Genomic DNA, 72,089 nt, shown 5'->3' on the forward strand with positions numbered 1-72,089 from the left:
TAACTTGGTGTGTCCCGTTATTGTTTCAGTTTACTGCCAGTTACATAACACAGTCATATAAAAGCTGATAAAAAAAGGCTCTGATATACTTTAGTTCAGTGGTTCTTAACCTGGGGGTCAGGACCCCCCCCAGGGGTCGCGAGAATGTTGCTATAGACACAAAAATAGAAAAATATATTTTTTTAAGTAACTAGACGGATTGCAGTTTTGAATGGAATCACTTTGGATGGACACTGTAAATATTTTGCACTGTTTAACCCAGTAGGTGGCAGTAATGCCAACCACTATAAAACGCCAAAGAAGAATCAGAAAAATGTGTGTTGCAGCTCAGTGTTTTTGAGGGCGTGTCGGAGTAGCCGCTTGGCAAGCGTTATATGAGGCGCATTTAGCTTTCATCCCACAGAGTTTTCTGTGGGAGATGGGAACTCCCTTTTGGCTGGACTTTGCAAACCTGTTGCATGCACAAAAAAGGTATATAACTCAGTAAAGGAGAGGGAAAAAGCCTAAAAGCAGAATACCACCTCTTTAAAATAACAACTCAGAGGGCCCTATTATTATTAGATCATCATTGTGTGACAGTGACATTAGAAGAATGGGACTCCATATACATATGCCAAATACATTTGACACTCCCAAACACATTGAGTCTCATTATTGTTTCATCAGCATTTAGTAACAGTAACAATATAAAAAGGGTGGGTGGTGATGGCGCAATGGATAAGACTCATGCCTTTGATGTGAGAGACCCGGGTTCGGTTTCATTGTGACGCACCAATGTGTCCCTAAAGAAGACACCCCTAGTTGCTCCAGAGGCCTGTGACCTCTGACATATATAGCAAGTGTAAGTTGCTTTGGATAAAAGGTAAATGTGTAAATACAGTTGGAAGGGACCCCAAATTGCTCACATACATTTTATTCTGCTAAACTCAGTGTGCCACATTGTTTTTTTCCTCCATTTACGGTCAGTAACATCAGAAATAAATATTGAATAAGAGAAAGACAACATGGACCCCAAATAGCTACAAATATATTTTACATTGCCAAACTCTATGGATGCTATTGTGACGGTAATTTAAAGAACACATGGTTTGAAGGTAAAATATTGACAATAAGGATTCCAAATAGCTGCAGTCTGACGGCATTTTGTGAAGCTGTATTTTGGCTAATCGAGGCCAAGTCTTTTCAGGGCTATTTGGAGCTTAATCTGAAATATATGGACTGAGATGTAGACAGTTTGGGGACAAATAGCTGCACAGTCCAGATGAACATTTGACAGCAGTATTAGCCGTATGTGGCTAATCCTCATGGCTCCGTCATTTCAGGGAGTCTTCAGCCTGTCAGCTTGTCACCACCCCATTAGAGCCATATGGATCCTCGCTGCTGCCAGGTTCACGCCTGGGTTAGGGGGCTAGGAAAAGGACTCACAGGCTTTAAGACGCTGCTAAGCTGCCCAGAGCCAAAGACTTACAGTAACACCACCTCATTTTCTAAATATTTACCCCTCCTTCAATTAGCATAAAGACCCTATCTACCCTCTCTCGTCCTCTTATCTCTCACTCACTGTTGGTTATCCTTTCATCTCCTGATCCTCCTCAGGTGTTCCTCCTCCTATCTTTTGTTGTTTGAAAGCCTTTCTTCACACTATTTAAATCCATCTCTTTCTGTCATTTTTCTGCCCTTTTAGTGCTGGAATCAGCATTAGAAAGGCTTTATTAGCATGACCAGCGGCAGCCTGTGCACTTTGCGCCGAAGCACTCAGGCTTATTAAAGTAAAAACCAGAGACATTTTCCTCTAAATAAATATCCCGTTCCCGTCCTCGCTTACTGCTGTTACAGCAGCTAGAGCTCATGGAGCTGAGCTTTTGCATTTCTGTGTGACAAACAGGAAGCTGTGCATTTCATCATATGTTTCCAGTTTGTATTAAACAGAAGAAGAATGTGGGACATGAGTATTAGCCCCTACAGGAACTCAGAAAATGTCATCCTTGTTGTATCCACATTGTTTGATCGACAGTGTTCTTTGCAGAAGTACAATGGAGAAACACCAGTGGTCCCCGTGCAGCCCATTGGTTTCTACTGAAGATCCACACTACCGGTCCAGAGTTCTGGAACACCCCCATGTTTCTAGGCTTTCTTGAAAAACTATTAAATGTTACAAAAGTAAGCAAAAGTTAAATAATGATGTTCATTATTTAACTGTTGGATCAACCGATGACCAGCTGGTCTGTCGTCCTTCACTCAGACCTGCACAGTCTTACCGCCGATCACGTCAACAGTCTTGCTCTTCCGCGGTATTTGTTTGTATGATACATGCTCTATCCCGGAAACTGACGATGCCGTGCGTCTTTTTAAACACTCCGTGTAGTCCTTCAGCATTGGTTGGTTCTGTTTGATCTCCTCTCTGCAGTCAGTCCGTCGGTGGCCGCTTATTACTTTATTTAATTTTTTTTTATTTTGTCTTCCCCTAAGACCCGCTATATTTCAACTCTTGTTTGACTTGGCAAATGTTTTATATAACATATATAATATAATACAAATAAAGCTTCTGAGCGTGTATCTACAGTCTGTTCTAATATGTTTTTACTGTAGGAATTTGTTTTTGCATTAACTTTCAAGGCTTCATTTCCTTCCACTGCTGCAGAATAACCAAAGAAGGTAACGACAAATTTTAGGTCAGCAAAACAGGGAAATAATGTAAATTTCAGAGATAAACAATTTTCAGGGATCAAGTGATGAGTTAACAACTTTAAGTTATTCTGCAGCTTGAGGAAGGAAGACGGAGCAGCTGGTTATTTCTATGCAGTTTGTCTGTCTGTCCACACAGAATTGCAGTTTCAGGTCACATTTCTGAAAACTCCTGTCAGGGTGAAGACTTTAAGAAACGCCGGTTGCAGTGTTGGCGTGTAGACGGTGAAACCAGAGTTTTTGCCTTGCGACATCAAGAGTGTGCGCTGTTATCTGCTGTGTTTGATGTCAGATTGTGCGCCACTGCCTGCTTTGTTGACAATTTTATTAGGCCCTGATTGGCCAACGTGGCTTTACGGTGAGGGTCATATCGCCGCCTGTTGTTTTGGCGTGCTCTTGTTTTCTGATCCCCATGAAATGTTTTCAGCACATTCCTGTTCTCCAGAGAATGAACCCCTTCAGATTATAATGACCACGATGTCTCCTCTCTAGCGCCACACTCAGCACACACGTCCCTTTTTTTAGCTCTAAGAACAGATAAATTACCAGGATGATGTTTTTTCCGTCCAACACTCTTTGTTTTGGCTTCTATTTAAATATCTTGATAAAAAATAGCATTTTTATGGAACAAAATGAGCATGAAAGTGTTGTGTGTTTTACTCCTTTTATCTTATTTGTTGTGAAGCACATTTGAACTCCTTTAAAAATGCTGGATAAATGAAGTCTCATTAGCTGTGGGTGCAGAGAGCCTGCTGATCACAGATTTAAGCTCCACTTTAACGTCGGCTTTTTAACTGCTTGCGAGGAAGATTTGAGTCTTTAAGCTTTGAGCAGCACTCGAGGGATGGAGGAAGGGATGAAGGGATGAAGGGATGAGAAATTAAGTAAAGGAAAAAAGGAGAGGTGACCAACAAAGTGAGCAACACCAACAGCAACTGCAGAAAAAACAGAATGGAGAGATTATTAAAGGCTTAAAACGGTCTTTTGTTGCAGTTGGGGCTTTTTAAGAAAAGCTAATTAAAGAAAATAAAGACGACAAAGGAATGAAAAGAAAAATAAACAAATTAGGGCTTTTTTCCCGGCCCTGCGATGGACTGGCGACCTGTCCAGGGTGTACCCCGCCTCTCGCCCGATGTCAGCTGGGATTGACCTTTTTCCCCATGTAACAAATAACTAATGGAGACAACACTTTCTTTTTAATTGGTCCAGAATTGAATGAGTGCCGCAGTCAGCAGCAGCAAAACAAGGCGTCTCCTCAAAGTTTGTCCATTAAAGAGCTTGTTTTTGCCTCTGACAGGCTCAGGTGGTTATTACACGTGTCTGACAGCGTTACGGAAGACCTGGACAAAAATAGTGGTTTTACCTCTCTGGTGTACCGCTGCCACCATCATCGACTGTTTCTGGTTAAACAACACAGATCTTACACTTAAAAAAATGTCTCTCTCTGTAGGAATACTTAGTGGATGTATTTTGACAGGACCAATTTAAACATTTTTTTTGTCCCAATCACTCACATAGACTCAAGAACACGAGAACATAAGGTCCACGTTGAAAAAAGTAAGATAAAGGAGAAATGAAAGTTGAGAGACTGACGTGCAGAAGTAAATATGGAAATTTGAAACGGAGAGCTGAAAAGAAATGAAGAAAAATGGGGAGTGTGACAGAAGAAAATGGAAATGAGGGAAGATAATATAGATAAATGGCAACAGGGGAAGAGATGGTTGAAGGGAGGAGGATGATGTGAGTGATACAGTGATCGAGACAGATCAATAGATGGATGAATGGGTCAGAAGATCAGTGGATGGGTAGATGAATGAATGCACGAAGGAACACGGGCAGACAGAAAGATGGACGGACGAACGAGGAGATAAATCACAGAAATGAGTTCTGAGTTCAAGAATGATCCATCAACAGCTGAGTTTTTAAAAATGTCACGGATTCGCCTCCCTCCATCTTCATCGCTGACTCTGCTCATCCGTCTGTCTGTCTGTCTGTTCTCTCAGTACCTTCACAGCTCAGATGATTGGTCTGATTTTCATGACGAGTCATTACACACATTGTACAGGCCGACTCCACCTGAGAGCTGCGGCTCAGGTGGGAATCAGCTGCTGGTGATCCACGTTTGTGGATCCGTGTTGCTGTTTGAGGCTGTTTTAAGTTCAGAGAAAACGACAAGCTTTACAGTCATGCTGGTCACGACATCCACGTTCATCATTTTCAAACTGCGGTCTGGAAGTGTTTCACCAACAGGTTCTCACTCCCGTGGTCAAGACCCGTCGGCGTCAGTTTGTGACGCACTAGGGACCCCTGTAGCGTCATAATTCCATGCAGTGGGGGAAACCCTGTAGCTTTTGTTTGTGAAGGCAGGTATGTTTAACAGAAAAGACTGAGTAAGGATGGATGGAGGACCAGAACCCGTGTGAAACAATAAGTCAACATTACATAATTTCATTAAAGTTATTCAAGTTACGTAAAGTTACACAAGTGACAAACTAATGTACGTAGTTATTTTAGCCCAAACCAGGATCTTTTCCGAACCGTAACCAAGTAGGTTTGGTGCCTAAACCGAACCACACTGCAACGTTTCACAACTTTAATAACGTGCCGTTTCAAAATGCCGATGTTTCGAAATGCAAGCGTTTTATTCTGAAAGTCTAACCCGACGTTGCATATTTGTTGTTGCTAAGCGTTGCTAACTTGACCGTGGAGCCTTAAATGTCTAAAAATGACGCAAAAGTGCTACCAGGGCGTTAAAAAGCGACGCCAAAGGGCCTTGACCAAGCGTCAATATGTGACGAGTCTGGAGTGAGAACGTGTTGGAGGAACCACACAAAGAAAAATTACTGTTTTTAAACAAATAGGAACATAGAACTACGTGACGCGCCAGTGTAACGGAAGCATTACCAGAGGCCGCCGGTTCCAGTCAGGACCAGGCGCTATAACTCGGGGCTGGTTGCAGAATTCTCGGCGAGTCTGCGGACATGTGTACATCTCTGCAAAAGGCCGGTGAATGGCAGGCGAAAATGGTCAGCAGTAAGCTTCAGTTTAGCTTCTTTCAACTATGTAAATCCTTAGTCGGGGAAACCCCCACTGAAAGTAGGTGTAGCCAGGGTGTGATGTTAAAAACACAGGGCGGAGGTGTTTTTCTTCCTCATGAACCCCCCCAGTTTAGTATTTAAGTAGGCCTAATAAATACGGAGCGTTACATCGTGATGCAGAGCTGCAGTGAAAACGCAGAAAAGACAGATGCATGCTGTGTTTCTCTCAGGTGCAGTGAGAGACTGATTTAAAAGCCGTCACCCAGGAGACCGGTGTTAGGTTCCCGTGTGAAACTAAAATATAACATGGATTTTTTTTGTTGTTAGGTCACACAAGTACTGTAATTATTCTAAGTCAAACCAGGATCTTTTCCAAAAAACTGAGTTTTGGTAGTAGTAGTTTTGGTGCCCAAACCTAACCAATACAGACATTTCACAACTTTAAACACTATTTTGAGAGTCTAATCAGACATTGCATTTTTATTCTTACTAACTTGACCTACACGTGCAAAAACAACGCTGAACGGTACCCCGTGCGCTTTATTTATTTACGAGTTGTATGACCTGCTTTTAATTAACTGGCAAATGTTTGTGATGTGCCCTTTTTTGTTTGGCTTTAACACATTTATTATTGTGTTGTGCATCAAATGGTAGCATTCATGTTTTACTTTACGTTGTCCCTTAAATTAATAAATGAATAAAATTAAAAGGGTCTTAACCAAGTGTCCATATGTGACGAGTTTGGAGGAAAACGTGTTGTTTTCTACTTTTTGACAAGGCTGAGGATGCACGCAACCAAACACTCAATAAAAGTTACAAAATAAAAGTTCCTCATCGAAAAGAAGTGGTTGACTCTCTAAATCACACCACGACGTGCGACAGGAGGTGTGATCGTATTTACATAAATTCATTATGCCTGTGACACCATATAATAAACCTTTCACAAGAGCTTGATTGTGAATGTGTGAGCTGAACACACACACACAGCTGACAAACTGTGACAGGGGAACAGCAGACGCTTCACTTAACGAGCTCCGGCTGGGCCTTTTCTTCATTAATGGGAAGATTTACAGCAGATTATTTCAAACATAATTTCTACGCGGTGTGGAGGAGGGAAAGCCACAGCAGTGAAAATTGGACAAAGAATGATATAGCGTATAGTTACTGAAATAGAAAGTAGGTGTCTGCCCGATTCTGCACTTGCGTCTCTAATAATAAGTAAGACTTCTTTGAGAAAGGCAAACAAAAAATAAAAAGCACAGAATGCGAACAGGTTTAGGACAGAAGCACAGGACGTGAACGACGAAGGAAGACCAGGACAAGACAGAAAGATTAAACACAGGTGAGACACGTAATGTACTCAAAGGGAAGACACAGACAGGAAATAAAGTGGGACAAGACACAAGAGGCGGGTGAATGTTTGTCACTGAGGTCGGTGGAAACTAAACCAAACAGGTAACATTTCCTTCTGTTCTTCTGACAACAAGAACAGATACACTTTGGACTTTGAATGCATTTAATGGTTCTAGAGAAGCAAGTAGACGAACTGTTCAGAGACTGCAGATGGACGTGGACAGAGACTCTTTCTGTACGGCTGTATCGCCCGATGGTTCAGCTTGATGTTTGAGTCTAAAACATTTTCAATTAGTTGTTATTCCAACGCATCATGGAACATAGATGGAAAGTTCCACCAAAAAACATGTGGTAGGTGTTAGCTCAACCTGCCAGGTTAGCCTAGCTCATATGTAGCTATCATCAGAGAGGAGAACACAAAGAGCAACTCACCACATTTAGATTATCTGTTTGTGAGCTTTTTGGTTTCCCAGAAAATTAAAGCAACCCTGAAAAAAGCGGCATGTCCTCCTTTTAACGGACTGAATGTCCCTTTAGCATCGTTTTTGGACGCTAAAACTATAAATGTTAGGGGTGTGACAATAAATCGATACGGCAATATATCGTTGTACATTTTTCCATGATACTGTATCGATATTCCAGCCCATCATATCGATACATAATGTTAAAAAAATAGCGCTTCGACGGTTAGCTCAATGCTAACATATAATGGGAATCTCCATTAGTGTGCTAACGGATATTAGCACCGCAATTGTGAAAATAATCTTAACATAAACTACACATTTTGCTTCACATCCTAAGTGCAATCCTGAGACATACTGTGTAAATACTTAAAGTACGTGTTTCCTGAGCTCTGTGTGAAATAAAAAAAGAGCTGCTAACTTCACTGCACTCCACACTGACCAGCTACAGCAACCCCAAAGGGTCAAATCTCAAACCCAATATTCCCAGTGGCCTAAGAATACAGTAGGAAGAGAAAGGGCGGCACAACGCTGTGTCACTGCACAGTTATTAATATAATGAGTTGCACAGATTAGACTCAGGTGGTACACAGCAATTTTTATTTGCTGTAAAAAATGTAAAATTTTATTTGCCTTTTATAAACAAATGTTTTGATAATTTGTCATAGTTGCTCTGGTTTTACTTACAGACTGAGCAGAATTGTGCTGTTTGGATTTGCAGCAAATAAACAGTAAACTTTTTCTCGGGCATTTGCTATTAATAGACAGATATCGTGATGTATCACTTTAGGATTGTCAAGCGATATATCGATTATCGCAGAACTGCTGTATCGTGATATCATCGTTATCGTGAGCCATGTGTCGTGTATCGTAAGTTACCCTGCGATTCCCGCCCCTAGTAAATGTGCTACCTCCGGTTAGACTTCCAAAGTAAAACGTGGATAATGTTGTGAAACATTACAGTTTGGTTAGCTTCAGGAAAAAAAATCATGGCTTGGGTTAAAATAAGTGGGTTTCTTATATTAGTTAAGTTACATAGCTGAAACTCTCCTGGGTGAAAGTCCGATGTTGGTTTGACCCACACATCCTAATGCTAATAATGCAAATCACTCTGTTTTAACTGCTCCTAAACTGTGGAACGATCTACCTCTGCACATTAGACGGGCATCTTCACTGTCTGTTTTTAAGTCTCTTCCTCAAACCCACCTCTTTTCCCTGGCCTGAAAACTGAAGTTGACATTTTATTGTGTGGTTGTTATTGTTTGTATTTGTTGATTGATTGATTGATTGATTGATTGATTGAAGTCTCTCTTGTGGTGATGAACCCACGGAGGAAGTGTCATTTATATAAACCTTTTCTTGTAATGACACCAATACTGTCTCGTAAGGCAGAGAAAGAACTCATTTTTCATTCTCACACAGACAGAATAAAACCCAGACAGCACAGTAGTTCCTCAGTGAGGACAGGAAGATAACTCTGACTTTTTACAGCGCTTCATTTCATCTAAGCAGCGTGATAATTAGCAGGATGTAGATTTTTACTGTGCAGCGGGTGAAATGAATCCCTGCTGAGGTTTAGGAGGAGCCGCAGAATGAAACAGATCATCCATACAGATACAGTCACAGTCTGTCCATCTGTCTTCTGGTTACAGCACCATAAAACTACGACTTCGATTCATAATGTTCTGCCATTGGCTGATGTTTCTGTAGTCAGAATTAAAGTCACATTGAACTGTGTGATTATACCTGCTTGACTGGTTATTTATCCAGATCAAAATGCTTTTATTAACCAATGTTTTCTTTAGGAAGGCAGTTTCACAGACTGATTGTCACACTTTCGTCGTCATGAGGTTAATCGTTGTTTAATAGTTGTTTGATGCATTTTTAGACTCCAGAGTCGTGGACGGCTCCATGGCGATGTCAGGCTGAAGCGTCTCAGCAGCTCTTGGGTGTATTGTGATGGAATGTTTTCTTGCAACCCTGTTAGGAAAAGGCCGGTAGAGTGAACTTCTGAGGGGTGAGTTGCAGGTTTCTTCTGTTCAGAGATGGATCATGGATGCAAGTTGTGATTGTGACCGCTTTGCTACACCGGTCGCCTGTCATGTGGAGAAACGACGCTGAAGACCAGGCGTCCATATGTGACGACTTGGGAGTGAGAACGGGTTGAAGAAACAGCTGTATGATTCCGTGTTACACAAAGAGGTTGTTTACCCGACACTTCCCTTTACAACCTCAGTATGTTAAATTGACTCTGACGTCATTCAAACGTCCTCTGTGCAGGTCTCAGCTGATTCCTCATCACGTCACCAACATGTGGGGGTCAGAGAGCAGCTGAGCCTTTCAGATTCAACCACATCAGATAAATCCCAGCAGAATGAAACATCGAGCGCCGCAGAGAAGCTTTTAAACCCACACTGGATTCATGTTAGTGCAGCCTCCTGCCAGCTGGACTCCGTGTGGTCGGTGTGTGGGAGTCTTTTTATTTTAAGGACAGGAGGTCAAGTCTGAAAAAACACACCTGTCAAAAAGGGGGCAGGGCTTTCAAATGGCCCAGAGACTGTCAAACACAAGCCTCTGTTGCTGTTTATTATTAATAATAATGAGCAAAAAACTGAATTTGCAACTAAATGGTTGCAATAAAGCAGTGTCTATAACTTCCATTCGTTCACCAGAGTTGTGAATCAGTAATTCTACACAAAGTCACTCACTGTTCCACCTGACGGGAGGGCTCGGCAATAAAACAATAATAATAATTATCACAATATAATTTTACTCAATAACAATATAATAAATGTTCAATATATCGTCAATAAATATTTGGTTTAATTAATTCCAATCATGAACAAATTAGCACTTAATTTTTCTATTAAAATATATTAAAAAATGTGTTGAAAAAGACGTTATCTTAAAAGTTTTGTGATCCACTGTGTGGCATCGAGTGTTTGTCACATTCTGAACATAAAGAAAAGTTTAACCACATAAATACCAATCTGCTTTCTTCAATTTTCACTCTGGAGCAAAAATCTGCCTTTAATCTACAAAGAAATAATGATTTGACATTTACCGTGATAATTATCGATATCGAGTGATATTAAATGTTTTTATCGTGATAACATTTTTGGCCGTATCGGCCGGCCCTACCTGACGCCACAAACTAAGGATGTTTTCTGAATGTAACCATGGAGCCCTTCATGGTCACTGCTGCTCCACTATGACCAGTGTTGGGCAAGTTACTCAGAAATTCTAATATATTACTAGTTACTTATTAATCCGTAAAAAGAAGTGCTAAAAGTAAGTAGTACAACACCCCCCCTCCCCCAAACAAAGCAGGCTCTCCCGACTTTATCGACATATTTAGAAGAGCAGTAGCCCTATTATTCAGTTGGTTTTTATTATTTTTTAAAAACGTTGTTGTTGTTGTTACGTTAACGCCGCTCTCTCCCGACGAGTCCAAGCATCAGTGACAGCAGCTGCTGGAGTTTCTTTCTCTAAGTTTCGCGTCGCTGTGCTGCTTCAGCAGATGCTTCAGTAAATCAGGTGTAGAAATGTTTGCGGTTGAAAGCTTTTTTTTTAGGTTTACAACGGACGACAATGTTCTTTGCATCTTTGCATCCACAGCTGTGGAAAAAACGCCTCTCTCCCTCGTTCTCCCTTCTGCCTTTAGCTTCCTGGCGAACAGCTGACCTGAACAACAGAAGGTCCGGTGCCGCTCGGCTGCCGTACAGTCACGCATTCACGTCATAGATGGTGCGTTCAGTAACGCAGTTATTTGTGACTGTAATAACATTAATGTTTTGGAAAAGTAATCCGTTACACTACTAGTTACTGGGAAAAGTAATATTACTGTAAAGCGTTACTGCCCAACACTGACTATGATCCCGGCAGAAGAACACCACAGTGACTCTCTTTTTTTAATCCTCTATCGTACAAGCTTTCCTTCTTCATGGCTGATCAGATGCAGCCACAGGGACTCTAAAAATCCTTTTGAAGCAGACTGCTTTTCTTCTTTCTAGTGAAGATGACATTTTGGATCTTGTGCCGGAGAGCAGGGGTTGTCATTTGCAAATTGAGAGTTTAGCCGCCTTAAGCCAACTCAGATCAGCATGCTACATGTTTGTTGTAGATTTTCAATTAGTTGGTCCCACAGCAGCCTCCCTCTCTGTCTGCAGTCATGGAGGGTCTTTACCTTATGGTGGTGGTCTGTTTAGGCCTTCAGAACACTATAATTCCCTTCTCAGTGTCTCTTTAACTTGGATTGTCTCCCCTCCTCGTCTCAAGCGTTGAGCATCTGGTCTTCCAGCTTTGCACTTTCAGTGTCATTTTTAAAATGATTTTAGTCAGTTCTGAAACCGCTGATTCAGGAAACAAAATCATCAAATTACCAACGCAATCGATTCCTGTTTGTGAGAAGTGTTTCCTGTTGATGGAGTAAGAAAAGGAGAGCAGAGGCGAGGTGACCCTGTTTACATCCCTCTTAATTACACTCCACTCTGAGAGGCTGGACAACACACACACTAAATTAATTACAGAGGCTGTAGAGCTGGGAGTTACAAACAGACAGAATTAGTTTTGTATGAGCATCACGGCCGCTTTTATCATCATAATGGTGTTAATACACACTTGTTCCTGCTTGTTCACACTCCAGGATATCACACACACACTGACAAACACAAACGAGTGTGTGTCCGGCTAACGCCGCTGGTTAAGCTGCTCGCGCTCTGCAGGCAGTTTGTCCAGATTTTAAAGGGACTCTGGTCATTGTTGATTAATGTTTTGGTCCCACGTGTTCACAAATCTGTATTTAACAAGCAGGATGACTGTCACAAATGAACAAGGCAGATTTATCCTCCTTCTGAAGGCCGACGCTGTGAACTCATTTTATTTATTTACGGTGTTCACATTAATGTTAATAAAATAAATTCTGCTCAGTAAACTGTGACCAGGATTTGATTAAAGGACGAAGTTTCTCCTCAGATCTCCGTCCACTGGTAGATCTCATTAATCTGTGATGTTGAACACAGGAGGAGACGAGGTGCAGGCTCTCATCAATGCACATTTTCCATCAACTGACTGACCGTTGGAGATTTCCCTGCATTACCCAGAATGCTGTTCAAAAACCCAAGAGGGGAGAAATATGGTATCTTCGTGGAACCGTTAGACCGTTATGCATATCTGCTGGTTCTGTCCAGAGGAAACCAGCGAGATTAGTTTAGTCTCTTTCTTGTTGAGTCTCTGTCTCAAGCTCTTGATTCATGTTCTGGAAACATCCTGGACTTGGTTTGATATTTTGAAAGTCAGAAGCACATGACAGGACTCATGGACTTTGCAAAACGTAAACAAAACCACAATCTTTCACTAAACAGACGGGACTCAGGGAAGCTGGATCTCTGCTGTCCAACCTCCGGGTCTGAGAAGTGAAGCCAGAGCTGAAGCACCTTAAACCTGCGTCCTCTCCAGCAGCCAGCAGGGGGCGACTTAAACCTGCGTCCTCTCTAGCGGCCAGCAGGGGGCGACTTAAACCTGCGTCCTCTCTAGCGGCCAGCAGGGGGCGACTTAAACCTGCGTCCTCTCTAGCGGCCAGCAGGGGGCGACTTAAACCTGCGTCCTCTCTAGCGGCCAGCAGGGGGCGACTTAAACCTGCGTCCTCTCCAGCAGCCAGCAGGGGACGACTTAAACCTGCGTCCTCTCCAGCGGCCAGCAGGGGGCGACTTAAACCTGCGTCCCCTCTAGCGGCCAGCAGGGGGCGACTTAAACCTGCGTCCTCTCTAGCGGCCAGCAGGGGGCGACTTAAACCTGCGTCCTCTCTAGCGGCCAGCAGGGGGCGACTTAAACCTGCGTCCTCTCTAGCGGCCAGCAGGGGGCGACTTAAACCTGCGTCCTCTCCAGCAGCCAGCAGGGGACGACTTAAACCTGCGTCCTCTCCAGCGGCCAGCAGGGGGCGACTTAAACCTGCGTCCTCTCTAGCGGCCAGCAGGGGGCGACTTAAACCTGCGTCCTCTCTAGCGGCCAGCAGGGGGCGACTTAAACCTGCGTCCTCTCCAGCAGCCAGCAGGGGACGACTTAAACCTGCGTCCTCTCCAGCGGCCAGCAGGGGGCGACTTAAACCTGCGTCCTCTCCAGCAGCCAGCAGGGGGCGACTTAAACCTGCGTCCTCTCTAGCGGCCAGCAGGGGGCGACTTAAACCTGCGTCCTCTCTAGCGGCCAGCAGGGGGCGACTTAAACCTGCGTCCTCTCTAGCGGCCAGCAGGGGGCGACTTAAACCTGCGTCCTCTCTAGCGGCCAGCAGGGGGCGACTTAAACCTGCGTCCTCTCTAGCGGCCAGCAGGGGGCGACTTAAACCTGCGTCCTCTCCAGCAGCCAGCAGGGGGCGACTTAAACCTGCGTCCTCTCTAGCAGCCAATAGGGGGCGACTTAAACCTGCGTCCTCTCCAGCAGCCAGCAGGGGGCGACTTAAACCTGCGTCCTCTCCAGCAGCCAGCAGGGGGCGACTTAAACCTGCGTCCTCTCCAGCAGCCAGCAGGGGGCGACTCCAGCGGCTGCAGAAAGAAGTGTGATTGTATAGAAGTCTGTGAGAAAATGTTTCTACTTGTCAGCTGATTTATTCCCTCAGTAAACACTTTCCTGATGAGTTTATGGTCTCAGTCGCTAGTTTCAAGTCTTCTTCAACACAGCATGATGTTCATTTAGTAAATTATGGTCCCGTTTAGAGGAACAGAGACCAGGAAGCAGGGGAGGCTTTAGGGCGGGGCTACATTGCGCTACCATGGCGACCTGTCAATCAGGATAGAGGCGACTCGTATCCGCTGCTCTGTGTACATTTAACCAGCGCCGCTGAAAAAGCTCATCAGGAGTCACTGCTCATTTTTCACTCGGTGCGTTTTGCTGTAAGCCTGTTTGTCGCTAGCCAAAATTAGCATCTCTGCTAATATCACAGTTAATGTTAATCACAGATGCACTTTGCTAACCAAGCTAGCTAGCTCCACCCTCCCGTCCAAATATGGTCACATCCGGTGCTGCAGGTTGCAAAATATCAAGATGGCAAAGGTCAAAATGCCAAAGGCTTCAGAACGGTAATCCACAAACCAACGGGTGACATCACGGCGGCTACATCCACTTCTTTTAAACAGTCCCCTCCAACCTCCTCCAAACAGCTCACATCTGCTACAAACACCTGAACATTAATGAATCAGCTAAGACAATCACGACTTCAGTTCTTTGCCTCAACTAGTGCTGCTTTCATTTGTATGATGAAGGTTTCAGCTTTTACTCTTTGATTACCAAGAAACAAGGATTTTTTTCTTTTATCAAAATCAAAACCACAAACATAATGTGAGTTAGTCAGGTGACTGGTTGAGGTGATACCTGGTTACCCGCTCGGGCCCCTCAGAGCCTGTGTGCAGTAGGATCAGCACCACGGACAGCTCCTGCTGTAAAACTTAAAACTTTTCAAAGGAAATGTGATGTTTGTGTTCAAGCGACAGGAAATGTAAAAGCAGTGCACTGCTGTGGCGTCTGGCAGCAGAGACGGTGGGAGAGGAGTTTGTGTCCTCAGAGATAAGAGGCGAGGAGGAGGACAGGCGGGACATGATGTGGAGAGAAGGTGAAGCCGACATGTTCAGCGGCGGCGACAGTTAACGAGGTGGAGGCAGCATCGCATAATATGTTTCACAGAGTGGAGTGTAATCTCTTCAAATCACTTTATTTATGCACAGGGGCTGGTTAACGGAGCGAGGAAGAGGAGGAGGAGGAGGAGGCGGCATGTCGCTAACAAAATGTGATTTTTTTTCTTTTTAGTTTTCTTCACAAAATCTAGTCAGATTTATATTAAAAAATAAATTCCCTCTGCAAATCAAATAATTTATGACTAAGCGTTATTGTCTAATGATTCAAACTGACAGACAGTCAATCATGTTGTGACGTCTGCTTGGTTCGCAGGTTAATCGGTGGCAGGGGACACCCCCTGGGCCCCGTGCACATAAGCCAGATCATCAGATGTCCTCACGTCACAGCTCGCGTTGTGGCTTTCGGTTGTCTAGTCTTTGTTGTTTCGGCTCAACATTACAGAATCGTCCCATCTCTGGATTTTGCGGATGTTAATTGTGTGAAACCCAATGAATACAAAAACATATTTTATCATATGCTTAGGCTTAAATATATATTGTGTGTAGCACGAAGGAACTACAGATTTCGTTTCATTGTGCAGCCTTGTGCTGTATGATGTATGTAATTTGAAAAGACAACCTGGACGTGTGACTGAAACTTTATTTCCCTCCTGTAGCAGTTGAGCTAAACAGGGAATTGAACCCTCCACTCTCTGCATCCTGCAGCTGATTCAGCTCTGGCTCAGCTACAGGCTTTATTGAGCCACTAATGCTGCTTCTATTTAATATAGACCCCCAGTGGACAAGCAGTGTCGCTTCATATGGTGCAGCAGTGCATCTTGGGAGGTCTTCCTGGATTACTTCATAGTCACTTTACCCACGGTGTCATCCTGCATTCACTTTGTGATTCATCTGCTTTGTATTATTTAATCCCAGCCCACTGAAGCTGCGGGAGTCAGTCTGTCTGAAGCGCGCTCAGACAAACTCTGGAGCTCTCCATCCTCCGTCTGATGAACACTGACAACAGGAATTTATCACCACACGCTCCAACAACAAGCTGATTTTACTAACGTTGGCTGTTTAGAAACAGATTTGCTGCAACCAGTCGACGCCTCTCTATCATCAGGTAACTTTCTTCAAAACTGCACTTAATTTATGTTACTTGATCAAGAGAGCAAAGAGTAGAAGAAGAAGAAGCGAAAACATACACAGATGTAGCCTGGAGCAAATTCTGCCTTACAATTCAGCGTGCCCTCCGTATTTGGATAAATTTTTAATCATTAAAGAAAAGGAGCCCGAAAATCAAACAAGTTAACCAACAGTTTTGCCTCTAGAATTAATTTCTCTGATGGTACAAGCCTCTTCAGGGGGTAAGCCACAGTTGAAACAGTGAAGCCGACCAAAGCCTGCATGGACGGTTCCATGTTATGTAAGCTGTGTTGGTGTTTGGCAGTTGAGCCTCGTAGGTGGGCGGATTATACAGAGCCGATCCGAGTCAGACAAACACACTGAGCCAAGAAACTTTTTGTTTGTGCAGCTATGCAGCTACCAGAATTACGGTGCTTCTGCCTTTGCTCTACGTCATTAAACCACGGTTATGCTGCGTGATCATGCGCAGTAGACGCTGGTGTCAACAGGAAGTAGCCCTGTAGTAGTATTTTATTGGTCCAAAACTGGCTTCACTGCTCTCCATTCAAACCAGCGGGGTGGCTTCGTCCAGTAATATTCTGTGATCAGAATCAGAAAACAGTACAATGAGATCTGTGGCGCCTAAAACAAAAGAAACATACACATATTCATTCACCCTCTACTGCTACTGTACTGTATAATAAAGGCTTATTTCCTAAAAAAAATGCTACTGTATAGTATATTGCACATAATGTCTTAAGGTTACTGCACAAGATATCAGTGTATGTTGAAATAAGTAAACATAAAAATGCCAATGTACTGTATAAATAATTGCAAATGATGTCTCAAGGTTAAATAACATCCAAACACAGTGTCGTTTGCTGCCATCTTGCCCCAACAGCAACTACAGACCCATATCAGACCTTTTAATGTCACGGTTTTGGTTTGATTTTGGTCTGTGTTTGTGTTAGTCTGCCTGTTGTGTTTAGTTTTTAGACTTCTCTGGTGTTAGTTTGAGCCTTGTGTCCTGTCTGTTTACGATAAGTAAGTAAGATAAACTACTGCTAGCTCTGCAGTGTTTCTCTGAAGGTAACGCTTCATATTCAGAGTGCTATATGTGAAGGGTCCATCAGAATTTACCATCAGTTACCATCTGACTGCCCGATCTGCGTCACCCTGCCTGCCTGAGTGTGTGTGTTTGTGTGCTCCCTGTCTTGATTGCCTCATGTGTTCCACCTGATTGCTGTCCCGAACTTCTTGTTGGCCTGTGTATAAATGTTTGTCAGTTCTCTTCAGTCTCTGTCCAGTAGCACTGGAGTTTTGGAATAAAAAGATGAAAAATAATAGTCTTGTCTGGACATTATCGGCACTACGTTGTGCACGCCCTGAGGTTGTAGCAAGTGGAAAATAAATATTGCAAACTATAGTGTGTTCTCTTACGTTTGGGTCCAAAACCTGCCTGTCACTCGGCCAATGCTGACATTTAATCAAACTCATTCTCACTCCAATGGAGTTCAATGTAGTTCAATGTAGTGGGGAAAGCTCTATAGCATCAGCTTTTTATGGTATAGGTATATGATATTTAACACAAAATACTGAGTAAGGAGGTGGTTGGGGTGGATGGAAGGCCAGAACCCCGACTTTGAACCAGGAAACCGGGGTTTGTGTCCCGTGTGAAACAAAGTCAACATTAAGTATTTTTATTCAAGTTAACTTACACCTTTACTGAACTATGTAGTTATTTTAACCCAAACCATGATCTTTTCCTAACCTAACCAAGTAGTTTTAGTGCCTAAACCTAACCAAATTGCAACATTTCACAACTTTAATAACATGCTGTTTCAAAATGGCTGCATGTGTATCGTTTCTAACAAGACGTCCATGTGTGACAAGTTGGGAGTGAGAATGTGTTGTTTAACGTCAAATGGTTAATCTCTGATTTTGGCTCAGTAACAGTGTTGAGACAGCTGTCAATAATGATATTCATTGTTCGAAAACATTGGCATGGCAGCTGTCAAGGCTTGGTTGATTTTAGGCAACTAAACACTCGGTCGAGGTTAATAAAAAGTTGAACATTAATTCCAGAAGCCATTTTACTTTGCATCTCAACAGAGCACATGATAAGTGGAGTCCCCCAAAACTCAACCCTGGAGCCTCTGTTATATCATATTTACAAGCTTCCATTGTGCCCAAACAATGGAATCAACTATCATAACTATGCAGATGACACCCACATTTATCTCTGTCAAGAGATCTTGTGGATGGTTTGTCTTCACTTTGTCTTTTGATCCTGAACCTGAAGTTTTTGGATGCTGTGGTCTACACTTCACCAAGCAGTCCCATAGAAAAAGAATCAGTGAACCCTCTCTGCATCTCAGGTCATCAGGTAACAAACTGCAAAATCAGTTTTTTTCTCTTTAGCTTTCCCTATCATGGTTTCTGTTTAATGTTTGTGCTTTGTGTATGAAATATGGTATACAAATAATTTTGCCTTGGCAGTACTGGCATGTTGTGACTGGGTGGCTCAGATACAAGTAACTCAGTATTCAACTCTCAAGCCAATATTTGATTCTGAACTTTTTTTTGTATTGTATTTAAATAATTTCAGTCATAGTACTTTTTTTCGGTTTCAAAGAGAAAAAGATGATGATGAAGCCACTTTTTCATTCTTTTTGTTTTTCAATCAACCTGCTTTACATTTAAATAGACAGGAGTAAAAAATATGCAGCATTGTGCCGGCACCCCGGAGTCAATTATTTCTGCTGATAACAAACCACATATTGTCGTGTTTTAGGAATAACTTCCTCTATGAAAACACTGAAAGAAGCAGAGAGGAAACCTGCAGGAAGTGCAGATTCTAATCTTTCAAACAACGCTGAACTGAAAGACGTGCACGGAGTAGAAAGAAAAATAACTGAGTGTGTGCTGAAATCTAATGATGTCATTTATTATAACGGGGTAGAGCTAAGGAGGTAAACAGAGAGCTAAATCACTGACATTAACTCAAACTGCAGCAACAAAACTTTACTGTTGATGGCTTCTCACATGAATCTACATCACCCCAGACATTGTTTTGTACTAAAATGTTCCTACATGCTAAAATGTTTGTTTGTCTCTGAATTATTCACTGATCATCACCTCTGAAGACCTCAGTCTGCTTCAAACAAACAGCGTCTGAAGCCCCTCTCTGATCAGAATCACAATCACCAAACTACTCCTGTATATTTTCATAGGAACAACTAAGGTCAACATTATGAATGTCTGTCAGGAGAGCCAGTCACTGTTATCCACATTTGTATGATTCCCAGTCTCTAGACTACAAACTACAGCACAGGACCTGCGGTTAGAAACTCAGTTCATGGTGACTACATCATAGATAGCAGAAAATGCAGTGTGGAGGTTGATGTGATGTGAGTAAACAGGGAATGTTAGATAATCCTGCTGTACAAACATATTTCAGGTGAGGTTTTTTTTAAATGTAGTTTTTATTTAGAAATGTATTTGTTGGGTCATAGGTAGGGTTGCATTGATTCAGTACTAACTAACTTAGAGTAGACCATCTACAAACAGCAGGTGTTTTTCTAACAGGTTACCCATCTGTTAAAAATAACTTAATTTAATATTAGTCACCCAGCACAAAGGCTAAAGGACAAAGCAGAGAATGCAGAAACAAGACTTTTATTACCTTCATGTATAGGGGAGACCAGGTATGGTTGTAACACTTTTTGCTTTAGCAACTATAACTTTGAATTTTGTAGCTAGAGTTCTCAAAACTTTTATACAAAGTGACCACATTTGTTCGCACCAATTCAATCCTCTACTGGAATACGACAGACCTTGTGAGTTGATGTCAAATGCATTGCGGTCCCTTGTTCCAACCTGCCCCAATACCGGGCAAAAATAGATGCCACTCTACATAATACGCTTAAAAAACAGGTATGGTGAAATAAAAGAACAATGTTTTTCTCTCACTGTAACAGACTATGTCTGATGACTCGCACGCAAGCATGTGTATGTACATTTTTTTATAGAATAAATTTACTTAACAGTATACTTAATAAACACTACTACAATGTACTTCATTAAAGAACATCTTTTACATCATTAAGTCTAACAAAAAAATAGTGTGTGTCTGTGTGTATATTCTTAATCAGAGTCACAGTCAGTGCTTGAAGTGGGCAGGTACTCACCGGTACGTCTATATTTTACTCTTTGCATTTTACAAGTGAATCCTGCTAACCCTGGAGTGCAGGCTGAGTGAGCTCAGAGACTGCAAAAACATTCTGCAAAACATTTAGGAGTGGCCTCTTATTGTGACCAGCCTAAGGCCTTTTATTGTGGCCAGCCTAGGGCACACCTGTGAGGTGGATGGATTATCTCGGCAGAGGAGAAATGCTCACTAACACAGATTGTGACAGATTTGTGAACAATATTTGAGAGAAATAGGCCTTTTGTGTTTAATGCTACCTTCCATGGTTGTATGGGAAACGCACCACCACCCAGTTAGACTTGCTGAGAACAGTTTAGTTAGATTTAGGCACCAAAACAACTTTGTTAGGTTTAGGAAAAGATTGTGGTTTGGGCAAGTTTCGTGAGTTAAGATCTGTAGATATATTAAGAAGAATGTCATTAGAAAGTTGACAATGGTCTGTGAAGGTTCTCAGTCATCCAGGACATAGTCATCCAAGAAAGGTTAAAATGAAGGGCAACTTGACAGACACTGACAAATGATGTCGTCCTGCTGATAGAGACGTCAGATCAAAGAACGCTTGGAGGACCAACAACACGTGTAATTTCTTTGTGAGGAGTTCATGTCAGGAAGGAAAAAGGAACAGATAGCAGCACAAAAGAGTTAAAGAGAATCTGAATTCAGTTAGGAGCCAAACTTCCGCTTTCCTTTATTGGTATCTATCAAAGTTTCAGTTACATTCAGTGGTCCTATCAGTGTTTCCATGAGAAGGTCTGAACTCACCAGCAGTGAAGAAAACATCATGCTGTGTGTGTGTGTGCATACAGCTGTCAGATGTATGAAGAATCAACACTTTGAAACCGTTAATTATGCACAAACACACACACACACAGAAAAACATGCTACCGTATGCACAAATGCAGGAGACAAATCTCACACATGGGAGGCAGATATTTGATTTGGAGTGTTACTGATGTGTGCAGCCTCAGCACATTCTCTGTGTGGGTGCGTGTCAGAAACTGGGTTATGGTGCTGAGATGCCAAATGTGTCAAAGATGCAAAAGGACGGAAAAAAATAAATCAAAAACACAAAAACATCTTGTGAGCAGAGTTCCTGCTCTTCTATATTTGTGAGGACCAGTTAGAGTTTTAGACCCTGAGGACATTTTTGGAACGTGGGGACATTTTGTCTCGTCCTCACTTCCTAAAAATGGCTCCTCTAAGTCCAACTCCACTCACTAAAGGGTTTTTTTCTTAAATTGTTTTGTCACTTGGATATCTTGTGTGCAGAGTTCGGCACTAGGAGGGAAAGTTTCTCCCCCCCCAGCAAAGCAACACAGGGTCGTCCAGTAAAAAAAGATGAACCTAATGTAATTAATGTGATGTCATCTACAGGGATGTCATAGTTCAACGCACTGGGCGCACTTATAGTGTAGTTGGTGAGGTAAGTGTAGGATATGTAACGTCCCAGTAAGGAGGTGGACGGTGGGCCAGAAACCGGACTTTCACAGTGTTTCACAGCGTTAACCACTAGTTTTATCGGGAAAGTCTAAGAGCATATTGCACATTTATTGTTCATGCCCTTGACCCTGGAGCCCTAGGGGTACCCAGGATGTTAAAAAGCGAAGCCAAGGGGTGACCAAAAGTCCATATGTGACGAGTTTGGAGTGAGAATGTGTTGGCCAATCAAATACAAGAACACATTCCTGGTAGAAGACTTCCTGGTAGGAACTTCTTTGTGCTGAAAAGTGGTGGGGACATGTCCCCAGCGTCCCCAGCGTAAATGACACCTTTGTAATTAAGTGGTTTCTGAAGGCAGTTTGCACTGGATTTTATTTAGGGGTATCGGAGTAAAGTGGGCTGAAGACTTCTGCAAGCCACTGTATCGAACACTAACACACAAAACTAATCAGGAAGACCTTGACTCAGGTTAAAATCTAAAGTCCAGCATTTACATATTCATTTTTTTTAATGAGGGAGAAGGAGGAGATGTCATTTTAAGACTTTCTAACAAGGTCATTGACCATTCAAAGCATAAAGAGTGTGGATTTCAAACGTTAAAGAGGTCAAACTCAGTTTTAGGGTTCATGTTGGAATTCATCTTCAGCATCAGGACATGCATTGTGTCGTTGAGGGTCCTCACAAGTACAGAAATACAAACGTGTGTGAATCTGAGCAGTGTTAACGTCACAATGAGACCACAGACAGTCAGACAGCATATATTAGCTTCTGTCTTTGATGTCGACACTGACACACATCTCTATCTGTCTCTGCTGGATGCACACACATTTCTCACATTTCAGTGATCACACAAACACACACTGTGATGATGCACCAACAAGATGTTTAAACCTTCGCCACTCAGACTCTCAGTCCTGGTTTGGAGAGTCTGAGTGGTGAAGGTTTAAACATCTTGTTGGTGCATCTTGTGACCTTCATGTTTATTCCCTGATTTTATATATTCTGGGCATTGACACACGACGTATTTTGTCGTTTAAGTATAAGGACGTGTTCATTCTTTCTGTTGCATCATTTTTCAGTCTGCAAATAAAATCATTTTAATCCGTCTAGTCTCCAGTAAACCTCCCCGTGTCTAATATATATATATATATATATATCTCACTTTGCCTCCTTTCTGTAAGGCCAAAGATCGCTCCAAAGTCAACTAGAGAAGATTGAATATGGAGCTCCTCATTCACAGTCTGCGCCGCCTTTTCACCCTCCATCAAATATGAAAGACAGATGAAAAAGAGATATTATTAAGGGCATGAAGGATTGAAGAGCGGTGTCAGGGCTCAGGAGGACAGAAAGGAAAAAAGACTGAGCAATGTCAGCTTTGTTGGTGAAGGACGATTAAGAATATTCCATAATAAATGACACCATTACCACATTTATCAGGGGGGTATCTCTGTGTGAAATATTCTCATTTTGTCAACCGGGGGCTGAGGTTACTATCACTGAAATACATTTAGTAATAACTTTCATTACTCATCGTTATTCAGGGGTCGATGTCTCCTCCATAAAAGAATAAATCCACTCACATATTTCCTGACGAGCGTCATAAAACTAAAGGATTCACTGCGAAAACTTGGAATCAGAGTTCCGTGTTTACAGAATATTTACTCTGAACGCAAAACAAGGAAGCTAAAGCCCGAAGTGGGCGGGGCTGTATCCTACAAAAAGACAAATCAGGAGAATGTATTGATCAGAGTGGAGAGACGTGTTACAGGTCGATCTTTGTGGAACTTGTTGGGAGATTTAGGGTCAGTTCAGCTGCTCTGGTTCAGTGTTTTTGTTCCTGATTCTGAATATGATGCAACTCTCAACTCAAGGTCAACTTACTTGCTTGCTCTGGTGCTTTTGACCGCATCACATGAAATTCATTCTTTCATGTTCCTGAGCGGACGTCACCGCTTTGATCGGAGTCTGGACTGAACTTAAATCAGCCAACACGTGGTGAAGCTGCTGCAGGGATCCTTGGCCGTCGCCATCTTGGTTTTTGGAACCAGAAGTGACCATATTTGGATGAAGGTTAGGGTGGAGCTGGGGAGGGATACGCATTGCTACGCCTGACAGGTCGCCATGGTAGCGACTTGTCAATCAGCTTGTAGCCCCGCCCTAAAGCCTCCCCTGCTTCCTGGTCTCTGTTCCTCTAAATGGGACCATAATTTACTAAATGAACATCATGCTGTGTTGAAGAAGACTTGAAACTAGCGACTGAGACCAGAAACTCATCAGGAAAGTGTTTACTGAGGGAATAAATGGGAAGTAGGGTTTAGTAGGGGCTGGCCTACCCAGTAAAATGTTACAAACTGAGGTTTCAGCTTTGTTTTAATATATATTGTAGTGTTTGTGCATGTGTTTATGTGGTACAGATGGAGGGGTTAAAAAGAATTTTATCAGCAAATGTTTGTGAACGGACATAAATGTGCCACAGTTTTTTATGACTGTTTAGTAGGTGCTAGAATTGGTTAGAAAGTAAACAGCTCTTTCATAAAGTTTACCTTATCTATCAAAAGCTAAAGAATTCCATCTGCAAATAAATACGGCACGTTGGGGCCATTGTTGTTGTCAGAAAGGGTGCTTTTGCTGAAGTGCAAACAAAGTGTAAAACACGTAATGTCTAAAGTAATTCAAAGAAAACAATCCAACCTAAGCAGGGTAATCCAACAAAGAACAGAGGCCTGTACCACGGAGCAGGATTTGAGCTTATCCAGGTAACTTCAGGGTTAACCCTGGGTTTTCTGCACCACGACGGTGCTTCACTTCTTATATCTTCGTGGTAAGTTTTGCTGAACGGCTAACCTGCTCCGGAGCAGGTTATGTTCCAGATAAGGCTGCACGAAATTGGAAAAAAATGACATTGCGATATTTTGCTTTTCTGCGATTTATATTACGATATGAAAGAATACAGGAATTTTCACCAGATGACTTCATTTGCTGCGTGTGAAAGGAATTAAGCATCCTAGAATTATTGGGATGATTTTGTAGGAAATAAAAATAAATAGGCTGAAAAATGTCAATATAGTCTGAATATCTGTGTGAGAATATCTGAGTGCTACCAAATCTTTTATGCACTACACATATTTTAAAGAAATGAAGAAAATAAAAATTAAAGAGCAGCTATACACCAGCCCCCCTGAGTGGCTTATTAAAGTTTTTCTTTTTGCAACCAAATCCAGTGTCTGTGGTTTTCTCCGGTTCCGGGGGCGGGGCCTGCTTTGCTCCTTTGATAAACTGATCAAGAAGACAAACTCTGTGTACCCAAAAACCCTTAAATTGGAGTAAATTATGTTTCATCAGACAGACTTCTCTTGCAGATTAGTCATGGAAAAAGAGAACCGTGCCAGTATTTCTGTTGTATCAAGCAGAAAAAAAGTTGAGGTGTTTGAATTCATTTGACTTGCTTGACATTGTGTTTTATGTTTTATATTTGCCCCCCAGTCTGTTTCACACAACCTGTCGCAGCCGTTAAAATAAATGGGTTTAATTTTCTTATGTGAGGCTGAATATTATGAGCAGTTCGGTAGGGATTTATAAAATTAATTTTAATATGAACGCAGGCTATTTATTTTAGGTTAGAAGAAGTCCTTTGGATGAGGGACGAAACGTCTTCCAGTATCTTCAACCAAGTCCAGTTGCCCTTGATTTTAACTTTCGTTGGATTCTTAAAACATACTTTTATAGGAGAGCCTTTCCCGATCTTATTTGACTTTATTTTATCCCTTTTATTTTATTCTATTTTACTAATTTTATATTTATCTTAAACGTGTATTTTTTCAGTGTTTTCTTGCTTTTATCTTGTATTGTTTTTGTATTATTATTTTTGGGGTATTATTGTCTTTGCACTTTGTAACTTGTTTTTGAAAAGTGCTCTACAAATAAAGATTATTACTATTATTATTATTATTTAAACACATTTTATGGCATGAATGGATTTTTCGTTTCCTTGCTTTATGAATTTAGAACAATGTTTGGAACACTTTGAGTGTGTTAAATGAATTAATCTCATTTTTAAAGTGACGAGAAGTTTTTTAAAGTGAGGTGGAACGACAGCAGCACAACACAGCCCATAATAACACATCACTTCATTGTTACAGACTACGCCTGTTTATTTAGGCATTCACACTGCAGTTGTGTTACTTAAACTAAGTCGCATTTCTGTAACATTACAGTTTGCTCTTTGTCTGTAAAATATGACGCTCTGCTGCCAGTGGACTTGTTCATGTCTGTGATTGGTCATCTGCTGCTGACTCCGCCTCTTTTATGTGAAGGATTGGGAAACCCTGGGTTGACTTGACGATTGACAACCAGCTTTTTGGGACCGCTTATCCAGATCGGAATCGTTAGGTTTAATGAAACCAGCCAACCTTTAAGATATCCTGGGTATGGTGAACTCGCTTCGTGGTACAGGCGCCTGGTATCCAAAAGGACAACGTGACGTCCAAATGACAAACGAAGCAAACAATAATAATCCAGGATGCCAGGCAGGAGACGACTAATAATCCACATAGACGGCAAGAAAACAGGCAGGAGGTTCATTCTCCTCTTCTCTGACGGTGAGTTGATAAAAAGCTGGATGTAGAGGAAGGACGGAGGAAAGCCATCATGTTAAACAGCGTGATTAAAGAACATGTGATGTCGTCGAGGTCGGCCACGTCGATGATGGGATGATAAGGCCGGAGGAGTGATTGATCTGTTCATCTTTAATCAGGGTCGAGGATCGGTGAAACCTTCTGACCTCCAGCTCTAATGAGACTTTATTTCTGGTTTCCTTCCTCTCATCTTCTGACCTTTTCTCTTTACCACTTCCTTCCTTCTTTCTTCTTATTTTTCATTTTCTCTCGTCTCCTCTTTTCCTCTTAGTTGCTCAATCATCTTCCTCCCTCCGGTTTTTCCTTCATACACCCTGTTTCTTTGCCTCCTCTCCCTGTCAGGTCCTTTTATCTGCCTGTTAAATCTTTCCTCTTTTATTGCTTTACCTTCATTCTCCTTCTGTCTCTGTCCTCTCACGGTTATTATGTTTCTTTCTTACATCCACTCTCTCTCTTTCTCTTCATCTTCCCATCTCTTGCCCTGTAATCGATTTTCTTTCTTTTGTTGAAGAAGAAACGAGACAGAAAGAAAAACAGTAGTTCCCTCAACGTATCCCCCGTGTTCATGTTCATGACGAGCACTTCTAGGGGCCACATGACAAGTGACTGTTGTCTGTCAGGAAGTAGTGCGACATTGTTATAGCGTTACAGACCGGAACAAACGCATTCTCACTAGACGACTCGTCACATATGGACGCTTGGTCAATGCCCCTTGGCGTCGCCTCTTAACGCCAGGGTACGTTAGCAACGTCTAAGGTTCTGCGGTCAGTCAGTTTACAGCTGTTAGCAACAGTACACGTGCATATGAATTAAAAGTTAATGTTGCAAAACACTGCCAATTCAAAAGGGCACGTTCTTAATGTTGTGATATGTTAGAATTTGGTTGGGTTTATGCACCAAAACTACTTGGTTAGGGTTAGGAAAAGATCAAGATTTGGGTTAAAATAATTACGTAGGTCAGTTAACGCGTAAGTTAATTAATGCTACTTGATAACAAATGCATGCAGACAACTACAGCTGGAGTGGTGATGGCGCAATGGATAAGACACATGCCTTTGCTGTGAGAGACCCGGGTTCAATTCCCCACTGTGACCCACCTACCAATGTGTCCCTGAGCAAGACGCTTAACCCCGAGTCACTCCAGAGGTGTGCGACCTCTGACATGTATAGCGTCAGCTAAACAAATAAATGTAGGGCTGCAGCATAAAGCCTTACCTAGTCCAAGTTTAAACTTCATACCATGAAAGATGACTATTTTTCTGAGTATATCTTAGCGTATGCTGATACATCGCTCCGTATCAGCTGGATATCAAATTTTATTGGCTACACAAAGTGCCAGTCATCAGCACAATTGCTTGCAATTGGCTCGGCCTACCCAGGAAATAACAGGGGCCGGCCCTTCCTTACAGCACGGGCTCTCGTTGGCTGTTATAGGCTTTGAAAGGCACATGTGAGCTCCTATTGGGTCAGATTTGGTGTCACTCGAAAGGTCAGAGTTCAGCGGCTAATTTGAATACAAGATATTGTAGTTGTTTACATCCAAATCGGAGTTATTCTGACACTATAGGGATCCACAGTGCGTTACAAACTGACGCCAACGGGTCTTGACCATGCGTCCATATGTGACGAGTTTGAAGTGAGAACAGGTTGCCTGAACTGCTTCATGCATTTGCAGTGGGACAATTTCACGACTTTAGCCACATCTTCAAAAGGCGTCTCATTCCATCACTGAAGGATGAGAACGTGTTGGCAGTTCAGCTCATTTTCATATACATTTTGGGCGGATGGTTTTCTGCGTCGTTCTGCTGTTACACAGCCAAAGCGCGGAGTTTCTAAGTTCCGCTGTGTTTACTTTCTCTGACTTGAACGAGGGTAAATGATAATCATGCGGCTCTTCTGGACTTTCCAGACCAATCACAGTTTTTGCGGTCTGTGTCGCTGTGACGTGTAGGTACATTTTTGGGGAGGTTAGCGTCAGGCTACGGCGTACCTACAGTGTAGATTTGACACAAAAGTATAAATTATTCTATTTCTGGGAGAAAGTTAGAGCAGATCCATATCACTCTCATATCTGTCAGTTAAATATGAAGCTACAGCCAGCAGCCATTAGCTTAGCTTAGCATAAAGATTAGAAACAAAAACATTTACCTCCCAGCAGCTCTAAAGCTCACCGACTAACATCTTTACTCAAAAACTGTAAATCCTAAGCTGCTAAAAAAGGAAATGTTTCTTGTTTGAAAATGGAAAAGATTTGCTAAAGGAGGAGATTAACTCAATTTGAAATGATATGGGAATCAGTATTACAAGCAGTGAGTGCATAAAAAGCTCGGAGTGTCGGACACCTGGGACTGATGAGAGTGCTCAGAATCTGAAGGCCCTGATCATACTGTTCAAGTTTCAGTTGGTGAATTATTTATGCGTGCGCTCGATAGACATGAACTCTATTCAGAAACCCATATATGATGTATGTTTGTGTTCATTTATGTTTCACACGCTTCCTTCAAGACATGAAGACACCGAGGCTGAGCGTGTTTGCTTTACATGTTGGTAACTGTGTGTGGTAGAGTTTATTTCAGCTCTTTCTCTTTCTTCCTGTCTCTCTCAGGTTTTTCTATTTCCTCAGCTCATAACATCCACTCTTCCCTCCCATGTTTTCCCAGCATCCTTCTTGTCCTCTCTCTTCTCCCGCCTTTTCTCTTCTCTGCTTCGTCTTATTTCATCTTTTCTTCCTCCTATATTCCTCCCTCTCATCCATTCCACCTCTCTCCCCTTTCTCTCAGTCCCGCAGTTAATTGTCATTCAGCTTGTGTTTCGGGTAAATTGAATGTCTCTGTCCATTACACTGAGTGTCAAGCAGCGACTTGACGAGGCGACAAACCAATTACAGCTCGCCGTGAGACATCCGTCTGCCCGCCTGTCCCTTCGTCTGCCCGTCTGTCTCTTTAGTTACCTTTTCATTTTCTACTAAATGACCCTGTATCAATATTAACCACCAAGTAATTATAATTAAACAAAGTACAGAGAGAAAAGGGAGGCACTGAGGAGAGGATCTGACGTCGTGTTAGTTTAGAGAAAACACCAAAAATAAGATGAAGGTGAAGGAGGGAGGATGAAAGGATAAATGGACTGATGGAGATGAGAAGGAGGAGAGAAGTGATGCTGACCAAGCGATGCTAACAGACATGTAACATGTAATGAGATTACAGTAATCTGAGTATCAGGGTCAGCGATAAGCCTCAGCATCACGCGACCAAACTGAATTGTCAGACTGTTCTCATTCCCAGAGTGTCAAACAGCGACGCTTTGTCCGGTACCAACAACATATTCTCACTCCTCCAGAATCAAATTCAAGTCACTAATGCTGCATACAGAGTGACTACTGGGTCTGCACCATCTACCTAAACTCCATAATACAAACTTACGTTCCTTCTCGGCCGCTACGCTCCTCCAACGAACGCCGCCTGGCTCTGCCATCCCTTCACACAAAGCAATCCCAGTCCCTGTTCTCATCTGGGACACCACGATGGTGGAACGAGCTACCGCACGCCATCAGAGCAGGGTCGTCCCTCTCTAACTTCAAGAAGCTCCTGAAAACTCATCTCTTCTGAGAACACTTCCTCTTATAACACCTCTAACTCCTGTGCATGCACTTCCTGTGCTCTTCTATCCCCTACAATGATCTTGTATTGATTGCACTGTTTTGTTTTGATTGCACTTTTTCTTAACTCTTACTTCCTTCCTTCGGTATTTACCTCATTGATGTGATATGAACTATGAGCTCTTACTAGTATGTGTTGTCAGTTGTAGATCTATAGTTGATGCTCTGTTGATGCTTGTATGTTGTACCTCAAATGTAAGTCTCTTTGGATAAAAGCGTCTGCCAAATGAGTAAATGCAAATGTAAATATTGACGCTTGGTCGAGGTTTAGGGCTCCCATCAAATTAGCAACGATTAGCAACAATAAACACGCAACGTCGTTAGACTTTCAAAATAAAACGCTAGTGTTTTAAAACATGGCCACTTTGAAACGGCACGTTGTTAAAGTTGTGAAATGTTGCAATTTGGTTGGGTTTAGGCACAAAAAGTACTTGGTTAGGTTAGGATTATGGTTTGGGTTAGAACTATGACGCTATAGGGATCCCCAGTGCGTTTCATGCTGATGGGTCTTGACCACGCGTCCATATGTGACACGTCGGGGATGTACCAACGCACATGGCAGCCCTTCATGTTATAATTCAACACACTGGAGGAAGCCCTTTAGTGCCATTGTTCAATGCTAAAAGTACTACAATAAATAACAGAAACGTCTGAGTAAGGAGGTGGTCGGGGTAGATGGGTGTAAACAAAAACTGGACTTTCACCCAGGAGGCTGGCGTTCTTTTCCCGTGTTAAACAATAAGTCAACATTGATTCTTTTTGAATCAATGTTGACTTATTAAGTGTCGTAAGTAGCGTTACCTAACTTTAGTAATTTAAGTCACATATTTAAACCAAACTATGATCTTTTCCTAAATCTAACCAAACTGCGTCGTTGTACAACATTAACCACTAGTTTTATTTTGAAAATCTAACCAGACGTTTCATATTTATTCTTGGTAACTTGACCGTTGAGCCCTACACATCCAAAAAGAATCCCGCTAAAGGGCGTTACAAAGCGTCCATATGTGGCGCCCTGGGATGAGAACGGGTTGGAGCTGTATGTGTCGACGTGTTGTCATTATACAACAAGATGCACAGTGAACAGCTGGAGCTCCTCCACGCTACGCACAGCAACAATTAGAATGGAATAAAACAATGAAATGGACAAAAGAAAGTAAATAAAAGTAGCACTAGAAGAAAATAAAAACATTATATTTATAAGGTAGATATAGAGCTATGTAAATACATTTGCAGCGGGTAATAATGTGCAGAAGACAGAGTAGTTCCATGTAAAGGTCACGCATGCAGGGAGAAATAAAATGAATGGAGATTTTACTTAATGACACATTAATGTTTATGTATGAATGTGTCAACTCAGCATTAAATTATGTGCATGTTATCGTCCTACTGAGAAATACAGTGAACACATTAGTTCATTCGGGGAATTAAAACAGACATTAAAAATAAATACTGAATGAGTAATTCAATATTTATTGGTCATCTAGGCATCGCCCTCCCCTCCGCTGTCTCCTATAAATGTTACCAGGCAGTAAAGGCAGAGTTAATGGAGGGATTTATAGCAGCCTGTAAAACCAGTATCTCTCTTTCTCCATCTTTTTCCTCCATGATGCCATAGTCCATCTCCTTCCCTCCATCCTTCTTTCTCTCATTTCTCTTTTGCCTTTCCCCATCCCTCCCTCCATCTTGACAGCCCACATATCATGGCTCTCCATCCCTTCATCATCCTTCATTTTGTTCTAACCTCCCTGTTGCTCCTGGGTCTGATTAGGAACAAATGCCTGCAGCAGAGATTTAAAGACTGGAACTAGGAGAATGGAGACAGTCAGAGCAGCGCCAGCGGCGTCCACGTACTTTCAGACACGTAACAGAACTCACCCTTGGGTTCTTCACTTATGCGAGTTTTATGATCACATACTGCCTCATCCACCAACCGAATGGGGTTTGAAATGATCAAATGAACAACACAGAAAGAAAAAGGGAGAGAGAAACGGGCCTGAAGAGACCGAGTGTCCTTGGCCCATCCTGGAGGTCATGTCAGACTGCTGGCTTGAATTACACAGCGGCTGCATTCAGCGGACTCTCCCTCTATCCCCCGCGGGGACGCTCACATGTCTGATCGATACCACAGGGCTTCCCTCTGCCTCCTCTGAAAGGGGCCGACGCACAAAATACAAACAAAGTGAAATTTATAGATGCTATTTGGGTGTTAGGTCTCAGACGGTCTGATCGATTTCTGAGAGGAAGAATGAACGACTTTAACCCTGAAGCTGAAACACTGCAGCAGAAGATCGCTGGTGTTTCATTACAGACCAGATCTGATCCAGACACTAACCTCTGCAGATGATTCTTTGTCTTATTGTATCTCTTGTTGTCATAGACAACAATGATAACTGTAAATAATTGTAAATATGATGATTCCCAGCTGTTTAGAGACTCATAACTGGTCAGCGGTAGCATGCACCGGCCACCAGAAATGCTCACAAGTCTCTGAGCTAGAGTCCAAGTCAAGTCTCAAGTCTCTGAGCTAGAGTCCAAGTCAAGTCACTGAGCTAGAGTCCAAGTCAAGTCACAAGTCTGTGAGCTAGAATCCAGGTCAAGTCACAAGTCTTTGAGCTAGAGTCCAGGTCAAGTCACAAGTCTCTGAGCTAGAGTCCAAGTCAAGTCTCAAGTCTCTGAGCTAGAGTCCAAGTCAAGTCTCAAGTCTCTGAGCTAGAGTCCAAGTCAAGTCTCAAGTCTTTGAGCTAGAGTCCAGGTCAAGTCTCAAGTCTCTGAGCTAGAGTCCAAGTCAAGTCTCAAGTCACTGAGCTAGAGTCCAAGTCAAGTCACAAGTCTGTGAGCTAGAATCCAGGTCAAGTCACAAGTCTTTGAGCTAGAGTCCAGGTCAAGTCACAAGTCTCGGAGCTAGAGTCCAAGTCAAGTCACAAGTCTTTGAGCTAGAGTCCAGGTCAAGTCTCAAGTCTTTGAGCTAGAGTCCAGGTCAAGTCACTGAGCTAGAGTCCAGGTCATGTCACAAGTCTCTCAGCTAGAGTCCAAGTCAAGTCTCAAGTCTCTCAGCTAGAGTCCAAGTCAAGTCTCAAGTCTTTGAGCTAGAGTCCAAGTCAAGTCTCAAGTCTTTGAGCTAGAGTCCAAGTCAAGTCACTGAGCTAGAGTCCAAGTCAAGTCACAAGTCTTTGAGCTAGAGTCCAAGTCAAGTCTCAAGTCTCTGAGCTAGAGTCCAAGTCAAGTCTCAAGTCTTTGAGCTAGAGTCCAGGTCAAGTCACTGAGCTAGAGTCCAAGTCAAGTCACAAGTCTTTGAGCTAGAGTCCAAGTCAAGTCTCAAGTCTCTGAGCTAGAGTCCAAGTCAAGTCTCAAGTCTTTGAGCTAGAGTCCAGGTCAAGTCACTGAGCTAGAATCCAAGTCAAGTCACAAGTCTGTGAGCTAGAATCCAGGTCAAGTCACAAGTCTGTGAGCTAGAGTCCAAGTCAAGTCTCAAGTCTTTGAGCTAGAGTCCAGGTCAAGTCACTGAGCTAGAGTCCAAGTCAAGTCTCAAGTCTCTGAGCTAGAGTCCAGGTCAAGTCACAAGTCTCTGAGCTAGAGTCCAAGTCGAGTCACAAGTCTCTGAGCTAGAGTACAAGTCAAGTCTCAAGTCTCTGAGCTAGAGTCCAGGTCAAGTCATAAGTCTGTGAGCTAGAGTCCAGGTCAAGTCACAAGTCTCTGAGCTAGAGTCCAGGTCAAGTCACAAGTCTCTGAGCTAGAGTCCAGGTCAAGTCACAAGTCTCTGAGCTAGAGTCCAAGTCAAGTCTCAAGTCTCTGAGCTAGAGTCCAGGTCAAGTCATAAGTCTGTGAGCTAGAGTCCAGGTCAAGTCTCAAGTCTCTGAGCTAGAGTCCAGGTCAAGTCATAAGTCTGTGAGCTAGAGTCCAGGTCAAGTCACAAGTCTCTGAGCTAGAGTCCAGGTCAAGTCACAAGTCTCTGAGCTAGAGTCCAGGTCAAGTCACAAGTCTCTGAGCTACTGCATGAGATGAAATGTAAATTGAATATCAACACAAAAAAGGAAAGTAACTCAAACACAATCTGTGGTCTGGGTCACAGCAGCAGCACACAAAGCAAAATAGACATCTGACATCTTTCTCCCTTCCTCCAGCTGAAACTCAAAGGTGGAGGTGTCCTGAAAGTCTCCAGAGGGATTTGTCCAGGGGGCCTAATGAGATACCAAACCATCTGACTCTGTGAGGCAGCAGCAGTTTTCCCCCTGCTCCTCGACTTTGTATGTTTGAGCTCCTTACCCTGTCTCCAAGGCTGAGCCCAGAGACCCTGCAAAGGACATTCATTTCTGCCACTTATCGTCCCTGCAATCTCAGTCTTTCAGTTATAACCCAAAGCACATAACTGCAGGTGAAGGTTAGAACATAGCTAGTGAACTAAGAGCTTTGCATTCAGACTCAGCTCCCTCTTCACCACCTCAGTCCAAGCAAAGAATAAACAAAATGCAAATGGAAATGCTACAGCAGCACGATTTGATCACAGAGCGACGCTTCTGGCCATCCCAAACGAGAGCCATGATCACAAGTCTTACATGAAACCAAGAAAAGACACCATGCTACAGACATTTTAGCTACCTACCAACACAGTGATCATGCAAAACTGACACCATCACAACACCAACACAAAGCAAAACAGCATCGACTTGATGTCAGCAAAACACCAGTAATATCATTGCAATGCAACAAAAAAGAAAGCTCAGTGTGCTGTCTGCTGACACCTGACTGACTGACCGCCACAGAGATTGACTGATAGATTCTTTAGAAACTAGAAACAAAAAAAACAGCAGCAGATGGGAGAACAGTAGGAAGGAAAATGAGAAGGAGAAGGCCTTCAGGAGTCTTTCTAGTCCCCCCTCAGCTCTCTGTCTCATAACCCAAACACAGAAATCGAATTACTGTGCTGTTTGTTCTGGAGCAGCAAACGTAGAAATATAAAGCTGAAATTATCTTCCTCATTAACCGAGGAAATGAGAGAGAGAGAGAAACAACCCTGGAAAACAACGCAAACAAAAGAAAATAGCATTGCATTGTTTGTTTGCATTTTCTATTATGCTTCTTTAGGAAATGAAAGCTTCAGACGAACAAGAAATTGTTTTTGTTGGTGCTTTGTTGATTAAAATCGGCTGGGGTTTATGATCCACCTCCTTTTATGATGGGTTACAGGCAGCTGATTCCTTTACATTGCTGTTTACTGGAGTTTATTTACAGCCTTTGCTACAAGCACTGGACTCTTCAAAGTATTGATTACTGGCGCTGGAGTAATTGGAGCACTGATTACCAACATGTTCTCACTCCCAAGTCATCACATATGGACGCTTGCTCAAGACCCCTTGGTGTCACTTTTTAACACACTGGTACCCCTTTCGCATCATTTTCATTAGCATTATGTCTGGTCAATATCAGGTGACATTATATAAACAGTGACAAAATCTGTGTAGGGAGGCTGGGTGGGTCAAACAAACACCAGACTTTCACCAAGATAACCGGAGTTGGTTTCTCATGTGAAAGCAATAGTCAACTTTGACTGCTTAGCATGTATGTATGTAACTTAACTCAAGAAACTAACGTGCTTATTTTAACCCAAAGCACGATTCTTTTCCTAAACTTAACTAAATAGTTTTGGTGCCTAAACCTAACCAAACTGGGAGCATGTTTTATTTTGAAAGTCTAAGTGGACCTAGATATTAATTGTTATCAACTTGACTGAAGCGTATCCAGAAATGGCGACAGAGCGTCTATATCTGATGACTTGGGAGTGACAACGTGTCTGGATGTACGGATGTAGGGGGTGGCGATTGGTGCAGTGGATTGGACTCATGTGTCCCTGAGCAAGACATTGAACCCTAAGTTGCTCCAGAGGTGTGTGACTTCTTTATAGCAATTGTAAGTCGCTTTGGATAAAAGCATGAGCTAAATGAGTAAATGTAATGTAAATGTACGGCTAAGGGGTAAGGGTGCTCGTGCCCCAAATGTACGGCAGCCATTTGCACAATGCTCACGACACATCAGCTTGAGGTGGAGACATTGAGCCAATTACACCGGGGGATGATTAGATGGCCAACTGGGATGGGAATTCTTTGGACCCCCTACTCTTTGTGATAAGTGCCATGGGATCTTTAATGACTGCAGTGAGTCAGGACCTCGGGTCAACGTCACATCTTCTACAGCACAGAGGATGAGGATGGCAAGCACAGCAACAACCGCAATGTTCATACTTTACACTTGACAGTGTGTTAAATTAATAAATTAGTGCTTCAAAAGTTCCACAACCGTAACGAGCTCTGTAACAGTTCAAGGACTGATCGCCATGGGCTGTACGTGACCTGACTTCAAACTTGGAAGCTGTGAGCGTTGCCATGTTTTGTGTTGTTTTACTGTGTATTTTAAAGGTTAGCTAATTTGGCGTTAGCATATTGTGCGGCTAATGTGGCTAGCAGGCTCGGTGACGTTGGACCAACATTGTCATCCTGAGGGACAGTCGAGAGAAACAGAAATTTACTTATAACGTTACTACAGCGCTGTGGTTAACGTTAGCTTAGTTGTGGGCAGCCCATTCTGCACCACAGAAACACAAGGGAGGCTAACCCTACCTGTTAGCACATAGGCCTCGCGCAGCTGGAGGGTTAGCCTGTCAGCATGCATAAAGTCAGTGACTTAGGTTTAGGTGCTAACATTTCTGATGGTTGTGGTAAGGGTTGGGGCTTCGGGGGGCTGTCAACACCTTTATCACGAACGTAGCTAGCTAGTGCTAGCTAACTTGCACTTCCGGTCTGTACGGGACGCCCCAGAACGTCTCACACACGTCAAATAACTACGTTTTGTCACAGCTAGCTTGCTCCGACCATAAAGCTGCTGTTAGCAGCTCGCTGTGCAGCAAGGTGAGATCCACAGACATTCATACTCAGCTGTGGCTCAGAAGGTCGACGGTTCAGTCCTCATCTCGAAGTGTCCTTGTGCAAGATACTGAATCCCGATTTGCCCTTGGTGGCTGTTCCACCAGTGTATGAATGTGTTTGAATGGTGAATGCGATATACAAATACGGAGCCACCAAATTACTGCGTTGATGAAAAATGCGATAATACCACATACTAAGCCCCAACATGTTAATGTGGGGGGAAATTACTTAATGGCGACAGCCCTAATCACAATATAATTTTCCTCAATAGAAATATAACAAATGTTCAATATTACAATTATAGTTTGATTTAATTCATGTGAATCACAAATGAATTAGCACTTAATTTTTCTATTAAGATATTTTGTTGAAGAAAAGGGACTGAAAGAAGATTTTACTAAATCATTTCAAGCGTATGTTTTGATAAGTTTAAAACCACAAATACCACACTGGTTTCTTCAAACAACAAAAGTCAGACTCTAAACTTAAATGAATTAATGATTTGACATTTATCGTGATAATTACGTCAAATGTTGAGATAACATTTTTGGCCTCACTGTCTTTTTCCAGAGCTGTACTCATGTGAGTGGCGTTTAATAAGCTCTGCTGGACTGTCACACACACACACACACACACACACACACACACACACACACACACACACACACACACACACACTACATGACAGCATGACAGAGAGCTCTATGTAACACACAAACGTACACTGCTGTCTTTCTATTATCCAAATGACTGGAGAAAGAGAGAGAGAGAGTGTGTGTGTGTGTGTGTGTGTGTGTGTGTGTGTGTGTGTGTGTGTGTGTTGTTCATCTGCCACAGACAGGCTGCTGGCCGTGTGATTGACAGTTAAACAGAGAGCACACCACTGAAGGTCGTGACCTCTCACAATCCTCCAGAGTCATTAAGCCAGTTGGTTCTCTGAGAAGCTTCTTCTCTGTTGTCTTTCAGAAACCTCGCCTCTTCCCCTTCGCCGTTTTCTGACACTTGGCATGATTTTTCTTCCTTGTCTGTGACACTTCTGCACAGTAAGTGACAGCTCCGGATGGAAATGGGACTCCATTTTTATTGGAGTCTTGAGACATGATATGGAAGGAAGAGGAAAGTGCCTGTGTGGAGATGGATTTTAACCAGACAGCATCACCAAACATTTCTGGGACATCCAGCTTTGATGATACGCCCTCGTCGGAGGTCGGATAAACATTACTGACCCATCCGGAGAGCTTACTCTTTAATACGGCCCTGCCGTGGGTCCAGTTTTGTCCGCCATCCTAATAGCACCATGCCTTACTGAAATGTCCGGGCAGCGGTACGTCCCCGCCCCTCCAGACAATAGACCACACCACGTTATTTTAACGTTTCTGCACATATTAAAACGTAGCACAAATGTATTTGCTGACAAGATCAGTGGTCTCAGATCACATTTCAGCCACAGTGTTTATCTCTGATCACCTGCCCTGTTCAGCTGAGTTCAGCCCTATTTCCATTCAAGATCTCTGATATCGTTTATCATATGCGTCCATCATCATTGCCCTACGGATGTAATCTAGGGCTGTCAGCATTAACGCGTTAATCGTACACACACCGCCACTGGAGAAGAGGCATCGTCCGTCTAGTATCTAGCTCGTCCACAGCCAAAGTGTCTGTCCACATGTACAGTCCGCGGTCAGCAGCTGGGAAATACCAGGAGCTCGTCTTCATTGACGCAACTGCTCCGACTGCCGGCACCTACCTCGGCAAACGGAAACCTCTCCCGGGCACCCAAATGGGGTGGGCATTAGGACCGGGTCAAGAGGTAACTGACAGTGTCGGAGAGTGTTGTTTTGTTTGGCTGGCAGAGATCCTATTTTCTTCTGTCTGGGGGAAGAGTAGTCACTCTGGCGGGGGAAAAGGGAACTGACACTTCTAGAGGGTTTGTTCAGGTTTAAACTGAGCGGTATTTTGGTTTTGGACATTTGAATGCCCACTGAGTGGCGTTTTTTTGTTGAGCCATGGACTCCTTATTTTACTTTTGAATTATTGACTGTGAAACAAATTTCTTTGTGTTTGCTTTTTTCAAAATACAGATTTATAATAAATACCTCTGATTACTGCTGGGTTTATTTGTGTGCACGCAGTGTTTGGACTATTACAAATGAGTGGGTTCAGATTTTTAAAGTCATGTATCCATAAATAAGAGCACCTATTAAAACTGTCGGACAAGGCTCTGGCTGGCATCCCAACCCTACAGGCAATGTGCTACTTTTTAAAAAGTATCATATAAATAAAATTATTGTTATTTTGTTACCGTCAGACCAGCTTCCAGTTTGTATGCTAAGCTAGCTACTGTACAGGCATTAGAGTGCTATCAATGTTCTCATCTACCTCTCAGAAAGAAAGCAAATAAACATATTTCCCTTTTCCTTAAAGACAGTTTGGAAGAAATCTGCCTTGCTGTTAATGAATCTGACTGTCTAGACCGTTCTCTCGGGGGAAAGCACAGAGGTTCTTTGATATTATAACAAAAACTTCTGTTGCTACTTTGGGCAGCTGCTGCTCTTCATAAGGTGCCTTGATGGTGGATCATGTATGAACAGTAACGACTAAAATGGAAGAGAGACTTGTTCTTCGTTTGGTTCCCACAGTGTGAGTCTCCAGCTCCGATGTTTCTGAGCTGATGAGGACACTCAGATATCTACAGATGTCTCTATTCTGTTTCCATGTATCACACTTCAAACTCACAGCCGGCTCTCCCAACATGAAATAGACCCATCAGATGGAAATCTCACCGTTTCATATCGTAGGATTTCTTCTGTAATGGGTTTCTGCTCCATGAACAGCACATACCCTCCTCACTCTGCTGCCGCTCACATTTAAAATGTAAAAGGAACAGCTTGCCTCACTCAGCTTTTATTCCACTTCTCTCGGAGTAAAAATAACTTGCAGCACTCTCTCAGCTCCACTCAGTGTGTTTATGTTTGTGTTGTGTGCGCGGTGGCCCTGACCCTGTTGTTTGAAACCATTTGAGAAAACAAGGTGAGGTGTGTTTGTGCACTGCTGCGACTATGTTATATCATCATCATTACCGGATGAGAGGGTCTGTGTGTGTGTGTGGTTTGTGTGGAGGCTTGTTTTACTATATTCGTGGGGTCCAATAACCGAAATTCCAGGCCAGCTTGGTGGGACTCAAAATGCTGGACCCACTAGTTTAAAGGGCTGTTTGAGGGTTAAGACTTAAGGTTAAGGGATCGGGTTAAGGCATGCAGTTGTGATTGTTGAGTGTCTGGTAAGGGGCCAGGCAATGTATTATGTCAGTGATGGGTCCCCACAAAGAATCGACATTTGATGAAGAATTGCTTCTACCAAATGAAAGAACACACTTCAGAGATTACCGAATGGTTTATCAAAATGTGCACATACGTTTATTTGCCGTTGATAAAATCGACACCTGGTAGTCCTGTTTGTCTGGTGCCCTGCTGTGGCTATATCTAACGCCTGGTCACCACATTAAAAAACTGTGTATTACGTTACATGACATTAGCTACTGGCTTCACAGTTAATTTAGTTGGGTTTTATCACAGTTTAGCTAACTTGCTATCGTTAGTCTCTAACCTCAATCACATGAAGCTCCAGTAAATTGCATGCAAATTAACTTAGAAATCAAAGGAAATCTAGCTTGAAAACACATGAAACATTACCTAAATCTGAGATGGGAGATATATAGGAGTGGGAACACAGGAGTTTAAAGTGACTGTGAAAAATAAGTGGAAGATGTCTCAAAATAAATATGGCAACATGCACAGTACAAGTGTAGGCTGTAAGTGTTATTTGCACTGTACAATATATTTTAATGAAAATACCGAATCAAAAACTCTGTCAGTAGCATCGTGTTTCTGCTTTGCGTGACTTATGAGACCCAATCAGAGAGCCAAACATGAGCGTCTATGTCATTGTTTTTAAAGTCCTCTGTTTTTGCCTGTTTGCTCTAAAATGCTACCTGAAGTTTTAAAACTAAAAACGGGGTCGGCAGCGTTTTCAAACTACTCCGTTTCAGGTCTTTGGATTCAGTCTGGACGAGAGGTGCAAATGTAGCAAAATATCTCAGTTTTAAAACGAAAACGTAGTTGTGTGGATGGCCCCTCAGCTAACTGCACCAAGAGCTTTCAAGTGGTGCACCAATGAGCGTTCACTCACTACACAGTGACGTAGTGACCCTTCTTTGAACTGAACAAATCGTCCAGTCAGGATTACAAACACACCAAGCTAACAAACCAAGCGGTATCCATCACATTCCTCCACAGAGGTTAAATACCTGGGACTCCCTGCCAGTCAGTCAAAACTGAAGAAGCCTCTTGGATGAGAGGTGAAACGTCTTTGAGTATCTTTAACCAAGTCCAGCTGCCCCTTGGTTTTAACCTTCCTTGGATAACTATGACCTGGATGAATGAGAATCTTCACAGAAGAGGCCTTAAAGAGGCGGTACTATGTTCATTTTCCGCACATGTTGCCGACCAGCTTGGCAACATGGACTGGAGCGAGAGTTTCAGAGCAGTGAGTTATTAATCTGTATCCATAAAGTTTTAACTGAGCTCTGTCTCTACATCACAGGAACAACTTTATGTCAACTGACTGCCTGGAGGGTAGCTAGTGTTTGGAAGGGAGAGGAGAGCTGTGTGCTGCAGCTCGCTGTTTCTGAGGGCGTGTCGGAGTCGCCGCTCGGCGAGCGTTATATGAGGCGCGTTTAGCTTTCATCCCTGTGACATCACAAAGCGGCTGGACTACAAACGAGCTGTTTTCAGGCAGGTCAGAGCAGAGTTTTCTGTGGGAGATGGGAACTCCCTTTGGGCTCTTTCACTTTGCAAACCTGTTACAGCACAAAAAAGGTATAAACTCAATAAAGGAGAGGGGAAAAGCCAAAAAGCAGAATACCCTCCTTAAGAAATGAAGTTTGAGTTTGTTTTGGGGGAGACTTTGTTGAATGAATAAAAAGAAGGCCCTCCTGTTCCAGATGACTCCAATTGTTCACTAAATATCATGTGGACTGTAGGATCAATTTCAGATGCATCCAGGAAACTGTGACTCACTTGTTCATCATCAAACTCTGGTGATAATTATCTGTCTCTCACTCTCTGATTGTGATTGGTCCAGAAAGGGTGATGTGTGAAGTAAACAAGTTAATTATTTATCCCTGTGATGAATAATACAAACACGCTCTGTCTTCATTTGTCAGCTGCCAGAAAGCAAAATCATCTTTCATTCGTTCCTTAACAGGGAGGCTTCAGATTTCACAACAATTGACTGGAAACCAGAGTAAAGTCTTTCCTCAGGTCTGCTGCAACCACACAAACGTCTGTCTGAGTGATTTTGCTATTTGCTTTACTCTTCAAACTTTCACCAGGAACACATCAACTTCATTACAAGTCCAACCAAGTGCAACCGTCCTCACCAGAAAAACAGCATTAGTGAACTGTTGAGACTGAACGCCTGAGGCAACATGTTTAAGTTTACTTTTTAAGGAGCTCTAGTGATTGTACTAATGACTTCTGTCTCTCAAAGGCACAATCCGCAGCAGTCCTAAGCTAAAACTAATTAAATGTAACACAGTCAGTGATGACTTGCCAGATATGTTAATTAAGAACATTTTCTGAATATGGTGATAGTGATGTGGGTGGAATTACATATACATAACATATACTTATTTTCTGCTGCAGATCTGTACATGAATGTAATTCATACAGCAGGTAAACAGATTCTAACAAACCCACTCTTGTTTGATCACAAAGGTTTGATCAGTTTGGCCAAAGTGTTGGCATGCAGAGACTTTTTGACAAAGTTTCTTTGGCACATGCTGTCCTCCCTTTCCAAAGTTTGCTTACATTAAAGGGAGCAGGATTGTCCCTGATGCTCCTGCTGTTCAGTCATCAGCTGTTTGACCTTTGTTTAACTCTGTTAGCTTCCCGATGCTCCTTTGAAAACTCGAATCAAAGTGCTGATTGTCTGAGGTCTTTTCATTCTGACACTTGCTGCTAATTGGGATTCAGGTTAACATGAGTCCCCGGTGGCGCTGCCTTTGTGTTGTCACTTCATTACATCAAGGTTGAAATGGTTTTATTTTTTGCTCCACCCCCTGCTGTACTTCACTTCACCTCTTCAGACAGACTGATCTGCTGCGACAGTCAGTTTTCATGAAGTTTTAAACTCCTTCAGAGAACTCTGCTTTCATGACTGACTGGATTGAAAATTTGAGAAGGCTTCTACTGTGTGAATTTCCTCGTCTTATGAAAAACAGCAGCTGGTCATCATATATTTTTAATACCAGCTGAACAGAGGGGGATCTGGGAAACTGGGGTATTACTCTGGTGTAATCGTGTAAATGAAGCAGGAAAGAGTCCCATATGCTGGTTGAATCAAAAAGTACCTTTTATGCCATCAGGCACCACTGCAACTACTACCTGTAGGGCAGTAGGGCCAAACTATTATGTAAAAATCCACCTGTCATCAGCCTAAATCACAAGCACATCATCTGTACAGCAGATGTCCCAACAGCAACAACAAAGCCCTTCAGATCCAAAACTTGTGTTCCATAAGTGTATTCTTTGGGTTCATGTGAACACAAATTTAAAAACAATATTCAAAATCAAACCAACACTTTCTCACGCCCAAGTCGTCACATATGGACAGTGTTGGGCAGTAAGTATTACTATTTCCAAAAACGAGGGAGATGGGTGTTCTTTCCACAGCTGCAGGTATCTCCATTATTGTGTCACAGTCTAAGATGCAAAGAACATTGTTGTCCATTGTAAACTCTGTGTGAGCAGTATAAAGCTTTCAACCGCACAGTGGCGTTTTTAAATGTAACAAATTGGTGGGGCACCAACCATTTCAGAAGAAAGGCTATACCAGTACAACTACAACATACTTTCTTGCAACTGAAGGTTTTTTTTTAACAATTCAACAGTATGGCTCCACAAAACACTTGCAGCTCGTTTAAACCAGGTGTTGTAACACAGCGGGGGAGAGAGACAGAGAGCTATTACACATGTTAAACTACGCCTGTAAATTAAAAATGCATTAAGCAGACACAACAAGCTCAGCACAAATGAACCTACAGGACCATAGCCAGCTCAACACCACTGAAGGCCACAACAAGGTGCACACTTTTTAAGGATAAAGACCAACTCTATGAACCAACAGTATTGTTATTATTCTTCTAATTATTATTATTATTATTATAACAAGCTTAACAGATAGGCCTAAGAATGGACACACTGACACTCGTCACCATCGATATCAATCGATCCAGTCCAACATTATGGCCAATGCGCCAGCACCACAAAGGCAGGTTGATAAAATACGCTTTCACTCACCACAACTGAGGGCTCACTTGACAAGAAAGACAGCACAACTCCTCCTGTCATTCAGAACTGAAGAAGTCTCTTGGATGAGGGACGAAACGTCTTCTAGTATCTTTAACCAAGACCAGCTGTACTTGATTTTAAGCTCTTTGGATGCCAGGTAACATGTAACAACCTATATGGGCATTTTTCTGGTGTAAAGGGTTGGTACTTCACAGAACACATCTTGAAGCTGCAGCTGATTGGACTATGATATTCAGAGGCAGGAAAATGTGTATAATTTCAAAATGTATAATGTAATGTAATTTCTCTGTTAAAGATCCACTGTGGAATATTTAGGAGGATCTATTGACAGAAATGCAATATAAGTTCCATAACTATGTTTTCAGTGGTGTATAAGAGCATGTTCTCATCTCAGGGCATCCAATACAAACACTTTCAGAAAAAGTGACAAAACGTAGTTATTTGACATAGTGTGTGAGATAGTGTGTGTTTTTATTAGTATGAGACATTTCTATCCACATACACCGCGGGTCCCCCCTTCCGTGGATGCCGCCATGTCGAGGCACCATGTTTCCACAGTAGCCGAAAAGTCTACAGTTTCATCAGTTTGTTCTTCTTCTTGTGGAATTCTGGCAGTGGTGACATTCATCACTAAAACGTTTTGCATTAGAGCAATTTTTTTATCCATTAGATGGTGCGTGAGAACACATGAGACATAATATTTAAACGAAATGTAACAGTGTTTGGGACAATTTTTTTTTACCTCAACAAATTAATTCTGCAGTGAATCAGGGGAATCACATTTTCTGACGGCTCTTTCAGAGGTGTGTCAAGCAGGCTACAGGCTCTTCTTAATGTATGTTCAGAATCTTTCAAAGCAAAAGCTCTCAATTTAGTTTGAAATAGAGCATTGCTACAGAAAACATTCTCGCACTTTTATTTTGTAGGCGGTGGTAAACTAGACAGTTGGTTGCAATTCCCAACCTCACCACTAGATGCCACTAAATCTTACACACTGAACCTTTAAATTAATCTTTTTGGACTTTTGATCAGTCTGAATAAAAAGAAGAATCAAAGGATCATGAAACTGTAAGTGGGAATTTGCTATTCTTGTTATATTTGTAACAAATAATTGTTAAATATTAAAGGAATATAGCAAACTGCAATATAATAATCAGCATTTTATTAAGCTCTTCCCGTATCCCAGTTGTGCTCTAAAGTCTATTTCTCTTCACCCATCTCTCAGTTCACTCATTGTTCTGTTCAGTCATTTTCTTGTCAGCAACTTTTTGGAGAAGTGACTTTCTGAAAAGAAATCACATTTTCTTCAACTGTGACTCAGAACCAAACTCCTCTCTCTCTCTCTGTAGGTTGTGACTCCATTTCTCCTCTGAGACACAATGAAAAGTGACTCATGTATGATTCACAGCATCAGCGATCGTTTGCCGGTGAGAGCTGCCGTATTCACAAATAGCACTGGAGTGAAAAAACAAAAAACATACCTCTGCTGCTGAGCGTGTGTTGATGTTTGTTCCCTTTGAATCATATCATGTGGTTTAAAAACTGCTTTTTAAAGATTCCTGCAGACACAATCTCATCAGCATTTGTTTTCTTATTTATTACCTTTAGACTGAATGAATAATTTAGTCTTTACATCAAAACACAAACTGATCGGTGCTAAAATATGGAAAAGTCCCTACAGTATCAAAAAGGGTCTAAAAGGTAAAGACTTTTTAAAATAAGGCTTAGATATGATGTAAAAACTGCACGTATTGATTGTAGTGATAAAAATTTCATGTAGCACTTTCCAAAAACAAGTTAAAAGGTGCTTTACAGAAATATAACAACAAGCAAAACTAACAGATAAATAATAAATAAAAGTAGAATTGATACAGTAAGAGAGGTTGGATTGAGTGAGACAGGAGCGAGTTACAGTAGTCTAGACGGGATGTAATCTAAGCAGCGATGACGCATACAGAAAGATAACATTTTTGAGATATTCCCAAGGTACAGAAAGCACGATTGAACGATTTCACCTGTTGGTCAAAGTTAAGTTTGTTGTCAGAGATAACAACCGTCAAGACCCTTTAGTGTCAGTTTGTAACACACTGGGAAGCCCTTTAGGGTAATTTAGGACAGTTAAACGCAGGTGTAGGATATAAATAACAGAAAAGTCCAAGCATGGAAGAGGTAGGGGTGGACGTTGGGCCAAAAACCAGACTTTCACCAAGGAGACCGGTTTTTAGTTAAATTACGTGTGTATCTAACGTAAGTGAGTAAGTTGTGAGTGTATCATTAACTTTCGTATATTAAGTCACGTAAGTAACGTAGTTGTTTTAACCAAAACAATGTTTTCCTAAACCTAGCCAAGTAGTTTTTTTTCCTATAACTAAGCAAACTGAGACATTTCACAACATTAGCCATTGGTTTTATTTTGAAATTCTAATAAGATGTTGCAGAATTTATTCTTGTTAACTTGACTGCAGAGCCCTCTGCATCCAAAAACAATGCTAAACGGGACCCAGGGCGACGCCAAGGGGTGTTGACCAAGTGTCCAGATGTGACGAGTTGGGAGTGAGAATGTGTTAAAAATAACGCCCAGATTTCTGCACTGGGTTTTGATGCAACAGGAAAGAGAGCCTAGGTTAGGGGAGAATTGCTTGCTGTACGGGGCCGGGCCTCTGATGAATCTGACAGCTAACAGTTTTAAGAGAGCCAGTCTGTAAAACAGGATTATATTCTGACCACTCCTATCAAACAAGAAATAGATCAGGGAGTCGTCGGCATAAAACTGGATACCGATGTTGTACTATGAACTGTACTATGTACTATGTATGAAAGCTTTGACCTTTAGAGAACATATAAATGGAGAATAATTAAGGGCTGAGCCTTGAGGCACTCTACAGGAGAAATGGGAGGTAGAGCATTTAAAGTCACCATGGCCACGAAGAATTTCCTTTTAAAAACATAGCAATACAACTGTACTGATCAGCCATCACACTGTAACGAGAAACTATTAAATAAAAAGGTGAAAGAAAGGTGCGATGAAGTGAGGCTGGCAGACCAAAAACAGTAAAAAAAAAACAACAACAAAGAAGTCCATAAATCCAACAGTAATCCAAAATAAATCCAGAAACTAACAGTGAAAATCTATAAATCCCAAAAGAAAGGTATGTCCAAACAACACGGTGAAAATCCTGGGACATGAAACACTGGTATAAACTCTGGAGATACAGTGGAGGAGTGAAGACACAAGGGGCAGACAAACTACAAAGTAAAACAAGCAACGTGAAAGATATTAAAAACCGACTAATCAAAAGATATATTTTTGAGAAGTAGTTGAACTGTAACGGAACATAATCCAGCACATGACCAGATAAGAGTGAAGAACTGATATTTCTTTAAAGAAGTAAGTCCAGTGAGCAAGAGCTAAATGCTAGCAGGGCACAAGGTCTTTCAAGGCGAAGGTCATTCCCAACAGCTTGAACCCCTGTTTTGTTGTATTTAGCCAAGCGCAGATACAGAAATTCAGGGATTTGGACCCAACTGCAGGCTGAGCACGTACAGTTCACTGTGTTGATTAACAGAAAGGATGGTTCACTTACACTGAAGGTAAGGCAGGCAGTCCCTGGAGCATACAGAAATCCAAAATGGGTATGAGCAAATAATCAATCCAAAGTCCACAAAATCTAAACAAGCAAAATCCAAAAGAGACACATACAAAGCGGGCAGATCACCCAGGTGAGACCCATCAGGGAAGGACACAGACAGGAAATAAAGTGAGACAAGGACACCAGAGACAGATGATTTCAAAATAAAAACAGGAAACAAACAGAGCCTCAAACCAAACCCTGACGCAACTTCTCTTTATTAAACGGATTTCACCGTTAAGCCAGGGCAAAGATTTTTGGATTCGAGACTTTTTAAATAGTTCACACAAGTTGAATTAGTAGAATTTTAAATAGCCGAGGTGTTCGTGGAGGAGCAGAGCTGGAGGTCAGAAGAGGCCAGTTTGGCAAAATGAAATAATAATAATAATCATAGAGGGTTGGTAATGGAACAGTGGATAAGACGCACGCATTTGGTGTGAGAGACCCGGGTTCGAATCCACTGTGAGACACCATTGTGTCCCTCATTGCTCCAGAGGCGTGCGACCTCTGACATGCATAGCAATTGTAAGTCGCTTTGGATAAAAGCATCAGCTAAATGAATAAATGTAAAGAAATCATCTTTATTGATAGAATACTTTTCAAAATCCATGTTACAAAGTGCTTTCACAAGGGCAGAAAATAAAACACACAAGTCGTGAAACCATCATGTTTTTAGATAAAACAGATAAAACAAGAAAACATTTTAAAGGAATTAAAATACAGTTCTCCAATGAAAGTATGACTCCCTGACTCAGCTGACCAGATTTCGTCGGGCCGGCTGACCCAGAGCCTCGGAGTCCTGATCTCAGAGTACGAGCCGGCGTGTACTGAATTAAAAGGTTTGAGATACAGCAGGGTGAGAGGCCACGAAGAGACTTAGAAGTAATCAATAGCATTTTAAAATGTATTCTAAAGTGTGATGATGCTGAAGCAGGAGTGGTGTGATCATGTTTCTTTGTTCTGGTTAAAAATCTGCCTCCTGAGGATGAGCAGTTAAACAAAATCAGTTTATGGTCAGAAACTATGCACAGAAATGAACTTGTAAAAAAAGATTTAGCAAGACATCTGTAGTTTCACTGACATTATGTGAATGAAAAACAAAGATCTGTCCACGAATGCATGGACGTTATGGAGCTGTGACGTGGAAAATGAGAGGCTTTCCTGTAATGATGTCCCGAACAAAGACACAGGGTCTCAGACAACGTAACAATCCAATTGGTTTATGTTGTGACCACCCCTAAATACTACAATCCCCCTAAGCTTTAAGCACTGCACATACTTTTAACTGCGCGTTCGTGTACGCCAGATGGCTGCCACGCGTATCCTGCGTTCCTTTGGAGCATAGGTTGTTCACATCTCCAGAAATTAACGCTACGCGCCCGCATCTTGCAATTCACATGAACGTGGGGGCAGTATGTCGATCTGCCCTGTTGGTTTGCCAGCCGCCATTACACGCAAAAGAAGAAGAAGGTCAGCAGCAGACTTAAAAAAGGAGATTGATGGCGGGATGTTTACAATGAAACTCCTGGAGCTGGTCCGTAATTACCGAGATCGTTATGATGTCTCATTATAATCACAACCTGCTCGAGTGTCGCTGTGTTTGGTTTGTTTACTTTGTACAAATTAGGAGGTTGCAGGTTTTTTCCAGGCTCAGAATGGGCAGGATCGATGAGCTCGTTCTCATCTCAGGGCGTCCAATACCGACGCTTTCAGAAAAAGTTACACAGTGTAGTTATTTGACGCTCTGGGGCGTCTCCTACAGACCGGAAGTGCTACCTTCGTGTTAAAGGTGTTGACAGCCCCCTGAAGCCCCCTACCCTTACCATAACCATCACAAATGTTTGTGCCTAACTAACAAGTATAAATTAGTGTATTAATAAATATTATAACTTTGAATAAAAAGTTAGTATAATAATATATTTCCAGGTTACACTTTATTTGGACTGTCTGCGTACAGATAGTTTATTAGTTGAGATTCAACAATTCAACTGTTTCTCAAATAAAACAGTTCTCTGATATTCCACCACTGTGGTTAAGGTTTGATTAGGACTAACGTTACTTTATTCATTATAAATTCAGATCAAAGTCTAGACTACTATAGCTTACAACTAGTACAATATGAATTCCAGTTGGACAAAACTTTACATATCAGTTAGTCTCATTTCTTTATGCATAGTATTAACTTGTGAACGGTGACTTTGAGGAACAACTTTATGCACACGGCTGCATGAAAGGCACCCGAGCTTCTCCCTCCTCTGTCTCCACTAACAGATATTAGCAGGCAGGCGAGAACAGGAACAGGTGAGCGTGACTTAGCGCCCAGACAACCTGATATGGAGAGAGCAGAAAAGCTTGTCTCTTTGTTCTGATGATTCAACAGTAGGGGGGGGGGCTCTAAGACAAAATAAAGTGAGTCACTCGCTCCTCGTCACAGCTCGAGTTTTTGAACATCCTGATCATACAGGTTGATTATTTGATTTAATAGTCTTTATTGTCCCACTTTGGGTTGCCAGCAGTAGTCAACACACATCATAAGACAAATAAATACATAGAAGACTTAAATACATATAACATGCAGTAGATGTCATCATAATAAAGTTACCATGAGATATAAATCACTGAGTGGCCATCAGTCCTTTATTCAATTCACTTCAACAGAATCCCAATGCTGGCTCGCTGTCTCTTCGGCTCAGCAGATTATAAAGGTCGGTGCAGTGACAGGAGGGCAGACAAGCTTTTGTCAGACAGGTGGTCTCTGGATCGTTTCAGAGCATGAAGTCTGGTTTGCATTTTAAATCCACCGTAACTGATGCAGAAGTGAAGTCACAACTGCAAACCTTTCACAGCTGCCTGTCAACTCTGATGCAATTTAAAAGTGCGTTCACATTTCTCATTATTGTGATGGTCCTTTTTTTTTTTTCTCTACAGGATTAGATCATGCGTTCCACATGGTAGTTTGTGTGTTCTGCGAAGTGTCTCTTCTCTTTAATGTTGCTGAACAGAACGTCGGTCAACATTTGTTGTATGATTTGTTCTGTTAATCAAGTGACTGTCGGTTGTGTGTGCGGCGTGCTCCTCTTACTGCTTAAATTATTACCAGACACATTCATAAAAACTTCCTGTGCGTGTTTGGCGAGGCCTGATGTTTTCCACCTTCACACACTCACTCAATTATTCAGCAGTGTGCTGTTGGATTCAGCCGTCACCCAGTCAGACCACTGAGTTTGTGTGTGTGTTACACTTGGCCTGTTACGACTTTCTACAGTTTCCAAAGTTACTCTGAATTTAAGTCAGGCAAACTTTAAGATTGTTTTTATCCCCTGACAGCAGGAAACACACACTCACTCACACACACATCAGTGCTTCACAGGAAGGAAGCAAAACATTCACACCTTTAGAATAAAAGGATTTTGTTCATTACAGAGAACAAACTGACTTTTGCATTTTAATTTGATCAAAAATGTCAAAATCAGGACTCTATTCTTACTTACTACTTTCCCACTATTCATTTATTTGGTTACATGTTATTTGTGTAACATGGATAAATATATTTCACAGCTGGAATCACAGACACTTCAGACAAACAGGCAGCTGAGCGGAAAACGCTTGACTGACAGGCAAAGTTTCATACACGGGTATTCAATCCAAACCAAGCAGGAACCTGAAAAGTGAAGCACCTTAAACCTGCGTCCTCTCCAGCAGCCAGCAGGGGGCGACTCCAGCGGCTGCAGAAAGAAGTGTGATTGTATAGAAGTCTGTGAGAAAATGTTTCTACTTGTCAGCTGATTTATTCCCTCAGTAAACACTTTCCTGATGAGTTTCTGGTCTCAGTCGCTAGTTTCAAGTCTTCTTCAACACAGCATGATGTTCATTTAGTAAATTATGGTCCCATTTAGAGGAACAGAGACCAGGAAGCAGGGGAGGCTTCAGGGCGGGGCTACAAGCTGATTGACAAGTCGCTAGCATGGCAACCTGTCAATCAGGATAGAGGCGACTCGTATCCGCTGCTCTGTGCACATTTTAACCAGCGCCGCTGAAAAAGCTCATCAGGAGTCGCTGCTCATTTTTCCAGTAAGTACGTTTTGTTTTAAGTCTGTTTGTTGCTAGCCAAACTTAGCATCCCAGCTAATATCACAGCTAATGTGAATTACGGATGCACAAAAGGTGTCTGTTCGGAGACAGCAGAGAGTGGCCAGTCAAGAAATGAGGTTTCTTTAGTATATTTATTAAGAAATTATATTTAGTTAATTACTCAGTAAAACCATATTGTGACTTGGCCTCTGACAGACAACATGGAAAATGTAAGAGTGTGAAACACTGTCACTGTTTCTGCACCACAGTCCATTATAAACCACACGTTAGATAAAGTTTCTACAAACACTGACAAGGGAAACACGTTCATTCTCTCTGTGATTATGGACCCTCGCCAAAACTGCCCGCCAACAATAACATCTGGCCCGCTGCCAGATTATGGCGCTTTGATATGACAAAAAATAATAAATATATACTTTGATAGCGGCGCTGAAATAGATCTCAGTCATGGCACCAACAGTTACTCACACAATCACTTCCTCCTCTAGTGGTTTTGCCTACAAAATAAAAGCGCGAGAAGCTTGTTTACTGTAATGTAGTATTTGGAGTTGAACTGAGCTTTTACTTTTAAAATGTCTGAATGACATTAAAAGTCTGTAGCTGCTTGACACACCTCTGCCTGGAGATACTGTGGAAATGAAAAAGCGTCCTTAGGTTGATGGATGTGGATCAAACACCGAAACACAAATAGTGCAGCACATGGCGTGATCTGAGAAAACATTAGCTTCAGAATCTAAGAGAGAGAGAGAAAAAAAAAAGTTGTCTCAAGGTGATATTGAACCCTTGGGTTGGGAGTCCTCCTCCTTACCGACTGAGCAAACTAGACATGATGTTGAAGCACATGAAGATCCAAAATGTGTTTCGAGTCCCACACCAGCAGGGGCAACTTCCTGTTGGTGGAAATAATGAATGTTTATCTTTAGTTGGTCTTTTAAAGTCCTGAACTCTGTATGAATGTAAAACTTTCTTTGATTGTTAATACAGGTTGGTTGTAGACAATGTGCTGGTTAAATAGGTGATGTCATTCAAATAATATAAATAAATACTTGTTTCAGGTTTCTGCTGAGTGGACAAAGCAGCTTCTTTAAGACAAGCTTCAGCGTGTCTGTCAGACAGCAACAATCAAAAGAGGAAGCTTATGAATAGGTGTGCAGACCGAGCATCAGGTACACAATGAAACACCGAGTGTGTGTCGCTGCTCCTGCATGACGGTGCCTCACATCGCACACCATCAGGTTACACAAAGTGTGTGTGTGTGTGTGTGTGGCTGCAGCCTTTTGTAATCGCTGCCACGCTGCAGTGTCGGGTGAACACTTTGAGTTGTGTGTGTTTTCTTTTACGGTGTTGCCACGATACTTGCACACCAGACCACACCTACATCCTGATGAGCAACACCTCCACCACACAATAAACTCTGCACGCCATGAAACATAATACAGGTTGCATTTTAAAACAAGTTTCAAAATGGGAGAAACATTCCTTAAATCTGCAGACTGAACTTCCTTTTCTCTTTGTTTAGTGATTAAAGTGTTTTGAAGTTTTGATTGTTTTTGTGTAACACAACATACATTTATTGGAATTAAACAACTCATCCAGTCAAGTCACATTTACTTATATAGCACATTTAAAAACAACAGGAGATGATCCAAAAAATTCTTTCCAAATATACAAGACTGTAAAACTTTGATTAATAGCCCAGGCTTTTATTTTCTAAAATCACTGAAACCAGCCTATATTTGGGACGGGCCTTTAAAGCTGAAATAGGCTGCTATGAAACAGTTTATTTATTTCAAACAGAATATTACTTGTATGAAAATTATGCCAGGCGGCTGTTTGGGACTCGGCTATTAATGGTTTTGTTACGCATAGACAAAAACAAGTAGACATTAATAAAAGGATTAAGGACTACAAGGTTAAAATCAGAAGCAGTAAAATTAGAAACTAAAAAAGAAAATGAATAAGAACAACAACAGATTAAAATGCTGAGAGGACGTAGCCACCACAGCTACTTGGTTTAGAAAAAGATAATGGTTTGGTTTACTCACCTAAGTTATGTAGGTTACATAGCTACGTAGACTTTGTTTTTACACGGGAAACTAACACCGGCCTCCTGGGTGAATGTCCTGTTTCTGGACCACCGGTCCACCCCAACCACCTCCGTACGTTGCTGGGTACCCTTTAGCGTAGTTTTTGGACATGTAGGGCTTCGCTGTCAAGTTAGCAACAATAAATCTGCAACGTCCGGTTAGATTTTCAAAATGTTGTCTCCAGCTTAAAAATCTAGTTTCGGGCTCGTAGCAAGCAAGCGATGAACGTTAGCTAGCATTACAGCGCTAACATATTCATGACGTACAAGAGATCTAGTTCATTGAAACTAAATGTCACTTTGCTGTTTAACGACAAACTGAGACTGAAATTATAATTCAGGGCATAATTCAAACAGCATAAAAACATTAGGTGCCCGTTGACTACCATACGTTTATTTCCCATTGGGGGGGGGGGACTCAGGCTCTCTATATCATATCAAATATAGATATAGCTAGTACCATGTGGTCCACTGAAGGAATACAAACTGCCATCTGACCTTTCCTCTGGCGCCACCCTCAGGACAACTGTTCACCTGTAGGACTCTAACATATGTGTACACACTGTGGCTGTAAAGAACTCTGCAGCCTGTAGGGGGCGCTAAGAGGCGCTGTAGACTCTCAGCGTTGGTTCATGTTATCTGACAGCACTGGTCTCTTAATTCACTCTGCGTGTTCTCTCTTGTATTAATAAAGTCTGTGTGCAAAATGCCGACTCAGCAGGCCTCCAGCCAGCCAGACAATCAGCCGGATCCAAACTAATTAGCTCCTGAAGAACTAACGAGGTTGTTAGGAAGGACGAGGAGGATAAACGGCTTCAGTCTCTCAGTGTGAAGACAGTTAAGAGTTTGTTGATTAATTTTGTGTCTACAGTTCACCGATCATGTGGTCAAACTGAATCATCAATCACTCGCTGCACCAGCTTTATCGAACACACACACCGAGAGCAGCCTGAAACCCGGAGCTCATCCAGCTGATGCAGCTCTGCTCTCACTCTGCAGGCCTAAATGCTCAGATCTGATTTGTTTGATCAACTGTTCAGATTATTTAAATGTAGACCATATCAGACTCAAGTGTGAGCTGCAGCGTTTCCCCTAAATGCACCGCCGCTACTAAAATTTCCCACACTCGTTATTCCATCAATGCGCTTCTAATTTTCACTCACACGCTGCGTGAGCACGGTAACACTCGTCGCTCGGCTCGCTTCCGCTCCTCATCCTGCAGACATCTACGTGACAGGTGCTGTTATAAGAGCAGTGTAACTCCGAATCAGGAGGTGCGCAGCGAGTGTTTGATTGTCTGAGCGGCAGGAAGTGACGGTGAACGCGAGCGGAGCGGTAAATGTGTTGGTTACAGCGTGTCGGCTTCTCAAGACCAAGACAAGTCTGTTGTTTCCCCACCTGCTGGAAAAGTGAAGCTTCAACAGAAGGCTGCGTCTTTGGCTGCTATGTAACTTAACATTAGCTCAATTTATAGAAAACAACTGGATTTATTACTGCCTGCTCGTCCAATGTTGAGAACATCAGCTACAAACTGGTGCAGCCTGCAGCTCCGTCCTGCACAGACGGGTTCATCCTACATTATTTTTCAGGTGAAGTGGAGGTTTGGAAAAGAAAGGACGGAGGTGACCGGAGGAGCTGAGGTTAGTAAAGCTAATTAGTGATGCAAACTCGTCCTTTTAAGCTGATGAGGAGACGTTTCTTTTTGGATTTTAATGAAATAAAATGCACCTCAGAAGGGAGGAGGTTTCTCATGCTGCCTGTTTTTTATATTAATGTCTACAGATAAATGTCAGAAGCTGTAAAATGAACACACAAAAGGCAAACATGAACAGTCGTATCTAGAATGATTCTGAGGTCATATTAACAGGGTTTCAGGGGCTGATGCCCAAAACATGCTGTGCCCTCACTGTAAAATCACTGTGGAGCATCAGAACCAACCAGATTACTTTCCCAGAATCTAAAGCTTGTAGTTCCTCCTGCTCTCGCTTTTCCAACTATCTGTTCAGAGAGATGGTGAAAATAACGGCCCAATGTGATGTGAAATTATATATTCTTCCCTGGAAAACGTCTAATTTTCTTGGGAGAGGGGAGTCGCATTATCTTCAATCTGACTGTCCAGACTGATTTCAAACAATCTGTATCCGATTTGGACCACATATGAAAGTGGCCCAAACACCGCCTAAGTTATTCCGGCTTTGTCCCCGCCCCTCTGTTTTCCACCAGCTGATTGGACAGTAATAAACCAATCAGAGCAAGGCGGAAATCAAGAAAAACAAGCTGTGGGACATCCTCAACTTTTCACCTGCTGCCTTTTTATTGTTTCCAGAAACATTACTGACCAAAATATCAGTATCTCCGTATTATGTGTGACTGTAGGGTCTTTAAAGAAGCAAACATGTGTCACAGTAAAACAGAAAAAAAAGCCACTCTGGTAATTAACAGCGCATTCATTATCTTGACCAGGCCTTCACCAATCTGCTTTTATAGGGAGCATCTTTTCTCCTCTGATGCAGCGTCTCAGGACAAACGACTTCTGCGTGTTTCATCCTTTAGATTAAGAAGTCAGAAATAGAAGTTTAGTGCTGGACTTTTTAGCGAAGCAGTAGACTGTTGGCTGTGTCTGAGTGGAGACCCAGGAAACAGGGATTGGACGTAAAATGCAGCCACTAAAACGAAGCAGGTTCAGTGTACGGTGTTCATTAAACACAGGGAATGGAACTTACAGGAACCGGGGCGCAGGCCGTCTGAGGGATAATACATCCAAAGAATCCAAAGAGCATCCAAATCTAATGTCCAAACATGCCAGAATAATCCAGGGAAAAGGAAAAACCACGAAATGTCCTGTACTGGAAAAGAGACGTGGACAGAGAGAGAGAGAACCTCACAGACTATAAAACACAGGTGAAATCACAGTGGGAGACGCAGACAGGAAATAAAGAGAGACAAAGACACCAAAGACAGAAGTTTTCAAAATAAAACTTAAACTACAACAAGACATCTGGTGTCCGAGTCATGTTCACAAAATATTTGTGTGGAAAAACCAAATCAGACACGAATATTTATTTATTTAAAGGTCCAGTGTGTGATATTCAGGAGGACAGAAATACAATACAAGATCCAGATCTATGTTCCAGTGGTGTATAAAAACCTTACATAATGAACTGTTTCTATTACCTTAGAATGAGACATTTCTATCTATAAACACTGCGGATCCTCTTACATGGAGGTCGTCATGTTACTGATTGTTCCCTGGCTGTAGTCGTCTGGTTTGTTAGAGGTACGAAGAGAAGTGAAACGTGGACACATGGAGGAGCACATGTGTGACAGAGCGTGTCGGCCACCGTAGCGTCTCCTGCGCTCTTGCAAAGGGAGGGCTGAGCGGAGACCGATGGTGCATTCATGTGGTGTCGGAATAATCAGAATCTTTTTTTCCTCCTTAAATCTTTACCGCAAAAACAGAAACTTTTGTGCAAAACATCAGCACAGGAAAATAAAAAGAATTAATTAAAGACAGAAAACTGTGTGGCTCCACTCTCTGCTTGCCTGACTGTCCACTAAGGTAACTTCACAAACTCTCGTGAGATTATTCCCCAGCAGTTAAAGTGACATGCGGTTAAAGGTAAAAGTCTATTCCCGAAACATTACCAATGTAATATAAATGCAATCCACACACATTCTAGATAATCATACAATTAAATCTTTGCATTACTGTAACTGTTCCCTTCAGTTCCCTCTAAATTACTGTTTAACACATAAATTAAAATTAGTTATCAGTTAACTGCATGTTAACTGCAGTGAACTGGATGTCTGCGTGTTGTTTCCAACACGTCTTTGTAGTGGCGTCCATGTTGAGTCTACACACATTAAACTCACACACTGAACCTTTAAAGTGTTTTGATGTCTTACAGCACGTTGGGAGGGGATTGATCAGTGATTTATAATTGGCATCTCTATTAGCTTAGCATCAGTGTTTTACTCATTGCTTTGCACTGTGAAACTGATGAACCTCCTCCCTCCCTCTTTCTTTCTTAACCTCGCCGTAATGAGAACAGATGGAAACCTTCTGAGGATGACTGGAGGTCAAAAGCTTTGCTGCCGTGGTTACCGTCTCTCAGGTAGCAGGATCACCGCCTCCTCCTCCTTTTTTTTATTAATCTCCCACCTCCTCCTCTCGCTTCCTGTCTGTCAGAGAATTGATTTGAAAGTACTGCTGTTGGTTTTCAAAGCACTGAATGGTTCAGGACCAATATACATTTCTGATCTTCTGCTTCGTTACGAACCGTCCAGACCTCTCAGGTCGTCTGGGATCAGGTCTGCTTTCTGTCCCCAGAGTCAAAACTAAACAAGGAGAAGCAGCGTTCAGGTATTATGCTCCGTATATCTGGAACAAACTCCCAGATAACTGCAGGTCTGCTGAAACTCTATGTTCTTTTAAATCAAGACTGAAGACTTTTCTTTTGATGATTCTTAAATCTTATTTAAGGCTTTCCTATCCTGTTTTATTATGTTTTTATTTATTTTTATTTTCTATTTAACTCTTTTTAAGTTTTAAAGAGGTGTTATTCTGCTCATGTTCATCATCTTATTTAGAGTTTGTACCAGAGCAGGTTTACATGGTTATATTTGTGTCATACTGCACATTGCTGCAGCTCCTCTTTCCACCCTGTGTTGAAGGCTTCGTTTTAGCTATGGAGTGATACATCTTGTCTCTAAATGATCTTTGTTGGGAGTTGCACATGCTCAGTTCCTACTTAAGGACTACTAGCCAATCAGAAGCAGAGAAGGGCGGGTCAGCGAGAAGCCGGTAAACGGCTCGGGTTCAGCCGTCCGTGTTGCCGACCGGCTCGGCAACACGGACTGGAGCGAGAGTTTCAGAGCGGTGAGTTATTAATCTGTATCCATAAAGTTTTAACTGAGCTCTGTCTCTACATCACAGGAACAACTTTATGTCCACTGCCTGCCTGGAGGGTAGCTAGTGTTTGGAAGGGAGAGGAGAGCTGTGTGCTGCAGCTCGCTGTTTCTGAGGGCGTGTCGGAGTCGCCGCTTGGCGAGCGTTTTTTTTTAATACATTTTTATTCATTTAGCTGACACTTTTATCCAAAGCGTCTTACAGCTGCGGTTTATGTCAGAGGCCTCTGGAGCAACGAGGGGTTAAGTATCTTGCTCAGGGTCACAACGGGAACTCGGGTCGGTCGCACCAGAGGCAGGCGTCTACATTGAGCCATCACCAGCGATGAAAGGGAAGTGGCTGGACTACAAACAAGCAAACCTGCTACATGCACAAAAAAGGAGAGGGGAAAAGCCAACAAGCAGAATACCACCTCTTTAAATAGTTTTAAAACTCAGATTGTATTTCAGTGTATTTTTATATTTCCTTTTTGCTTTTATGTTTTATGTAAAGCACTTTGAATTGCCTTGTTGTTGAAATGTGTCGTACAAATAAACTTGCCTCTGTCTAGTTCTCTGTATCCTTGCCCTCTTCCTCCTCCTATCCATCTCTTCCTTATCTTTTCTTCCAACCTTTGCTTTCCTCCTTTCTTTCATCAACCTACAACCTTTTCTCCCCCACCTCTGTTCTAATCTGTTCTCCCTTTCCTTAACCTCTTTCCTCCTCCTCCTCGTCTCCTATCCCTTTCCTCCTACATTTGGACCTAACCTTTGCCTGCCTCTTTTCTTTCATTAATCCTCCTCCTCCGTCTATTTCTCCCTTTCCTTACCCTCTTTCCTCCACCTCCAACCTCCTCGTCAGCAGCCTGATGACCGAGCTCTCTGCAGATGAATCCAAGATGGCGGCTGATTAGAATCTGTTCATTAGCAGGTTCTTCAATTAGCAGCGGCGGCGGCTGATCTGAGCCGATCGACATGCTGATATCAGTTTGATCATAACATCAAACAACGTGAATCACAGTCACTTACAGGCAGATTTTCACTATCACTTTAGATCACACACACACACACAGTCGGTGACGAGTGTGTTGCTCATTGATCCGCCCGGCCTGCAGCCTCCCGTCAGCGTCTAGAGGATTGTACAACAATTTTCCAATGCACAGCATCACAGCATTTAAAATGACATATACAACAAAGATTAAACATAGTAACAGTAAAACAAGTGAGCACATACATGTACACCACCCACCGATCCCTCCCTCCGCCCCCCATCCCTACACATGACTACACGATTGATTATCTTTTAAAAACTTCTTCAGGTTAAACTGTAGATTATTTTGCTCTGTTTTAGCTCACTAGGCAGCTCGTTCCGGATTCCAAGAAGTCTGGCTGAAGGATGTTTTCCTATAAGATATTTTGCAACCCTGTTTCCATCCAGCGGGTCCCTGTGGACATTGTGGAGGACTACAAATACCTGGAGTGCACATGGACAATAAACTGGACTGGGCCAAGAACACTGAGGCCTCTACAGGAAGGGCCAAAGCCGTCTCTATTTTCTGAGGTTGCTGAGGTCCTTCAACATCTGCAGGAGGATCTGAGGATGTTTTATGAGTCTGTGCTGTCCTGTTTCCTGTTGGCATGCTGGCGGCAGGCTGAGGGTAGCGGACGCCAACAGACTCAACAAACTGATCCAAGGCCAGAGACGTTGTGAGCTGGACTCTGTCGGTGGTGTCAGAGAGGAGGATGTTGTCTAAGCTACATCTCATCTTGGACAATGACTCCCCCCCGCTCCATCACGTGCTGCTCAAACACAGGAGCACTTTCAGTGCAAGACTCATTCCCCCAAAATGCACCACAGAGCGCCACAGGAAGTGATTCCTGCTGTGGCCATCAAACTTTATAACTCCTCCCTCTAAGTGTCACACACGGACACTTAGATAGTTTTAAACTGGAATACTGCTGCTACTATTTATTCATTATTACTCTTCACCATAACAATTCCTTTAACTACGGAAATACTGTTCATATCCTTTATATTTTCTTTTATTATATATTTTTACCCTGGTATTTAGATTTCTTTACCACTATCTTTATTTATATTCCTTTTTGCCTTTTGTACCATGTGTGCAACTGTGACACAGAATTTCTGATTCTGAATTCCCTGCAGTTGTATTTCTGGTCGACAGTCCCAACGGCGTTTAACGGCTGCACCACCTCACAGAGGGCTGAGAAGTCGGCCCAAGCAAACACATTACATTACAACATTACAAAACTTAACATGTTCAGGTCTCTTAGGACGTAACAATGATGTGATCTAATAGGCTTTTTGTTTCATATTTTTAGGGCACGATTGTAAAATCCAGGGGTTTTCAATTAGAATTCAAAGAGGTCCAGTTAGAGAAAAAGGTCCCGAACATCAAAACCACTAACTTGAGCATCATTCAGTACCATAACGTATAGTTGTATCAACATATGTTTTTAGTCAACAACGGACTGTCAAATATTTCAAGAATATACAGTTTTCACATCAAACTGGAGGGATAATAAATAATAACTACTCTAATAACAATAAAGTGCCTAATTTTTAGAAAAAAATTTAAGAAAGTGTAGCTTGAAGTGATGAAGTTCAGTCTTAACCAATTTAATAATAACCACTCAACACATCGTAACAAATGAACAGCTGTAATGCCTCCTCTTCGCTTTCATTCCCTCTTACAGAGCTACCACTTTCAAGCTATTCAAGCGTTAAAGTGCCGTTCTATGTAATCAAATCTAATTCAAGGTGTAAAGTGCTTTACCTCGTGCGGGGCCACGCTGCAGGGAGACACTCCCACTGTATGTGCCCAAAACAATCATGGGGTCAATGTACGTAGAAGCCAGACAATTTATTCATAACTATCTGTCTCCACACACACATACGGGAAACAAACACCTCCTTTCTGGCCCACCCCACCACCTCCGTACTTTTTATTCTCCTTCTTCATGTCCTACACCTGCTTTAAACCTTCATAAGAGACGCTACTGGGTTTCCAGTTCAAGAGGTCGTGACAATGTGACGACATACTGTATGAAATCAGTAAATATGTTCCCATCTAATGAACATTAAAGTCTTTCAGTCTCTGCAGCTGGAGGCTCTACAGTCTGTTTGTATTTTTAATATCAGCTAGCAGATCCTGTCTGAACTGTTTTCTCCAGAGCATAAATCCATCAAGAAAACATGATGAAGTCTCTCTGGTTACAAACTACGTGAGTGATAAAAGGACGGCGAGCTGCACGTTCAGGGATTCATCCGCCTGCTGGGGCCTCACTATTTTAAATGAAGAAGGAGGTGGAGATAAAATGCCGTCAGGTATCTGTGAGCCTGACACATGAAAACTCATCATCCACAGCTCAAACATGACGCACCTGTCATGTAGGTAAAAGGTTTGTTTAAGTGCCTGTGAATTCCCGTCTGAAGCAGTTTGATCTGAGTTGAGGACGTTTGAAAGGCAGAAATCTCAGCAGCTGAGTCATGGTATTGATCCAGTGACCCTGCAGATCTGCAGCTACACGGCCAGTTTGGGCACCGGGGCAGAAACCAGAATTTATCGTCACTTTAACAAACCAGGGTTGAGGTCAGCTGTACAGAAAATCAGCTCCGAGCAGAGCAAATGGAAATATATGTAGGAATATTCTGTGTAAGTATAAATATTTCAGGGACCAGGAAGAGACTGGATTCACTGCTGGAGTTTGGGGAGGATGGGGGTCCGGTGTGGGGAGATGATGTGGTTCTGGTGCCTTCATCAGGCCGTGACCTTCACTGGGTCGAGTGTGAAGCAGACAGGATGAAGTCTGAGGCAGTGAGAATGAATTACACGCCGTTTTCCGTCCAAAAATCTGCCGAAATCTTGCTAAAAATATCTCCGGGCGCCATCTTGATTATTGCGCAATACCGGGGAGCTGTGGCTGCCGCCTCTCGCCTTTTTCTGCAGAGCAGGAGAAGCGCCGCTTTAAAACAACCAGCCTTCTTCGCGGTCTGGTAGAAGAAGGAGCTTCATAGACAAAAGACTCTGAGCGTTACGGCGGCCTGCAGAGCAAACGCAGCTTTCCAGTCCGACACGACTGACTCAGAGCTGCTCCACGTTCACGCTTTCTCTTAAACGGGGAGAAAAGTCACATATAAGTTTCCGGAGAAAACGTGACGTGATTTAGGATCAGGCTACATGCTTGAGCTTGTTATCTGGAATTTGTTCCAGGTTTGAAGTGTTCAAATGAGGAAGTAAAACGCTGATGTATCAGAGAGTCCTCACAGAGAAAATGATTCATACTGTGGGGTGACGACTCCGGGAGGATAGATAAATAAATAAATAAATAAATAAATAAATAAATAACACCATAAAAAGCCATTTGAGACATGATTAACAGCTAAAAAGTGAAACATTGTGAACTTAAAGTCCAAAAACATGCTACATGGCTACATGAAGTGAAATGAAATGTGTTTCCCACACACAGGCTTTACTTTATTCTGCCTGCCTGCCGACAATTGCGTGAACTTCGCGTGGTAACGGTCTCTTGAGAAAAGTGGTGGACGCAAATCTCGGCAGGAACGTTAGCCTCCAACATCTGTTGTGCCAAATTATGCATCCACCGGTATTTCAGACACTTTGCTGTGCTCTTTGATCAACTGCAGGTATCACCATTTTTTACTAACTGTAATAAAATATCAACTACTCGAAACGTTCATGAAATATTTCGAATCATTTACCCCACAAAGAAAGTTACAGCGTTTACAAGCAGTATTTGGAAGTGCATGCAATTCTCTGCAGCCGTCACCTGTTAAAGTTGACTTTTCTAAATTCAACAAAGAAAGGCGCTGCTGTGCGCCTCGCGTTTTCAATCCTGCAAAACTCTTTCTGTCTGATCGGGGCCTGATTCTTCTTTGTCGTTTTATAGCAGTTGGCATCAGCGCCACCTGCTGGATTAAACAGTGCAAATTATTTACAGTGTCCACCCAAAGTTGTGATTCCATTCACAACTGTAGTCTGTCTAGTTATTTTTTTTATATAGCAGCATTCTCGCGACCCCCCTGGGACCAGGTCAGGACCCCCCTGGTTAAGAACCCCTGGTGTAAATGCTTACTGGGCTTCAACTGACAGTTAGCTGCGAGTTTGAAGCAATAATAATAATTGTTTATTTATTTCTCATATTATTTTTATTCATTTTTTAAAAATGTATTATTATTATTATGTGTATAAAAAGGAGTGGGCCTGAATAATAGTTATGTGTTCATTTGTTAATTAATTAATGAAGTCAACGTTGTGTTTTGAGAGTTTACTGTGGGGCTGAAGTAAAAATAACATTTGTTTATTTATATAGCTCTTCTTGATGTTTATATTTATTGATTATTTCAGGGCTGACCCTAGAACAGTTTGCTTTGGGTTTATATGTAGTCATGTTTTGGCCACATCCCTGTATGTTAATGTGTTGATTACTGATTATTGATTTTTAGATGGATGATTTTACTCGTAGAAGTATTTGTTTTCCACGCTGTGTAACTTTATTATGAGTACAACAGGGACCAGCGTGGCTCTCGTGTGTGTTTCTGGTGACTTTCAGCAGGTTTTTATTAAAGGCAGGTTGGCGTTGTGTCGCAGTCACGCAGCCAGCGAGGGAACGGCTGCCAATCGCCTGTCATTAGAATTCACTGGCAGCATATGATGAGGCCATATGGGCTATTAACAAACCCAACCTCTCTGCAGACGGAGGGAGGGAGGGGGGGAGGAAAGAGAGGGATGGAGCCAGTGTGACCCAGCCATATGGACGAGGAAGACATAAAACTGAAGAGAGAGAAGAAAGATGGGGGTAAAGATGGACGGATGGATTTGGCAGATCTTCACAAACACTTAGCTCGTCCTGTTAGCATTAATTACAGACACAGAGAGGACTGTGGATGCGTGGATGGACGGGTGGACGGATGGACGGAGGTGTGACAGCCAGAGGAGGATGAGAAAGAGATGAGGGAGGAGAAGAAGATCTTCAGGTGGTGCGATGCACCCTCGGGCAGCCGTGTTGGAGGCCGTTAATTAGCTCTGCGACCAGCTGACGTTGTTCCACTGATCCACAGGAAGGATCATAAATCCGCCCATGATCCTGAAGTTCAAATAAAACGATGTTAAACTTAAACGTGTTCTCATAAAGACATGAACTCTGTACACAGTGACAGAGGAAGTACTCAGGTCCTGTACTGCAGTAAAAGTACTAATACTACACTGTAAAATACCCAAAAGTATGTGAGTGTACTTAGGACTAAAGTATTAAAGCAGTAAAATGGTGTATTATATCTCTATATTATGTGCAGCAGGATGTTGCTGCTGCAGCTCCTTCTGACTGATGATTCTTTTCATTCTGGATCAATCTGCTGATTATTTCCTCCATCGATACTCTGATCGTTTGGTTTGTAAAGATTCTGCCGCCACAGTTACCCAGAGCCCAGAGAGACGCCTTCACAACCAGCACGTCACTCCCTACTCGTCACATAAGGACGCCTGGTCAAGACCCCTTGGCGTCGCTTTTTAAACGCCCTGGTTAGCCTTTGGCGTCATTCCCACCTGTCCACCCAACCACCTCCTTTCTCTGACTTTTCTATTAATTACATTAGACCCCTTTAGCGTTTAGCTATGACGCTAAAGGTCGCCGTGTGTGTTGGTAAAATAACATCAGCAGCATAAAACAACAGCAAGTTAAAATAACACCGACAGTTTCAGCTAAATCGCGGACATCACATGATTTAGCTGAAACATTAATGCTGGTAGGATAAATATCAGACGCTGGTCTGTTCCTTCAGCTGAGGAAGATTTCCAGATTTCCTGGAGTCTCTGCGGGCCGGTTTGTCGCGAGCAGCAGCCAGCGTCATCAGTCAGACGGAGAGATGGATGGAGGGACGGATGGATGGAGTCAGAGATGAAGCTGTACGGGCTTCAACCATCTGGACCGTTAACGTCTCAGACCGCAGAGCGAGCGAGCGAGAGAGGGAACGGAGGGACGTAAAGTGTGGACGCCATATGTTCTTTTTACAGCTCGGGACGACGGAGAGGCTGCGGTTCGTTTCTGTCCAGCTGTGGAAGGATATTAAACTCAGATCTTAGATATACAGATCATAAAATGTGCATTCCATCTTTTCCATCCGCTGGAGCAATCTAACTTTCATCTTTGGACTTTAATCAGCTTCTCCGTAGGTGGACACAAGCGTCCCAGCCCTCCACATGTGATGTTCATCCTGACAGTCTCCTTAAAGCAAAGAAAACGTGAAGGTAGTTTAACCTCTCAGCGGATGATCAAACCCGGCGGGTCGGTAATTCAGACAGCAGGTCGCAGCCTGCTCCTCTTTCTCACCAACAGAGGTTTATTTCCTCTCCTCCTCCTCCTGCAGAGCGAGGGGCGGCCGACAGGAGAGCCATCTGTGGAAGAGGTGCATGCTGGGAGCAGCAGATTGTAGGGAGAAAGCAAAAAAAGGAACAAAGGGGAGGTGGGAAAAGAGGAGAGAAGAGGGAAGACAAATATTACAGGACAAGGAGAGGAAGGAAAGAGAAAACAGGGGAACATGGATATGAGGACGAATGTGGAGAAGTAAACAAGGATGGAAGGATAAGGAAAGGTAGGAGAGAGGAGTAAAGGAGGGAGGAAATGATGGAGGACAAAGGTAAGTAAGGGGAAGGACATGAAGTAGGAAAGAAGAGGAGAAAATAACAAGACGAGGAGAAAGAACACGGCCCTTTAACTTCAAATAATCGCTCAGCTGTGAGGAGTCTTGTGTTGTATTGGACAGTGCGTTTAAATTTGATGAACATCCTACAGCCAAGGTCCTTACATGTGGACCAGTCTTCCATGAGGGACCACATCACACCTGAGCTGACTTAAAACCAGAGGCGATCCAGTCCAGATCAGAACCGCCCCGAGTGTCAAACGCTTCAAATCACTGTTAAAAACGCGTCTCTTTCCTTCGGCTCTTCCTTCCAGTCAAGTCAGTTATTACGATCACTTTGACTCATGTTCTGATGTTTTCTTTCATAGTCAAGTGAAGTTTATTTATAAAGCACATTTAAAAAGTGCTGGACAAGTCACACAGAAGAAGACATAAAAATTAAAACAGGCCAAACAATTAATGACATACGGCAAAACAACACAGATCCAAAATAGATCAATAAACACGAGCGCAGGTGGCCCTAAACTCAAACGCCTAAGAATAAAAATGTTGATGGTGGGGGACGATCTGATAATCAGGGGTAGATTATTGATTGGTTTGATGATCTGAGGGGTTTGGACGAGTGATGAAACATTAGGAGCTCTGAGATGTAAGACGGAGCCAGTCCATGTAACGCCTTAAAAACAATTAACAGCACCTTAAAATCGACTCTATATTTGACTGGTAACCAGTGAAGAGCAGCCAGTACTGGGGAGATCCGGTCCCTCTTCCTTGAACCAGTTCACAATCTAGCAACTGCATTTTGAACAAGCTGCAAGCGAGTGACAGATGCCAGAGTACAAGGAATTGCAGTAATCAATCATCAATTCGAGAGGATATAAGAGGATACAAGACAGTTTCAAGGTCCTTTACAGAGAGAATGGGTTTAAGTTTAGCTAAGCTAAGTTTTTTTTTTGTTTTTTAACTTTCTTTTATTAATAGAAAATAGAAAATACAGAACAAAACTCTACAAAAAGCTACAGGCTTATACATTCACACTCACATTCACACCAATATACAAGGATACAAAATTTTAACAATTTTTACAAATGTATTACAACAGTAGAATAAATATGATATGAAAGAGAAAGGAAATACTACATGGTTTCATATAATTATAATACACATAAAATATTATTCCATTTTTTGTTATATTCATCTAATTGATTGTTGCTTTCTGCTATTATCTTTTCTAAAAGAAGATGAGACCTTATAACTGACTTAAACACAGGCTTAGTGATACTTTTGTTTTAAAAATAAACATTTCCCCTATTAATAAAATGGAATTTAACACAATTAAAAAACTACCTGTAAAATGACCAAGTACAATAGTTTGTGGTGTTATGGTAAGTTCTATTCCAGCCGTCCTTAACCAGACTTTAGACCACAATTTATATACCAATAGACAAAAGTAAAATAAATGCCATAGGTCTTCCTCTTCTTCCTCACAAAATATGCAATGTGGATTATTTTCAATGTGACATAAATATAAAAATTTTTTAGTTTAAAAATTTTTAGTTGGAAAATTCTTGAATATGAATCTACTGTAGTGTTATTGATCTAAAGTACTCTTTCTGTGGGATTGGTGCATTGACTTCATCTTCCCTGTATTGGCAGATTTTGTGAGGAAAAAGTGCAGAACCTGCAGAATATAACTTCCAATTATAAATTATTTTATTTATTTATATTATTTTTATCAATTGCTCGTTTTTATTTTGTATTTTTTGTTTCCAGCCTATCGGAATTGCTGAAACAATCTGATTGAATCGATACAAATCTAAACATTCATTAAATTGCATTGAGAAATCATAAAATGAGATAATGTGACCAGATGTATCTAAGAAGTCATTCACAAAAATTAACCCGTTTTGAATACATGTATTCCACAGAAGTGGTTGGTTCATCCATAGAATCTGATTCTGCATATCATCTGGAGTGTCAGGAGGATGGTACTGGAAATTCAACCATGCTTTAAGTACGTCTTTAAAAAAGGGTGAGAGTTCTTTTAATTGGTTCTGAAATATTTTTTAATATGTAATGATTTTAATTGAAAAAGTGGAAATAAATCAGAACCAAAGAAAGAAAAGGATGTATATAATCTTTTACTGGTGAGCCATTGCCTGTGATGATATATTTTATTAACCCAAGAAGCTTTTAAAGAACCGTTCATTGCTTGGAAATTTTTTAAATTCAATCCACCATTTTTATATGAATTGTATAAATATTGTCTCTTAATTTTATCCGGTTAACTATTCCATAAAAATGTGAAAATTTTTTGTTCAAAGCATTTAACAAAAGAAGTGTCAGGAGTTGGGAGAGTCATTATTAAATAAACAAATTGGGGGATTACCAATGAATTAATCAATGTTATGTAAGTGAACTGCTCCTCCATGGCTGTAAAATTCTATCTACTTTTTTTGTCATAGTTGTATTTAATAATATTTTTTAAATTATCTGGTATGTGAATACCTAAAATGTCTACGGAACCGTTTGTCCATCTAATTGGAGCAGAACAACTTAAATAAAAATCTGTACCGTTAATCGTCTCTATTCTCAATATTTGGCACTTCTCAAAATTTGGTTTCAAAACTGATATTTTGGAAAACATATTTAGATCTGTGATCAAGGATTCCTAAGTAGATTGTTTTAGTTGTATAAAAAAGATTGCATCATCAGCATACATAATACCTGTATTCTTTATAATTTTAATTGCTAATATTTCACTACATATCAGGAACAAATAAGCTAAGCTAAGCTAAGTTTAGCAGCGTTTATATGTTTGTCAAATTGTAATGCTGAATCAAAGATAACCCTAACTTCCTAGCAAAGGGTTGTACATTAATGGACAGGGGGCCAGATGTTTTCATAATTGCTCAGTTGAGTTAGGGGAACCAAATAATATTACTTGTTTTCATTTAATTGGAGAAAGTTTATTGCCATCCAGTGCTTAATATGATTTAGACAGTTGGAAATTAAAATCTTTTACTGTGTAATTACTGTTTCATTGTTGTATTTGTAACCTATGAAGCACCTTGGTTGTTTCAAGTGTACTATATAAATAAAACTGATCATGACATTGAAGAGAAAGTGGTGACAAGTGGGAAAGAGGGGGGAAACTGTCGTGTAAAAAATTCAAGACTTGGGCCAGATAAGAAAACTTGATATAGAAAACAGAAATAGACACCACTCAGAGTACAAAAGTTTCACCGGAGAGGGTCAGAGATCGATGCAAAATAAAGTCCTGGTCTGTCACCAGAACAGAGACCCGAGTTGAGATGAAGCCATGTAAAAAGATCTTGTGGACCTCCTTATATAGCTCTGTTTCTGAGCATCACATAATCTCTTGGCTGCTTTCCTGCTGCACCTGGATCTGGGAAAGTCCCAAATATTTGGGTCTCTCTCTCTTCTCAGCATTTTCTGACCTTTCAGCCTTTGGTGGATTTTTATTTCACTCTGTTTTGGGTGTCTCCCTTTTCTCTGTGCCCTTGACCTGCTTACTGCGGATCATACTATTTCAACCAGAACCTGACTTTGTGGAATAAGCTGGTGGTTTTTGTGCTGTGTGCTAGAGACGGAGATTCTTACTGTGTGCACTGTTCTTCTGCTGAGCCCAGGCAGTCAGATACAGAGAGAAGCTCGAGCACAGAGCTATAGAACTGTGATCCTAACTTTACTCTATAATTAAGATAAAACACTTTAAATGATGACAGTGTAGACCACCGTCGCTCTAATAATTAATAATAAGTTTAAATGATTAGTCGATCAATCTGTTAGTCTGCAGCTATTTTAATGGTTGAGTTGATTTTTGGTGTAAAAACATTTGAGCTTCTCAGATGTGGAGATTTGCGGTTTTTCCTTTGAATAAAAAAAAAGGTGGTGTGCGTTCAGGTGTAGGTCTCTGAATGGGGATTTTAGGTTTTCTACATTAATGCGTTTACAGTGTCCCGACAGGTTTTTACACCTGCTTCAGTCTTTACTTCACCTGAGCTCTGAAGCCTCTTGTTAGGCTGTGCCATAATGCAGACACGGGAACAGGGCTTTGGGGCTCAGATCAGGGCTGAACGATTAATAGCATTTGCGATATTATCGCATTGTGATAAAACGAGATTTTCTAATAGCAAAGGCAGCGATTACGCTCTGGTCACATGACACACAGGAGTAAAGCAGTCTGCAGACGAAAGCATCTTGTTATTGTACAACGGCCTTACGCTTGACAGAAGCTGACACTGCAGAAACTTTAGTGCCACACAGGGCATGAAAGTAGCAGCTGACCCGAGGGTAACGTGGTGGCGGTGGTGGGTGACATCGTCGGGCCATCTGCCGCTTTGACAGGAAAAATGCACAACAGAAAGATGCGTGTAGGAAGGTAAGCGCCTTGTGGTGATCTGCGCCTGCGTCACACACACAGCCTGCAGTCAGCTCGGGAAATATGTTTTAAGTCCGAAAGAGGCCCAGTCTGTCCCGAGTTACAGCTGCTGACCAGCGTCGGAGGCTGCAGGGGAACTCCAGTGTTGTTCGAGAATTACTAAGATCACTTGGTTTTATTTTCGTTGGCCAACTTCTGAACTGAGTGTTTTTTGTTTGCTTACTGGGATACAGAAAGATGGACTCCTGGGAGATGTGAACCGAGATCAGGACTGTTTGAGCTGCGGGGTTTTGCATTGAGCTCTTACTCTATAACACACTGTGGTGAACTTAGTTTTTCTTGTGGTCTGTAGGCCGACCTGATGATTTCATATAATTTAATGCCATGACTTGATTCAAATTATTTTTCTCATTATTATATTATAATTTGATATTTCTTCTCCACCATTTCTCATAATAACAATTCATGCATCACCTAATTTCCTCCTAACACAGGCCTGACCGACAGGAAAGAACAGTGTGTGTTTAATCTATCTAACATTGTGCTGGTCACTGATTTACTTTTGAATAATGCAGAAGGTAAAGAGCTTAAAAACGAATCGCATATTAAATAGCAATATTGGTAAAACAAAAAAAAAATCCGAATTAGATTATTTTCCAGAATCGTTCAGCCCTGGCCCAGATGCAGGCGTAGTTACTGAGATTTTACAGATCCAAAAACAAACACGGTAATCCACACGACAAACAGGTAGGGATGGGCGGCGCCGGAGCTCGCAAAGCATACTGGTTCCAAACAGTGAGCAGAAGCG

This window comes from Micropterus salmoides, unplaced genomic scaffold (genome assembly GCF_014851395.1).
Source record: "Micropterus salmoides isolate LMB-PRFRI ecotype aquatic unplaced genomic scaffold, ASM1485139v1 Ms_hic_scaffold_17, whole genome shotgun sequence".
Classification (NCBI taxonomy): Eukaryota; Metazoa; Chordata; class Actinopteri; order Centrarchiformes; family Centrarchidae; genus Micropterus; species Micropterus salmoides.